Source organism: Coffea arabica, chromosome 5e (assembly GCF_036785885.1).
Source record: "Coffea arabica cultivar ET-39 chromosome 5e, Coffea Arabica ET-39 HiFi, whole genome shotgun sequence".
NCBI lineage: Eukaryota > Viridiplantae > Streptophyta > Magnoliopsida > Gentianales > Rubiaceae > Coffea > Coffea arabica.
The window spans coordinates 21,050,273-21,122,361 of NC_092318.1; the positions used below are offsets into that span (position 1 = coordinate 21,050,273).

The 72,089-nt window shown below is 36.7% G+C and overlaps 1 protein-coding gene, 3 long non-coding RNA genes and 1 pseudogene across 7 annotated transcripts; 1 reads left to right on the forward strand and 4 right to left on the reverse strand.

Annotated features, from left to right (window-relative positions):
• Positions 1-10,731: 10,731 nt before the first annotated feature.
• LOC113743569 (uncharacterized) lies at positions 10,732-14,701 on the reverse strand. The gene is made up of 3 exons (XR_003461131.2): positions 14,270-14,701; positions 11,721-11,776; positions 10,732-11,008 (listed from the first exon to the last, which is right to left on the reverse strand). It is a non-coding gene; the product is annotated as an uncharacterized lncRNA (long non-coding RNA).
• A 2,182-nt stretch (positions 14,702-16,883) lies between these two features.
• On the reverse strand, positions 16,884-24,070 carry LOC113743593 (uncharacterized). The gene is made up of 3 exons (XR_003461137.2): positions 23,544-24,070; positions 20,996-21,051; positions 16,884-17,160 (listed from the first exon to the last, which is right to left on the reverse strand). It is a non-coding gene; the product is annotated as an uncharacterized lncRNA (long non-coding RNA).
• An 880-nt stretch (positions 24,071-24,950) lies between these two features.
• Positions 24,951-25,991, reverse strand: LOC113743909 (protein HAIKU1-like; annotated as a pseudogene).
• A 16,700-nt stretch (positions 25,992-42,691) lies between these two features.
• LOC113687960 (protein ACTIVITY OF BC1 COMPLEX KINASE 7, chloroplastic-like) lies at positions 42,692-59,022 on the reverse strand. Of its 4 annotated transcripts, none has more exons than XM_027205520.2 (18): positions 58,834-59,022; positions 57,261-57,934; positions 56,935-57,078; positions 56,674-56,799; positions 55,954-56,041; positions 55,753-55,846; positions 54,284-54,377; positions 53,546-53,600; positions 53,360-53,451; positions 53,096-53,266; positions 47,775-47,831; positions 47,558-47,641; positions 45,569-45,653; positions 43,888-43,949; positions 43,697-43,771; positions 43,371-43,475; positions 43,025-43,166; positions 42,692-42,940 (listed from the first exon to the last, which is right to left on the reverse strand). In XM_027205520.2, exons 2-18 carry the CDS (start codon positions 57,918-57,920, stop codon positions 42,867-42,869), a joined length of 2,208 nt encoding a protein of 735 aa, XP_027061321.1. In that variant the 5' UTR covers positions 57,921-57,934; positions 58,834-59,022; the 3' UTR covers positions 42,692-42,866. The 4 variants fall into 4 exon arrangements, 3 of the variants coding, with proteins under 3 accessions (XP_027061321.1, XP_071904546.1, XP_071904547.1); XM_072048445.1 differs by lacking the exon at positions 58,834-59,022 and adding an exon at positions 58,727-58,829; XR_011814129.1 differs by lacking the exon at positions 43,888-43,949.
• Positions 59,023-63,879: 4,857 nt separating this feature from the next.
• LOC140006389 (uncharacterized) lies at positions 63,880-66,386 on the forward strand. Its single transcript, XR_011813987.1, has 3 exons — positions 63,880-64,053; positions 65,419-65,478; positions 66,318-66,386. It is a non-coding gene; the product is annotated as an uncharacterized lncRNA (long non-coding RNA).
• The last annotated feature ends 5,703 nt before the right edge of the window (positions 66,387-72,089 follow it).

The following is a 72,089-nucleotide window of genomic DNA, read 5'->3' on the forward strand; positions in this document are numbered from 1 at the left end:
CCACAGTCCGAGAGTCCTCTCCCGGCACGAGCTCGATAAGAGCTCTGATACCACCTGTGACGACCCCACTTCCCCCTAAGGCGAACCAGAGGGTTGGCGGGCCGTCTGCCCAACTCTCGCCAGGACTCACGCACGCACACTAACCCGAAACCTTCCGAAGAATAACCTAATCTATTACAAAACAACTTTTCCCAAGTAGGATCATCCTTAAATCTACATTAACTTCAGAGATAGCAGTGATAAAAATAACCAGTCGAGGCTCTTAAACGTCCCACGTGCTACGTACCCAAGATATAAAGTCGTACCAATCCGGAGATAAAATACATAAATCCCAAAAACAAACTTACAAACCAAGTAACCGAATTAGGGTTTACACATTTTCCAGCTTCAAGTGGCAATCAGAAACAAAAGTACATAATTCAAGTTGAAGCATAATACAACCCACACAATAGCCGTAATCCTCCATTACATCCAAAAGAAAAGAAGCATAAGTAAGTTCAAGGCTTTCAGTTTCCCGAACCTGTCAAGGAAAACAATTAAACGTGGGGTGAGCTAAAACTCAGTGGTGCCCCAAAAACATGCAATCAATTAAAACAATTAACACGTATTGATTCGACTGAAGTAAACAAATAGGGAGGCGATAATACCCAAGTGTACCTTAGACTGGTCGAGGGATTCACCCAACGACGTTACGTCCAGCACTTATATTATTATTATAGACTGGTCGAGGGATTCACCCAACAACTTTACGTCCAGCACTTGATTCATTATTATAGACTGGTCGAGGGATCCACCCAACGACTTTACGTCCAGCACTTGATTTATTATTATAGACTGGTCGAGGGATCCACCCAACGACTTTACGTCCAGCACTTGGATTCACTAAAAAAAAAATGTTTTTCACAAGTCACCACTCGAACGGCTAGTGCGATAAAGTACACACAGCTCACTTCAATGGATCAGAAACCAACTTTTCAACTTATCACATATCAAGTCAAGAAGGTGCTTTAAGCAGGTAAGCATAGAACAGGCAGGGACACTCACCAGGAGTGAAGTTCAAATGTCAAATTGGGAATCGAATTCCGCTTCCTCGCAATATCCTAGAATATCAGATATTGAAACTATAAGCTTCTATTCAGTCTTTAGGCTCAAACACATTGAGGTTTATCTAATATATTGCTAGTTTACTTTCCCGTAGAAATTTCAAAAATCTACTTAGATTGAAACTTGACACAAATAGCAGAAATGTTTCTTATAATTCTCCTTGAGGTACTTTTCTTTATAAAAAGGGTAACTAGTATAAATTTTCTTGAAATAAGTCGACAACCTCTTAATATCAATGTTAGAAAGTTACTTTGAACATTTCTTTAAAGCTATGGTTCCTGCAAAATTATTACTAAAACTATTAAGGCTAGTTTGAGCTAAAGGGAATTTATCGGGTTGGAAAGTTTCATGCAAAGCACTAGATAGGGAGTTTTATAATATAATACTAGCTGGAAAAATATTTTCGATTAATTTGATCACAGCTACTCAAGTTCGCAAGGTCGATACAATTTCCACAGCTACAATTCCGATCCGAAATCATAATATGGATCCCAAGATATGGTAACAATCACATAGCAAATTACTAGGGCTTCGTCAATCATTAGCCCTAGATTTCAACAAGTGCATTTCTGATAAAAATAAAACGATCAACCAAGGCTTCATCAATCATTAGCACTTGGTTTCAGCAAGCCCATCATAAGCAAATAAAAGTAAAGCCTCCAAGACACTCCAGCAGTTAACTTTCATCACCCTGTAGCACTTATAAAATCATCCAAATGGCCAAGGGCTTCATCAATCATTAGCCCTTGACAACAACAATTACTTCCAACCACAATTTAATCAAGAATTTAAACCACAAGTAAGCTAAGGTCTCAAACCAAAACCCAATTCCAGTTTCACCAAGAAACAGGACATTCGTACAAACAGTCTACTTTGAGGATTTATAAGCAGCAGTTCACATGGAGGAAAAATGCGAAATTTCTACAGGACAAAGGCCTATGATTCTAGTTTCACATGCCACTGACGGCGCCTTAAACGGAGTTTCCTACACCAAGATATAAACGTTTTATTGAAACTGGTCAGGGGCATTCGAAAATCTAAAGTTTCATTTTTCACTTGTGAAAAACTCCTTTTTCTCTTTTGCTACCAAAATGTTTATATTCAAACCATCCATACCTTCTTATAGGTCTCCAAAACAACATATTCCGGCATTTCCATCCCTCATGTTTTAAGGAAAAATTTCAAAAACCAAGCAAATTTTTCAACTCAACTTTCGGCTATCACATAAGAAATTCCAGCATTTATATAATAACATTTTTGGTTCCATCTTCCAATATATCAAGTATTTCATTGCTATACAACTTACACCATTTAAAGCTTACAACTCTTTTGTATTTCTAAACCATTATATTCCAAGGGAAAAATAAAATAAATTCCAGAAACCAATTACACTTTCAAAACAACTAAAATTTCTGGTTCAACCTTGCGGCTTCCAAAGTTTTTCCAGCAACCAATCTACTTTAGTTCAAATTTTCCCTCGGCTTGATCATGGTTTTAGGTACTCAATTTCAGCGTTTAAACACTTAGCTAACTATTAAAATTTTCTACTTCAAAACCTGATTCATACAGCAACTAAAATTATCCAGAAAATTCCAGAAATCTGTCCAACTAGCCACGGTTAAACATGCATGGAGGAACTCTCTGTTTTCATTTTATTTTTTGGGTTAAAACATGCTTTTAAACTCTCAATTCCCTCATGCAAATTCTTAGCTAGAAAATAAACGTTTCTAGCTCAGAAATAGAGTTCAAACAACAACCATTGGCATCAAAATTTTCTAAAATATTTTTATTATTTTTTTTTTCCTGCTTGGCTCGGATGACATGCTTGGGCAGATTGCCCCTTTTTTTTCTGGTTTATCTAACTAATTAGTTGCATGCAGAGCCTAATTAACTGGTTATTAACCTTCTAACCATGGTTATAAGTTTAAACAACAATCATTAAACCAATTTAGGCTGCAACAGATCAAGCTAAACTCTCGGCAGCTCCAACACTTGCACATAACAGAAATTCTGTTCTTAAAATTCCCATTCGAGTGCCTAACATCAACATGCATGTCCCTAGATGGCTTAACCTTATTGTTATTGAGTAGTTAAACACTTAATCAAACTCAAATTGTCGTAGGACACCAGAAATAATGCTACATTTCTAAACCAGCTACTCGGCAGAATTGTTTAGCCCCAAGACAGAATTTTTTTTTTGTATGCTATACCCACATCATCCGAATGCACAAATCCACATGCATGGTATTAATCTTCAAGTTTTCATTCGGCTAAGTACACTTAGATGCTCAGATTGTCCCAGAAAATTGAAAATAAAACTGCATTATCGGCTCAACTTCTCGGCAGAAGCATCAACATCCAAAACAGAAATTTTCTAATGGCTTAATCTCATTCATCCGACTGTACCATAGTACATGCATGCCCCTAGATAGCTCAAACTATCTCTGATTAGTCATAAAATGAATCCAGAAATTACCTCACAGCAAGCTAAGCTCACGCAAGAAAATCTGGAAAATTTCTGCTCCCTCTCGGCTCTCACGCACACTGGTTGGTCCTGGTTCGATTTGCAGCTGGGAAATGTTGGTCTGAAGTGAACGAAAATGGTGATGATCAGCAGCTCCTCCGACTTCCACTTGCTCTCCCTGGTTTCACTCCAACTCACGCCAGAACCAAAAACATTCAATCCTGCGGTTTCCTTTCTTCCACTCGGCTGCAGAGTGCAGCTCGGTCTCTCTCGGTTTATCGACACTAGCAAGGCAGAGTGAAATGCAGTTGTGGTTTGAGATGTGAAGTGGAAAGGAAATGAAGAGGGTGCCGTGGTTTTGAGAGGTGTTTGTGGTTAGAATTGGTTAAGTGTGGAGATGGTTTACGTATGGAATTGGAGAGAACGGGATTGGACAATTTGGGCGGTGATGGAAATGTTGTCAGAAGGGGTGTTTGGCCGTGCATGGTGATGGTTGTGGTGTAGTGGGGATTTGTGGATTGTGAAGGGCATTTTGGTCCTTTCACTTTGCTCCCTAACCTCAACTAAAATCTCAATTCTAACTTAATTCCAACAATTATCCCCAAGTGTGATTTTAAGGCCTAATTATACACTAGTATACTTGAACCGTTTTTATCGAATATTTATCGATTACAATTTAATATTAAGGTTCCTAGTAAATCCTAACATTCTTACTTTATTAACTAAACTATAAAAATCAAGTTTGACCTTAATATAACTTTAACATTCTTGATATTCATTAGCTCAAACCTTATTAACACTTAAGGTTAGCAACTAATTGGAGTTAGTCATTGGAATTTAAATAATTTGTTTTAAGATAGTAAGGTTATCGACTCAAGTGTCATTAATTAAGCATAAAGGAATTTATTTTTAAAGCGTAAACTTACTATAACTCAAGAGTTATTACTTTAGTATAGCAATACCGAATAATTCAATATTGGGCACAATCATATTATTTGTTACATAAAAATTATCTTTACACTTTATTTCAAAACAATTAATTACAATACTAGAATTCAAAGAAATTAATTGTTAAATCAATGAAATAATTTACCATCGAAATATAAGTTTAATGTAACAAAACTAAGAAGTTTAATAGTTTCGCACAATTCTTTTATTTTGCACATAACGTTTATTTATACGTACTTATTTAAAAACAATTAGATTTAGTGCTAAAATTTATTAAAGAATTAAAATGCAAATGAAATATGCACTGATATTTATATGTGTATTTTCAGGGTTCTCACAGACCAAGTGTGGTTTGGGGCAAGAAGGAAGTGATCCCTTCCTTGTACACAAAAGATTGGTTGCAAGTTTGTTCGACTTGAAGTAACTTGGTATATAAAAGTGGTGTTCAAACCTCAGTTGTGTTTGAAGCCTGGTTTGTTTCTTTACTTTCATTTACTGCTTTTCTACATAAACTGTTCTTCTCTTCATCTCACGAATACTTGTGCTCTTGTGCTATCTCATTCATTGGGAGGTATTTGAGAAAAGAAAGGTAGTCTGTGAAAAAGTGGACTATAGCTTAGCAGGTTTTTTTGAAAGCCTAATTCACCCCCCCTCTTAGGTTGTCTTCGATCCTTACACGTGTGTATGTACATTGAGATATATTTGTGGCGGCCCCACTTCTCCCTAAGGCGAACCAGAGGGTTGGCGGGTCGCCTGCCTAACTCTCACCAGGACTCACGCAAGCAAACCGACTAATTATCCACGTATAACTTAAACCAAAACACCATACGTCTCCCGAACAAGCCAAGCCTTTACAACCAGAATACTAAGAACACATTAACTTCAGAGATAACATTGCCATTGGACATCCGAACGTTGACTCTTAAACACACCCCCAACCAGCTCAACACATAACTACAAAAATATATTATAAACCACACGGTGAATTCGTAAAGTTCAAATATATATATACAAGCCAAAACTTAGGGTTTGCACTTTTCCAGCTTCAAGTGGCAACCCAAAACAAAAGATACACAGACGATTCGAAACAACATTTACAAAAGCTCAAAGCAGACTTCAAATCTCTCGAATGCCAAAACCTGTTAAGAAAAACAAATATCGTGTGGTGAGCTAAAGCTCAGTGGTGCCCCAAAACATGCAATCATATAACACAAATAGTAAATCATAACTTCAAGCTTAAATTCAGCAAGTAGAAAAGCGTATAACAGCACAGGGTAGGATACAGGGCTCTCAGGAGCCATTTTCCCCACTCTCAATCAAAATTAACCGCAGTTGACCCTCCGTCAACTCTCACTATCTAAAGTCCATGTAGATTCATTATTTTTTTTTCTTAACACGCTCCAACCAACTTACTCCCACCGGGCCCGTTCTTCTCACGAGAGAGTTTGGTATTACTCGAGTATACCTTTTTGTAAACTAGTCTAGGGATTCACCCAACGACGTCACAATTATAAACTAGTCGAGGGATTCAGCCAACGACGTCACAACACGTTTTTACCAAGTCAGGATAGGAGGCCCTCCCACCTTAAGGTGTGGTACATTCCCCTGCCTGGTAGATTAGTTGACGAGTCCACGCTCCAGTCAACAATTGCAAGATATTCGAGAAAACATTTCAAGCAAGTCACCACTCGAAAGGTTAGTGCGATAAAGTACACACTGCCACTTCGATGGTTCAGGAAAACCACTTTCCAATTATCACATAACAAGTCAAGAAAGCACTTTAACACTTTAGTCATAGAACAAGCACAGACACTCACTAAAAGTGAAGCTCAAAAGTCAAGCTGGGAATCGAAGCCCACGTCCTTGCTAAACCCTAGAAAACCAAGTTTTAAAAAAAACTATAAGTTTCACTATACAAACTCTTGGTTTAAATACAGAAAATTATCTGGTATAAAACTAATTTATTTTCTCGGAATAAATCAATAAATCTCTTAGAATTAAAGCTAGTAAAGTAATAAAATATTTCGTATGATTCCTTTAAAACTACTTTTCTTTCTAGAGGTACAACTACAACCAATTTAATTCAAACAATTTTTCTTGCCGAACAAGTTTTTCATGCCTTTTATTTGAAATTATTCAAATCTAGTATTTTTAACAATTTTCCTCTAAAATAACTAGTCAAGGATAATTTTATGAAAAACTTAAAGTTTGGAAGTTAATACAATTATTTCTTAAAAATACTAGAACTGGTTTAAGCAAAGAAAAGAATTAATTAGTTAGCAAGGTTTTTTAAAAATCCCGACATTTAAATTTTAGTTTTATCGTACTATACTCAATTTCTATATCTTGATATTAAGATAAAATATTTCAATAAAGCTTGATCAACTACTCGAATTCAAAAGACCAAAACGGACTTCACGATTCCAACTCATTTGCACTTTGAATTCCAAATCACCAATATAGTAAAATCACAAACCAAACATCAATTTCACTAGGGTTTCATCAATCATTAGCCCTAGGTATCAACAGATTCAATTCCAAACAAAATTCAACAAAGGAAGTCCAAGGTATCAAAACAATCCCAAATCACAAACCATGGACCTTCCAAGTACATTTCAGCCAACTACTTGAATAAACTCACCAAAAATTAAACTCTTGCAAAAATTACTCAAATGGCCAAGAGCTTCATCAATCATTAGCTCTTGACAACATACAATCATTCCTTACCACAATCAACCAGAAATTAACTCAAACATAAAAGAAAGTCACGGTTAGCTTACTCACAAAAAAAAAATTCCAAAAATTCAGATTTTTCCCCTTGTTCTGACAACCAAGAAAAATTCCAGCAATATAGTAGTTTACTTATAGAGCTTTTGTCCCTAGTTTTCTTCAATTTTTACTTCAACTCAACATGCAAAAGGTGATTAGCAAGCTACAAGCAAACCTTAAACATCCCGTACGAAAATCTTAGCTACGAATTCGAAGAAAACTAATCAAATGTTCAACCCCTTCTCTCGGCCGCAAATTTCAGATTTCATCACTTTCTTTTTTTTTTCTTTTTCCTTAACCACGACTCACATCAGCTTCATGCATGATCAAAATAATTAACTATTTATCAGTTTTGATCCAAACCAAGTGCGGACAACATAAAAAAAAATTATCATCCAACCAGAGATTCATTTGGTCCTTCTCGGTTAGCTTGCATGCAAGCAGATTTTGTGTTCCTACAACTTTCTTGCTTAATCAAGGCTAATTATCCTCATGCAAAGCTCAATCACCCAGATTTTGGCTAGCTAAAAACACATTTAACTCAAATTATCCCAAATTGGCCAACTCAAGCCGCAAATTTCCAGCTTACTCATTCGGCAACTCCAATTCCTTCACAATCAGTTTTTCTTGTGACTTAATCTATCATCCAACCACACACAACCACCACATGCATGCTTATAATCAACATCATCTACCCCTAAACAACTAGTCTAGGTCCAGAAATTACCTCAACTTGGGGCTCAACTCACACGGATAGCAGCTGCAAATTTTTTCTTCTCGGACAGTCCAGAAATGCAGCCCGTCAGCTCTCCCTCTTCCCTGCTCAAGCTTGCAACTAGAATGGAGGAAGTTTGGCCTCAGACTCTTCACTAGCTCACGGATGGAAGGAAGAATGAACAGCCAGTCCCATTTTTTTTTTATAGCTTGCGGACAGGAAGAAAGGAAAATGAAGAACTCGGCTCCCTCTCTCTCTTACTCCATTCTCGGCTCACGGCAGGAGGAAGGAATAGAATTGAAATGTTGTTGTAGTGGAATGCAGTTGATATAGTGGAGTGTTTTAAGTGGAGTTGAGTCAGCATTAGAGATGGCAGGTGCTGGAATGAAGAGTGGAAAATGGACCCGGCAGAAATTGGAAGTGTTTGGAATTGAAGCTCGTTCAAGATGGTTCCATGGCTGCATGGTGAATTTGAAATGGAGGAAGGCTAATTTGGTCTTTTAACATCTTGTTCGACCTTCCACTTAGGTCCCTCATTTGTAAACTAACTCCAAGATTTCACCCCAAATGAAATTTGATAGCCTACTAGCATACTAGTCTCGCAAAAATTAAATTATCGAGATTCAACGTCCTAAGTTTAATTATAAAGAGTTTTGACCTAAAACGATTTCGTCTTAATTCTAAGTTCCCGTTAACACCTAACATTATTAATACTTAAAATTAGCTATTGAAATTCAAGGAATTAATATTAAAGTAATAAAACACTCTATGTCAAGAAATATTAACTTAATTTGGCAAAAATTCAAATAACCCAATATTTTGCACAATTAACTTATTTGCAACTTTAAACTTATTTTTACATACTTATCTAAGAACCAACAATAATAAAATTTATTAAAAGTCAAAGATGCAAATGCGACAAGTATATATATATATACCTATATGTATATTTTTTTTTCAAGGTTCTCACAATATTTATGCCTGCATGAGTAATTTAGGAAGATTTGGGTTTGGATTAGTAGGATTAGGGTATTAAATTCTAGTTATGGGATGAATAGGGTTACAAATTGTTGGAAAGCTATTAAAAAAAAAAGAAGAAGAAAAAGAAAGAGGGGAAGAGCAGCGGCGGCTGCTGGAAAAAAAAAAGAAAGGAGGAAAAGAAAAGCCGCCAGCATAGGGCTGGCGACATGAAAATGTTGGCCTATCAGCCAACTGAATGAAAAAAAAAAAAAAAGGGAGAAAGTCGCCAACGCATGGTTGGCCACAGAGGAACCAATTGCCAAGGTTGGACTTTCGGCCAACCAGAGGAAAAAAAAAAGGAAGTAGAAGTCAAGAATGGCGGCGCTGCCAAAGCTTGACAAAAGCTTTGGCAACGCCAGTGGAGTGCAAGGCAATAGGAAAAAAAAAATTTTAATCAATAGTAATGATTATAATAAATAAGTAAACATATATATATATTTATGTATAATGGCAAGTATATTTGGATTAGAAAGATAGCATGGGCTTAGTGAATATACAGTAAATAAATTTTGAAATAACTAGGCCATCTTTTATGGACTAACATAGGAACTAAATTTCAAAACCCAACCTAAAGATAATTTTCGGAGTTAAAGATTAGCCATTTAAGCTTATACTTAATTAATTAAGTCTAGGATACTTAGATAGAAATCCAAAATATCTTAATCTAGCCTTATCAGATTAATTTATACAATGTAAGATAAGTCCTAAGTGGTTAAACAAAGCACTTACAATCATAATAACAATAATAACGATACTAACGATAACACTGATAATAATAATGGATAATAATAAATCATAAATATGTATAGTAAGATAATAGTCAAGATAATAAATATGATTATGAATAATTATTTTCTTCTAAATTAGGAAACTTTACAAAAAGGAGAACTTTCTAAATTAAGAAACTTTCCAATTTAGGAAACTTTCCAAAAATAGGAATCGTCCAATTTGGGGAAAATGCTACTAGGGTTCATATAATGGCCTAAACATGAATCTTCGACTTGCTCAGAGTTTGTATATTTATGTATCTGCAGGAAATATCAACTAATTAGGAAACCTATGTATTTGATAGGTACGACATAAGTTTAAAAGATCTAAAGTAGTTCCACTCGAGCAGCCAGACAAAAGTAGGTAGTACTTACCCTTCTAAAATTTCAAAAGTTTAAAGTGAAATTTTTTGTCATCGATTATATTTTTACGTGTTAATCTGAATTATTTTCGATTGAATGATTTATGTGACTGTTTAAGCAAGTTCTATTTTGACTATACAAAAATGGACCATGTGACTTAGGGAAAAATGCACTTTTCATCCTCAAAGTTTGGGTTGTTGACCAATTTCATCCTCAAAGTTTCACCCAAAACACATTTCATCCTCAAAGTTATGTAATTTTGGCCAATTAAGGACAATTGATGGGAATTGGCAATTTTATCGTTAGAACCAACTGTAAACCCAACAAAAAATGGGTAAAATCGAATGGAGCCACATTTCACAGCAGATGCTCAAATACAAAGGGATCAGTCACCAAGGTCATGGCAAAACCTATGCAGAACCCCAGAAAAGTCAGTAGCTCTCTTTCCTATGTTATTGATGTGACGACCCCACTTTCCCCTAAGGCGAACCAGAGGGTTGGCGGGCCGTCTGCCTAGCTCTCGCCAGGACTCACACAAGCAATCTAGCCCAAATCCTTCCGAAGAATAAACTAAATCCTCATTTAACTTCAAAGATAACAACATTTATAAGATAGCCAATCGACGGCTCTTAAACACTTCGTGCGTTACTTACAAGGATTAAAGCCATACCACACAAATACGTTCATACAAGCCGGATACCAGACTTAGGGTTACACTTTTCCAGCTTCAAGTGGCAACCAAAAATAAAAGGTACAGTGCTTAACGTAGAATTCATTACAAACCGAAATTTAAATTCAAGTTGTTCAAGTACATTCATAGGAAATATAAGCTGCTCAAATGCTTTCAAACTTCCCATCCTGTAAGGAAAACAAATAAACATTGAGTGAGCTAAAGCTCAGTGGTGCCCAGACATGCAATCATATAAACGAATAGCAAATAATAGCTTCAAACTTATATTCACAAGTAGGAAAGCGTATAACAGCACAGGGTAGGATACAGAGGCTCTCAGGAGCCATTTTCCTCGCTTGATCAAAATTACCCGCAGTTGACCCTCCATCAACTTTCACTATCTAAAGTCCATGTAGATTCATTATTATTATTATTATTATTATTATTATTATTATTATTATTTTTATAGACTAGTCGAGGGATTCACCCAACGACGTTGCGTCCAGCATGAGGTTAGTATAGACTAGTCGAGGGATTCACCCAGCGACGTGGCGTCCAGCATGAGGTTATAGACTAGTCGAGGGATTCACCCAGCGACGTGGCGTCCAGCATGAGGTTATTATAGACTAGTCGAGGGATTCACCCAGCGACGTGGCGTCCAGCATGAGGTTATTATAGACTAGTCGAGGGATTCACCCAGCGACGTGGCGTCCAGCATGTAGATAGTGCAAGCAGGATATTCACGAAAATATTTCAAGCAAGCCACCACTCGAAAGAGCTAGTGCGGTAAAGTACACACTGCCCACTTCGATGGATCAGAAAAACATTTTTCCAATTGTCACATATCAAGTCAAGAAAGCACTTTAATCAAGTAGGCATAGAACAAGCAGGGACACTCACCAAGAGTGGAGTTCAGATATCAAGTTGGGAATCGAATTCCGCGTCCTCGAAATATCCTAAAAACCAAAATTTGAAACTATGAGTTTCTACTTAGTTTTTAAGCTTATAGTCATTGAAGTATATCTAATATACTATTAATTTACTTTCCATAGAAAAATCAAGAATCTTTTAGATTGAAACTTAACAAAAGTAGAAGAGATGTTTCTTATAGTTTTCCTTGAGTTACTTTTCTTATAAAAGGGTAACTAGTACTATTTTCTTGAAATAATTCGATAAACCTCTTAATATCAATGTTAGAAAGTTACTTTGAACATTTCTTTAAAGTTACGGCCTTTGCAAAAATTATCCCTAAAAACTATTTTTTTTTTTCTAAAATAGGGTTTCTTGCCGAGCAAGTTTCCCAGGCTTTTCGCTAAATTAATAAAACTCGTAATTCGGAACTTTTCCTATAGTTAACTATCCAATTTACAAATTTTAAAGAAAGAAAAGGAATTAAAATACGACTTAGAGTTTCCAAAAGCTATAGAACTCATTCACTATAGCTACCAAGGCTAGTTTGAGCTAAAGGAAATTATCGAGTTGGAAAGTCTTAGGCAAAACACTAGATATGGAGTTTTATAATATAATACTAGCTGGAAAAATATTTTTGATTGATTTGATCACAGTTACTCGATTTCTCAAGGTCGATACAACTTCCACCGCTCCGATTCCGTTTCGAAGTCATAACATGGTTCAAAATATGGTAAAAATCATAAAGCAAGTTACTAGGGCTTCGTCAATCATTAGCCCCAGATTTCAACAAGTGCATCTCTGAATAAAATAAAATAGTCAACCAAGGCTTCATCAATCATTAGCACTTGGTTTCAGCAAGCCCATCATAAACAATTAAAAATAAAAGTAAAGCCTCCAAGACATTCCAGCAATTAACTTTCGTCACCCTGTAGTACTTATAAAATCATTCAAATGGCCAAGGGCTTCATCAATCATTAGCCCTTGACAAAATCAATTACTTCCAACCACAATTTAATCAAGAATTTAAACCACAAGTAGGCTAAAATCTCAATCCAAAACCCAATTTCTATTTCACAAAGAAACAGGACATTCATGCAAAACAGTCCACTTTAAAAATTCACAGACAGTAGTACACATGGAGGAAAAATACGAAATTTCTACAGGACAAAGGCCTATGATTCTAGTTTCAAATGCCACCGACGGCGCCTTAAACGGATTTTTCTACATCAAGATATAAGCATTCTACTGAAACTGGTCAGGGACATCCGAAAATCTGAAGTTTCATTCTTTATTTGTGAAAAACTCCCTTTTCTCTTTTAACACCCAAATGTTTTTATTCAAACCATCCATACACTTCTTATAGAACCCCAAAACACAAACTCCATACATTTCCATCCATCAAAACTCAGGGAAAAATTTAAAAATCAAGTTAAGATCCCAACTCAATCTTAAATTATCACATAAGAAATTCCAGCAACTAGTATACTTTAGGTCCAGCTTATCCCTTGGTTTAAACAGGGTGTTAGATATTCAAATTCAGCATTTAAACACTTAGCTAGCTATTAGAAATTTCCACTTCGAAACCAATTTCATTCAATGACTAGAATCATCCAGAAAATCCAGAAATAGTTTAAAATCCAAAAGAAAACAAACTGGAAATTTCTGATCATACCCCTCGGCTAATCCAGAATTTTTCCAGCCCTTGAGTGTTTATAAATCCAATTTTTCTTGGCTAAAACATGGTTTAAGATACCCAAAATAGTCATGCAAAAACTTATCTAGCTAATTAATATTTCCAATTCAAAATTTAACACAAACAACAGCTGCAAATTCCCAAAATTTCCAGAATTTCTGCACAGCTAGCTTCGGACAACATACATGCAACAGATTGCATTTTTATTTTATTTTTCTGGTTTAAAATAACTAATTAGCTGCATGCAGAGCCTAATTAACTTGTTATTAATCATCTAATCATGGTTATAAGTTTAAACAACAACATTAAACCAAATCAAGCTGCAAAACTTTTAAGCTAAGCTCTCGGCCAAACCAGAAATTCTTCCAGCATTTGTTTAGTCACAACCAATTTTTTTCTACGGTTAAATCCTGTATTTTACACTTAAATTTCACATGTACAACTGCTGAACTTAACTAGCTATCATATCCAGACCAGAAATCAGTTTGACAGCAACAAAATTGAACCAAGTTAAGCTGTAATAATTAAGCTAGGCTCTCGGCAGAAAATTCTTAACCCAAACCAGAAGTTTCCTCTGCTTTAACACTTCATCCGAATGTCCAATTCAACATGCATGGTCTTAATCTTCAAGTTTTCACTCAGCTAAAGACACTTAGATGTTCAGATTTTCACATAAAAACACAATTGGAGCTGCAATAACACCTCAAATTCTCGGCAGTAACAATTTCTCAAAACAGAAATTTTCCTAATGGTTTGATTTCAGCATCCGATTGTATAATCTAAACATGCAATCTCTGATATAGCTTGCTCAACTAAGAAACAACCTAATAAGACCAAAAATTACCTCAGATAGCAGCTAAACTTTCACACGAAAATTTTCCAGAAATTTCTTCCCTAACTCTCGGCCAAGTGCAGTCGGTGGTTCTTGTTTCCTATGTTGCGGCTGGAATTGAGTGTAGCTGGTAGATTTGTGTTCGGTTGGTTGTAGTTGGTGGAGATGAAGATGAAAAATGGTGAAGCTTCCTGCAGATCTCCTCCCCGACTTCACTCCAACTCACGGCAGGACCAGAGAAATTTCTGGCAGTTCACTTTCCCTCCTCCTAGCTCTCGGATAAAGCTCACCAAGTGGCTCTCCCTCTCGGATGCTCTTGGTCGAATGCAGAGGAAGAGGTATGGTATGGTTGAGGAGAGAAATTGCAGTGGTTTCGGTGGAGTGTGCAGAGAAGGAAATGAAACGATGGGCGGTGTCTTGGTATTTAGAAAGGAAGAAATGATTTGTGGTAAACTGAATTTGTGGTCTTAAGCCGTGAGATAGATTGGATGGTTTTGTGGTGCCGCTGTTTATGAGAATGGTTTGCGTACAGATTTGGTAATAACAGAGGTGATTTGATTTGCGGTCAGACGTCTTGTTTGGTTTGCATGGAAAGGTAAGGGTATTTTAGTCTTTTCACTTTGCTCCCTAGCCTCAACTTAATTTCTCAATTCTAACTTAATTCTAAAAATTATCCCCAAGCGTGATTTAAACTCCTAATATACCTAAACCATTTTTATCGAATAATTATCGATTAAACTTGAATATTAAGGTTCCTAGTAATTCCTACATTATTTAGCAATTAAATTAGTTATTAGAATTTCCAATTATTATTTCTCAAGAAGTAAAGTTAGTCTAACTCAAAATTTATCGATTAGTAATATAAAGTCAAATGAAATAATAATTTAATCCAAGGGTGTCAATTTGCACACACAAAAATTATTTTTACGCACTTACTTGAAAAACAAGGAAAGATAAGGATATATTTATCGAAATTTTCACACCTTAAGTATGTTTAGTATATTAGAATCATATTTATCTAAAGCTCATTGGTTTTTATCTTAACACGGAAATTCTTATTAACATTTAACATTAGCAACTAATTGAAATTAATCGTAGGAATTAAATAATTTATTTTGAGATCGTAATTCTATTTACTCAAGTATCATTACTTTAGGATTAAAGACTTAAGTATTCTTACATTTAATATTAGGGCGAAAAATTAATCTAACCCTAAAGATATTAATTTAGTCTAACAAAACCAAGAAATTTCATAACTTAGGAAAATTATATTATTTTTCACATAAACCTATTTTTACGTACTTAATTGCGAACAAGTAAAAGTAATGCTAGAAATTATTAAGGAATAAAAGAAATGCAAATAAAATATGCACTAGTTTATATATATTTTTCAGGGTTCTCACATCCTCCCCTCCTTACAATGAATTTTGTCCTCAAAATTCACACTTTCTAAAGAAATAAATCGGGGTACTTTTTCTGCATTTTTTTTTTTTTAATCTCATAGTTCTATACACCACTTTGGTTACCAAAATTCACTCAGGTTAGTAGTTATTTAATTCCCGGGACTAATAAATATTACAGCGTTACAAAAATTAAACACGTAATCATCAAATTATATATTCACAATATAAGTCACATTGCATACCAAATTCATACAACTTCAAAAGCTAGATAATTCACGAATACATTCAATATTTTCATACATAACTCAAACTTCAATCTTTATAAGCATGAAAGGAAACAATACAACAATACACAAATTATTATAACCACATAGCTAATAGCCTAACCCTTAGTTTAGATTCAACTTAACCTTCATTAGTTTAGTCCTGGACAATCCCACTAGACCCCCTCGTAGTGACACTAATCAAATTTCCTTAGTAAATTGTAGATCTACTATGTCTAGTGTCAAATCAAATAATATGATCATTACTTAAGTACATCTATGGCTCTTAGGTATTCTAAATGATCTCAAACATTTCATACATTGGCTTTTCTAATAACCTAACAACTAGTTATCTTTATCCTGTTGGACATTAGCCCCAAATAATCCTCCAATAAAACTTAAGAAGCCACAATGTCATCAAGAACTCACCTCACATGGCAAATTCATCTCAAAAACAGAATTGGCACTAATCTTCAAGGTCTCACTATTGGCTCTTCACCTTTAACTTTCAAAAGCTAGACTTGGTCCTTTCATTTCATTTTTCCAAAATTACTCGTGCTTTCTAGTCACGTCATAATGCAGTATACTGGATTCGTTTCAATTGCAAATACTCTATTAAATGTAATGTTTCGTACTCGGGTACAAGAATCCGAAAATAAGATGATTCACAACTCAAGCTGGCCAGTCCCAAGCATGAATCACCTATATTTGAGATTCCTACCCAACGTACATATCTAATTCCCTTAGCAATAGTACTTAGTTCGACACTTAATAGGCCTTTCCCCACGGTCCGAGAACCTTTTCCCGGTTTGAGCTCGATAGGAGCTCTGATACCACCTGTGACGACCCCACTTTCCCCTAAGGCGAACCAGAGGGTTGGCAGGCCGTCTGCCTAGCTCTCGCCAGGATTCACACAAGCAATCTAGCCCAAATCCTTCCGAAGAATAAACTAAATCCTCATTTAACTTCAAAGATAACAACATTTATAAGATAGCCAATCGACGGCTCTTAAACACTTCGTGCGTTACTTACAAGGATTAAAGCCATACCACACAAATACGTTCATACAAGCCGGATACCAGACTTAGAGTTACACTTTTCCAGCTTCAAGTGGCAACCAAAAATAAAAGGTACAGTGCTTAACGAAGAATTCATTACAAACCGAAATTTAAATTCAAGTTGTTCAAGTACATTCATAGGAAATATAAGCTGCTCAAATGCTTTCAAACTTCCCATCCTGTAAGGAAAACAAATAAACATGGAGTGAGCTAAAGCTCAGTAGTGCCCAGACATGCAATCATATAAACGAATAGCAAATAATAGCTTCAAACTTATATTCACAAGTAGGAAAGCGTATAACAGCACAGGGTAGGATACAGGGGCTCTCAGGAGCCATTTTCCTCGCTTGATCAAAATTACCCGCAGTTGACCCTCCATCAACTTTCACTATCTAAAGTCCATGTAGATTCATTATTATTATTATTATTATTGTGAGGACTCGCAAATTCCTTGTATTTTTCCTCAAAAATACCCTTTTATTTGAAAATTAGTTTTTATCAAAGGCCATTACCCAAATATTTCACACTAAGAGTAAATAGACCTAGAAAATAGGGTTTTACGCTTCAGTTTTAAGTTTGGAGCAAAATTAGGATTTTCGCGATTTTCCGCCGGATGAATTTTCGGTACAGAGTAAGAATTAATTTGGGGATTAAAAGTGACTTTTAAGTGAGAAATAATATGTGACTAGTGGCAATGATATAAGGTTAGTGAATGGGAAGTGAAAAACCTAGTACGTGAGTTTTTAAGAAAAACGGCGCGATCCGGCGGGTCCCGCGCATTACCGATTGAACGCACTGCTTGACCACCATTTTTCTTACCCTACAAGCTCATTGACAATTGAGCAAAATATCTTCTTATATTACAGCTAAGGGGACCGAAATTAGTGGCTAGAAAGCAAGGGAAAGAAAGAGAAAAATTAGTGGCCAAGATTGGGCCAAGTGTTGGGCAACTTGTGGACACCATTAGTTCTAATCCTTTTGGCTTTATCATAAGACAAACTTAGCTCCATTTCTCTTCATTTTCTGCCAAGGGAGCCGAGAGAGAGAGAGAAGAAGAACAAGGGAGAAATTTCTTCATTTCTTCTTGATTCAAGCTACAAAGTGAGAAATCCAAAGAACTAAACCGATTAAACTTCTCCTTGGGTGATTAGCTAGTGATTGGTGGTGAAATTTTGGAGAGAGAAAGCTTGGACTACACTTGGAGAACTCAAATCAAGGTAAGGAGGATGATATCTCTCTAAATTTTTCTTTCAATCTTGGTGAAATTAAGTCTAGTAACTTGAGTAGTAGTGGAATCATGGATGCTAGCATGATTGGAAGTTTTTCCCTCTTTATGTGATGAACTAGGGTTTGGGAAATTCTGCCCAAATTGTTGTATGATGCTTGTATGTTACAATTAATGTTGTATAAGATGTTTTGGTAGTGTGAGAAGTGAGAAATTGGGGAAAGTTGCACTAGAAACTACAAATTTCAGATTTCTGGAAATTTTAGCTTACATTCTGTCCGAATTTTTATCTATATGTTAGAGGCTGTTTTGGCCTTAGGTCAAAGAATAAAAGTTGTATAGAATGGCATTTTATAGGTACCTACAAAATTTCAGCTCAATCGGAGCAACGTAGGACGTGAAAAATCCAAAATACCCCTACTGTTTTAAGTATTTCCCAGCAGTCCGTTTCTTCAGTTCAGTCTAGTTTATCACGATTTTTGACCAGGATCCATTCTGATTTAGCTCTGGGCCGAAACATGAAAGTTGTAGTGTTCTGAAGTAGCTTTAAAATGCCTCAAAGAAAACCTGATTCGGACTTGTGTACACTGAGTTATGACCATTACAGTGTTCTACGTTTAAACAGCCGGTGAATTGGTTTCTGGTTTAGTAATCTGAGATTTTGACTAAGTTACATTAGAAACTGGACTAAGTGACCTTCATGAACATTGTAGCCCTGAGTCTTAGCTTCGAAACGGCATAGGCTTCGTCTTAATCCGATAAGCGTAGCCTCGAATAAGTTATTTCCGCTTTTATACGTCAAATCTGTCTTTTGGCTATAAGGAATTTCTGTTCTTGCTATTGATGCGAATCTTATTATTATGATATTGTGAGCCTATGGAACGGCTCTTGACCTGAATTGCTTATATGTATGATGTTGGGTTGTGTTTGAGAAAAACAATGAAGCCTGTATGGCTGGAAAATTAGGTAAACACAAAGGGCATGCTGCCCGAATTTTTACTCGAGGGCTAGAATACTATATTTTCGACTTGGGTGAAGGTTAAGTACTTAACACTTGAACTAGCGAGGACTTTGGCTATTATGTTTCTTGAATGTTAAACGTTAGGACTTGACTAAACTTGTACCCTTGGGAAATGAAATAATGATTGCTCGAAGTACGTTTTCCTTGTACTCTCGACTCACATGACAATTTCAAGTATAAATGTTACAAAGCTTTATCGTTTAAAAACGAGCAAGTGTTTCATGACTACTGTCCGAGTGAATTTCAATTTCTTGATTCTTATTGAACGAAACGTCTAAGTTTCGAACTCTAGTCATGTTTCAAAGTTCTCAAATTGAGTTTTATCGCAGATTTGGACTCCGAACTCGGAGTATAACCTGAAAGTGACCAGTAAAAGCACTATATCTTTTGGTGAGTGCTTTCAAATACTGAATTGAACTTGATACTTGTACTTGATACGTGCCAATATGATTACATGTCACATGCGTGAATTGTTAGGGCAAGAGTGTACTTTATCGCACTTGCCCTTACATGATATACACTTGTTTATCGTTGCAATTGACTTGACATACTTGTTATGATGCGCGCACTTCCTGGAATTCCAGACACTGTGGCGAGTTACTCTAGTCGGGCCAGCAGGGGCTTGGTCGATTGGGTAACGAGCCCTGGGTCTCTTGCTTTGTCGAGTGGAGTGATATCTCCTCGACTAATCGGTATACTCGAGTATTACCACCCGTGTTTATTGAGGATTTTGGGCCAGTAGGGGGTGTGAATGGTGGACGGAGAGTAGTGTAAGTGGTGTTCTACTGGATTGGTTCCTTTACTTGAAAGTTGACGGAGTGTCAACTACTATGTGATCAAGCTCCTGATGATGAATGGAAGTTGGCTCCTGAGAGCCATCCGTATCCTTATGCTTTGGAATGATTATTGTTTATTGGATTATAGTGTCTTCTGAAAACTTTTACACCCGCTCATTTTGAGATTGCTCACTTTTATGAACTCTTCATGCTCGTTACTTTGCTATATCGAAAACTTGTACTTATAAATAGTGGTCAATTTGCTATTTGGAACCTCACTGGGCTTTTAGCTCATACCACGCTATTTGTTTTCCTTACAGGGGGTACGAGTGACGCGTGAGACTTGTAAAAGACTAGCGTAGCCTTTTGTTTTGACTTTTGACTTTTGGTCTTGTACTCGCGCTATTCCTCGAATGGAACATGTTGTACTTGGATTGTATACGTTTTGAACTAGTTTGGTGTATTGAGGCTTTGTACCTCGATTTCTATCAATGTAAATTATAAGCTTGAATTGTGAATGTTATTTATGGTTCATGGATGTGTGCACATGATTTGAGTGAGTGAGTCCTGGCGAGAGCGGGGCAGGCGATCCGCCAAACCCTTTGGTACGCCTCAGGGGGAGGTGGGGTCGTGACAATTATTATTATTATTATTATTTTTATAGACTAGTCGAGGGATTCACCCAACGACGTTGCGTCCAGCATGAGGTTAGTATAGACTAGTCGAGGGATTCACCCAGCGACGTGGCGTCCAGCATGAGGTTATTATAGACTAGTCGAGGGATTCACCCAGCGACGTGGCGTCCAGCATGTAGATAGTGCAAGCAGGATATTCACGAAAATATTTCAAGCAAGCCACCACTCGAAAGAGCTAGTGCGGTAAAGTACACACTGCCCACTTCGATGGATCAGAAAAACATTTTTCCAATTGTCACATATCAAGTCAAGAAAGCACTTTAATCAAGTAGGCATAGAACAAGCAGGGACACTCACCAAGAGTGGAGTTCAGATATCAAGTTGGGAATCGAATTCCGCGTCCTCGAAATATCCTAAAAACCAAAATTTGAAACTATGAGTTTCTACTTAGTTTTTAAGCTTATAGTCATTGAAGTATATCTAATATACTATTAATTTACTTTCCATAGAAAAATCAAGAATCTTTTAGATTGAAACTTAACAAAAGTAGAAGAGATGTTTCTTATAGTTTTCCTTGAGTTACTTTTCTTATAAAAGGGTAACTAGTATTATTTTCTTGAAATAATTCGATAAACCTCTTAATATCAATATTAGAAAGTTACTTTGAACATTTCTTTAAAGTTACGGCCTTTGCAAAAATTATCCCTAAAAACTATTTTTTTTTTCTAAAATAGGGTTTCTTGCCGAGCAAGTTTCCCAGGCTTTTCGTTAAATTAATAAAACTCGTAATTCGAAACTTTTCCTATAGTTAACTATCCAATTTACAAATTTTAAAGAAAGAAAAGGAATTAAAATACGACTTAGAGTTTCCAAAAGCTATAGAACTCATTCACTATAGCTACCAAGGCTAGTTTGAGCTAAAGGAAATTATCGAGTTGGAAAGTCTTAGGCAAAACACTAGATATGGAGTTTTATAATATAATACTAGCTGGAAAAATATTTTTGATTGATTTGATCACAGTTACTCGATTTCTCAAGGTCGATACAACTTCCACCGCTCCGATTCCGTTTCGAAGTCATAACATGGTTCAAAATATGGTAAAAATCATAAAGCAAGTTACTAGAGCTTCGTCAATCATTAGCCCCAGATTTCAACAAGTGCATCTCTGAATAAAATAAAATAGTCAACCAAGGCTTCATCAATCATTAGCACTTGGTTTCAGCAAGCCCATCATAAACAATTAAAAATAAAAGTAAAGCCTCCAAGACATTCCAGCAATTAACTTTCGTCACCCTGTAGTACTTATAAAATCATTCAAATGGCCAAGGGCTTCATCAATCATTAGCCCTTGACAAAATCAATTACTTCCAACCACAATTTAATCAAGAATTTAAACCACAAGTAGGCTAAAATCTCAATCCAAAACCCAATTTCTATTTCACAAAGAAACAGGACATTCATGCAAAACAGTCCACTTTAAAAATTCACAGACAGTAGTACACATGGAGGAAAAATACGAAATTTCTACAGGACAAAGGCCTATGATTCTAGTTTCAAATGCCACCGACGGCGCCTTAAACGGATTTTTCTACATCAAGATATAAGCATTCTACTGAAACTGGTCAGGGACATCCGAAAATCTGAAGTTTCATTCTTTATTTGTGAAAAACTCCCTTTTCTCTTTTAACACCCAAATGTTTTTATTCAAACCATCCATACACTTCTTATAGAACCCCAAAACACAAACTCCATACATTTCCATCCATCAAAACTCAGGGAAAAATTTAAAAATCAAGTTAAGATCCCAACTCAATCTTAAATTATCACATAAGAAATTCCAGCAACTAGTATACTTTAGGTCCAGCTTATCCCTTGGTTTAAACAGGGTGTTAGATATTCAAATTCAGCATTTAAACACTTAGCTAGCTATTAGAAATTTTCACTTCGAAACCAATTTCATTCAATGACTAGAATCATCCAGAAAATCCAGAAATAGTTTAAAATCCAAAAGAAAACAAACTGGAAATTTCTGATCATACCCCTCGGCTAATCCAGAATTTTTCCAGCCCTTGAGTGTTTATAAATCCAATTTTTCTTGGCTAAAACATGGTTTAAGATACCCAAAATAGTCATGCAAAAACTTATCTAGCTAATTAATATTTCCAATTCAAAATTTAACTCAAACAACAGCTGCAAATTCCCAAAATTTCCAGAATTTCTGCACAGCTAGCTTCGGACAACATACATGCAACAGATTGCATTTTTATTTTATTTTTCTGGTTTAAACTAACTAATTAGCTGCATGCAGAGCCTAATTAACTTGTTATTAATCATCTAATCATGGTTATAAGTTTAAACAACAACATTAAACCAAATCAAGCTGCAAAACTTTTAAGCTAAGCTCTCGGCCAAACCAGAAATTCTTCCAGCATTTGTTTAGTCACAACCAATTTTTTTCTACGGTTAAATCCTGTATTTTACACTTAAATTTCACATGTACAACTGCTGAACTTAACTAGCTATCATATCCAGACCAGAAATCAGTTTGACAGCAACAAAATTGAACCAAGTTAAGCTGTAATAATTAAGCTAGGCTCTCGGCAGAAAATTCTTAACCCAAACCAGAAGTTTCCTCTGCTTTAACACTTCATCCGAATGTCCAATTCAACATGCATGGTCTTAATCTTCAAGTTTTCACTCAGCTAAAGACACTTAGATGTTCAGATTGTCACATAAAAACACAATTGGAGCTGCAATAACACCTCAAATTCTCGGCAGTAACAATTTCTCAAAACAGAAATTTTCCTAATGGTTTGATTTCAGCATCCGATTGTATAATCTAAACATGCAATCTCTGATATAGCTTGCTCAACTAAGAAACAACCTAATAAGACCAAAAATTACCTCAGATAGCAGCTAAACTTTCACACGAAAATTTTCCAGAAATTTCTTCCCTAACTCTCGGCCAAGTGCAGTCGGTGGTTCTTGTTTCCTATGTTGCGGCTGGAATTGAGTGTAGCTGGTAGATTTGTGTTCGGTTGGTTGTAGTTGGTGGAGATGAAGATGAAAAATGGTGAAGCTTCCTGCAGATCTCCTCCCCGGCTTCACTCCAACTCACGGCAGGACCAGAGAAATTTCTGGCAGTTCACTTTCCCTCCTCCTAGCTCTCGGATGAAGCTCACCAAGTGGCTCTCCCTCTCGGATGCTCTTGGTCGAATGCAGAGGAAGAGGTATGGTATGGTTGAGGAGAGAAATTGCAGTGGTTTCGGTGGAGTGTGCAGAGAAGGAAATGAAACGGTGGGCGGTGTCTTGGTATTTAGAAAGGAAGAAATGATTTGTGGTTTGGTTTTGTGCAGAGAAGGAAACTGAATTTGTGGTCTTAAGCCGTGAGATAGATTGGATGGTTTTGTGGTGCCGCTGTTTATGAGAATGGTTTGCGTACAGATTTGGTAATAACAGAGGTGATTTGATTTGCGGTCAGACGTCTTGTTTGGTTTGCATGGAAAGGTAAGGGTATTTTAGTCTTTTCACTTTGCTCCCTAGCCTCAACTTAATTTCTCAATTCTAACTTAATTCTAAAAGTTATCCCCAAGCGTGATTTAAACTCCTAATATACCTAAACCATTTTTATCGAATAATTATCGATTAAACTTGAATATTAAGGTTCCTAGTAATTCCTACATTATTTAGCAATTAAATTAGTTATTAGAATTTCCAATTATTATTTCTCAAGAAGTAAAGTTAGTCTAACTCAAAATTTATCGATTAGTAATATAAAGTCAAATGAAATAATAATTTAATCCAAGGGTGTCAATTTGCACACACAAAAATTATTTTTACGCACTTACTTGAAAAACAAGGAAAGATAAGGATATATTTATCGAAATTTTCACACCTTAAGTATGTTTAGTATATTAGAATCATATTTATCTAAAGCTCATTGGTTTTTATCTTAACACGGAAATTCTTATTAACATTTAACATTAGCAACTAATTGAAATTAATCGTAGGAATTAAATAATTTATTTTGAGATCGTAATTCTATTTACTCAAGTATCATTACTTTAGGATTAAAGACTTAAGTATTCTTACATTTAATATTAGGGCGAAAAATTAATCTAACCCTAAAGATATTAATTTAGTCTAACAAAACCAAGAAATTTCATAACTTTGGAAAATTATATTATTTTTCACATAAACCTATTTTTACGTACTTAATTGCGAACAAGTAAAAGTAATGCTAGAAATTATTAAGGAATAAAAGAAATGCGAATAAAATATGCACTAGTTTATATATATTTTTCAGGGTTCTCACAATTGATCCCTCCATCTTGAACTTGGGATCGCGAAAAATCCAGATGGGGACAAAGGAAACCCATAACCAGGAGAAGGAGGCACTTGAGGCCCCGGGCCTAACATCCCTGACTGAGCCATGGGAGAAAACGAGAAATTAGGAGTCATTGGAGGAGGGTGCTGAAAACCAGGAGAAAGCAATGGATACGGTGATCTAGGAGAAAACAAATTTAAGAAACCAATTGGCGATGGCAAAAGAAACTGAGAAGTTGGGGAAGGCAAAAGTGGAGGTGGACCATTTGTTCGGGGTGAAGGAAGAGAGGGTGGAGGGCCATTCATCCTAGGAGATGGAAAAGGAGGAGGACCGTTCATCCGAGGAGATGGAAGTGGTGGAGGCAAGTTCATTCTTGGAGATGGGAGAGGCGGCATATGCGGATTAGGAAGTAAACCAGAAGTAGATGGCTGAGCTTGATTTGGACCAGGACCTTGAGGTATTGATTGGGGAAAAGGTTGCCTTGGACCTGAATCTATGATTGAATTTTGAAGGTATCGAATGTAAGCTGATATAGGAGACTCAGCTGTGTTTGGCCAAGCATCACCAGGAGTGAAGGGCGGCAACATAGTTGGTGATGGTTGGCCATACTGGGAGAGAGGAGGTCTTGTGAAGTTGTTGTATGGAACACTGGCTGGAGGCTATGCGGGAGCTGGCACTGGTACAGGAGGCTGCATCGCCATAGAAGGTCGATTGATTTATTGGTGTCAAGGGCGGTGGCCGAATCTTCTGCAACAGCATACTCGCAGGTTTGGGGGGATTTTGGGGAGGGGTGGTTCTTGATTATGCGAAGGTGAACCAGTTAACTATTGCACTATGTTCCGAAAATCATTTTTATTAATATTATACACCTGAGGCTGAGGTTGCAGCCTGGCAATATTAGTAAAATTGGGTTGGTGCATTGGACTCTTCTTTATGTTCTTCCCTATCTTGTTCACACCCAAATGATCCGTATGCCGATTCATCTGCCTATTGGTATTATCCATATCAACACCTCGAACCGACAAACAAATTCAAAATGCTGCAAGCTCAAATTTCTTTTCTTCTTCAGCTAGTGAATCCAACAATTACCATCTTAAGCATCAAAACACCACCTGTACTGAAACCAAAGTAAAACTCAAAACTTTTGTGTATTTATTTTGATGATGTTTTTGCAGGGATGAAGATTAAGACAGACACACCTCTTGCCAAGAAGGCACGAGAAGGAGTTATGGAATTTTTGCTGATGAATCATTTGTTGGATTGCCCAATTTGTGATCAAGGTGGGGAATGTGGCTCCATTCGATTTTACCCCTTCTTTGTTGGGTTTGCAGTTGGTTCTAACGATAAATTTGCCAATTCCCATCAATTGGCCTTAATTTGCCAAAATTACGTAACTTTGAGGATGAAATGTGTTTTGGATTAAACTTTGAGGATGAAATTGGTCAACAACCCAAACTTTGAGGATGAAAAGTGCATTTTTCCCATGTGACTTATTTGAAACCTCTTGACATGTTATTATATACCAAATGAGCTGTATCTTTTATAAAATCAAGAACTATGCATGTGACGTGTGAAATGAATTTATGTCAAAAAAAACTCAAAACAATCATGGAATAGACAGTAGGGGCTATAGTCCTATCTAATGGTCATGGTAGCCTGATATAGAGTCCGGCCGATTGGCAAGGTCATAGTAGCCTAGTACAAAGTCTGGCCGATTGACCCATGTATGTAATGAGACCAATCGGTAGTCATGAAACCTATTGGTCACCCACCTAGAAGGGGTTTAATCTCTAGGCTGAGTCCTTAGTAGCCCGTCATTACATGTACTTGTTATGAGCTGATCTGAAGAGACTTATGAATTGATATGAAATGATCTATGATTTTATGACTTTCATGTACGGTTACCAATAAGATATTTTGAAATTGCTTTGTCACTCGTTACTACTAATTGTTTTACCCATAACATTATTTTCATGATTATGGATGTGAATGATTTGCAAATAATTTGATTTATATATGTATGTATCTATAAAGTTATGAGTGCATGGTCCAACAGAGGAGTAGATATTACCTACTGAGCGACTTGTCACTCAATCCATTTTTACCATCTTTGCAGATTCTGAAGAATATGAGTTGATTTACGTAGAAGCCCCAGAGGATGACTTTTATTAGTTTTTAAGTGAACGGAAGTTAGCAAGCTAGCTACTTCTAGTTGTTAGTTTTATTTACTCTTGTTTCCGCTGTTTCAACCAGAGAATAAATGTACGAACTTATTGGATATTCGTAGACTATCCTTCATATGAGATTTGTACTGCACTTTATCTAATTATATTATTTAGTACTTTTAAAGTTTAGTCTAATTTAATGTTGCCTTGTATTCTTGAGCGAGACTTGAGAATACTGCAGATGTCACATGACGGGCGCGGGCGGGCTCGGGGCGTGACAGTTGTTATAAGAGATGATTCTTGCTTTGGAGGTCTTTACGCTTGTAAACAAGGTTTGTTTATCTCTTAGTACTTGAGTTCTGATGAGAGTTGGGCACACGACCTACTAAACCCTTTGGTCCGCCTTAGGGGAAGGTGGGGTCGTCACAAGTTTAACTCAAAAAACCTTCCTCATCATGAAAGAAGACAGATTCTTAACTCGGAAGAAAGACGCACAATAAGTATTAAGATCCCGTTCTAGCTGATCTTTAGAACAGAACTTCGCAACTCCTAAAGATATCAAAAGGAAATTGACTTCATGAATAACTTTGGAAGAGGTGAATGGGACATTTTGAAATCTATTGCTGTTCCTACCTCGCCATAAAAACCATAGCACAATAATGGTAATGGTGCAACGAAGATGGTCGAATCTCCCCTTTGGGTGAATATTGAAACCATGCTAGTAATAAGGAAGAGATAAAAGAAAATGAATTCCATTTCAAACCAAAAGCATGAAAGAAATACTGCCATGTCTCCTTCGCTACATTACCATGAAGAAATACGTGCTACGAAGTCTCACTATCGCCTTTACAACAGCCACACCTAGAAACTAAATAGATGCCTCGCCTTTAAAGCCTATCATCCAATGGAAGATAACTTGAAAGTAATCATCAGCCAAACAAAGACATCGTCAATGGAAGCAAGCAACACCATAGCCCGTGACTTACAACAAAAAAGTATCGCTTTTTCCGAATCAAATTCCAGGCTAATGAGATTGAAATATACCATCTGTTGATGGTAACCAAACCATTTTATCTAGAATGGAAGGCTGGATGAGATTATCTAAGATAGCAGTAGCAACGTCTAATGGTAGAAATTGCCGACGTCTTTCTAAATTCCATCCTTCATGTGTGTAAAATTCAGCTACTAAACTATGCTGAGGTCTCGGTGATGAACTGTAATTGATAAGAGGGACATCGAACCACCAACGTTCGTGCCAAAAATCTACAAGTCCTTTGTGACAGCCCCACCTTCCCCTAAGGCGAACCAAAGGGGTTAGCGGACTGCCTACCTAGCTCTCGCCAGGACTAACGGTGTAGTTTAGAGCGATCTATTGCGTTCCGGAACTTATAACGCGCATAAACAAGGCAAAAGGGCAAAATAACCCAAAATAAAAAAAATGAAATTCGGAGTCGGCCATGAACAGTAACCGACCCGTCAGAACGCAACCAAATATCGAACAAACATTCACATCTTGAACTTTAGCAAATACAATCCAAAGTGACATACAAAAGTTGTCAAAAGTGAATATATACACGGTTTGCCAAATTGAAAGTGAAAACGGCCCTAAAGATACATTTAGGGTTTTCCTTCATATACAATACAAAAAAAATATACATCTAGTTCATTCGGCAACCACCTATCAAAATTCATTCCAGAAAGAGTCATATTCCATATTCCTGTAAGGAAAACAAAAGAAACGGTGTGAGCTAATTGCCCAGTGAGATACTATCACTTACGCAACCAAGTGCATATAAGTATCAAGCTTTCATTCAATATAGTAAAATAAGCAAAGGTACACGTCAAATATGGTGATAAAAGGATACGGATGGCTCTCAAGAGCCTTTTCCTCGTTTGCATTTCTTGATCGGACGTCATTGACCCTCCGTCAATGTTCAAAAGTAACCAACCGTAGACTCCACTTTCCCTCCACTCCTTCCACCTAACATCCCCCTACCGGGTCCGAACTCCAAACACTTGCACTTTGGTATTACTCGAGTATACCGGAATCGAGAGTCTCACATACTACAAGATTCCATATAACTTTACCCAAGGTTCATTAATTGGCACGACCAAGCCCTCGCCGGCTCGATTCAATCAACTACCAATGGGGTTGAGATCATTGATAACATTTGTAGTCGTTGGATACTCGTCCAATCGACAAGCACTTTCATTTCAACTTTCATTTCATGTAACATTTCAATAACATGACAACAATGATATAAGGCATATAAGTGAGAGTGATAAAGTACACTTTCACTTCGATCAAGTCACATTCACTTCACTTCAAGCAATTTACATTCAAAGCCATATAGTAACACACAAGTGAGTAGTACACTCACCAAGCTAGCAAATGTGATTTCATGCACTTCCGTCAAAAGAACGTTGTGCACCACGGTCACGTCCTAAAACATACAAACAAATACAATGAGACTCGATATCGAGTCATAAACCAAGGCCAAACATGACACCAATAGGGTTCCATAAGCATATACAAACATTAAAGGAAACCAGAAATTTCGGAAATGTAACTAGCTTTGGCCCTGAAAAAAACAGTTTTTGTCCTCATTTTGCGGTAATGGCACCAATTTCACTACGATTATCGGATGAGGGTGCAAGACCCACCATTTCGAAGCTAAAAGACAGGGCTAAAACATCACAGAAGGTCACTCAACCCAGTTTTGAGTGCAAACAGGTCAAAAATACAAGATACTTCATCAACAACGTAAAACAGATTCACCAAAACACATTCTAGCGGAAACATCATAACTCAGGCTCTACAAGTCCAAATCCATAAATTCCAAAACCAGATGAAAGCTAAGAAACAGGGATAAATTTCATCAGAAGGCCTCAACAACCAATTCGGAAGCAATTCCAGCCAAAACAACCAATTACAGGCGCAGTTCTCAATTTCGGGTAAAACCAGAACAGCAATAGTAATTTCGACTTATCTCATTCTACACTACTCCGATTGACCTGAAATTTTTTAGGTACCTCTAAAATGTCATTTCCTACAACTTTCATGTTTTAAGCTAAGGCCAATTCGGCCTCTATCTAGGACCTAAAAATTCGGACAGAATGCTCCCTTAAGAACCCTAGGTTTTTCAATTTTCTTCCAAAACAGAAATTGATTGCAATTAATCACTTTTTCCACCTCCTAGAGTCAATATATACCATTTCCAATCATCATAGATAGCCACACAATCATGCTTATATTAAAACAGAAAAATCCCCAAAAATAATAAAATTCCATCATTTCAACCACAAATCAAGAAATAACCCATAAATTTGCATCTCATACAACCACTAAGCATGATTTAAGCATCAATTAAAGGAGGAGGGTGGTTCTTCACAACTTACCTTTAAAACAAGAGAGAGAGAGCTATTGGTCACCTTAACTTTCCAAACAACTTCACCAATCACCTCAAAATCACTAAGTGGAGGAGTTTTATGGAGCAATTACAAATTTAACCGGTTGAAGTTGGAGATTGAGCAAGGTTGGAGACCAAAATTGTAACGCCCCTGACCAATATTGTCCCACAGTTAACCACCCCATTGGGCCGTGGGTTTTGTTCTTGGAGGTGGGGTTATACCCACAACAAGTGAAGAGCCCAAGCCCGCAGGTCAAGAAGCCCAGCACCCCTCCAAAAGGCCTCGGTCAGGTGGGAGAGACCACTATAGGCTATTAAAGCAGCCCCAGGACTTCCTTCCTAGCCGATGTGGGATCATTAGTGGGATCATTAGTAATGATCCCACATCGGCTAGGAAGGAAGTCCTGGGGCTGCTTTAATAGCCTATAGTGGTCTCTCCCACCTGACCGAGGCCTTTTGGAGGGGTGCTGGGCTTCTTGACCTGCGGGCTTGGGCTCTTCACTTGTTGTGGGTATAACCCCACCTCCAAGAACAAAACCCACGGCCCAATGGGGTGGTTAACTGTGGGACAATATTGGTCAGAGGCGTTACAGTGGTATCAGAGCCGACTCCCGACCCCGGTGTGCCAGCAAGGACGCTGGGTCTCCTAAGGGGGGTGGATCGTAATGATCCCACATCGGCTAGGAAGGAAGTCCTGGGGCTGCTTTAATAGCCTATAGTGGTCTCTCCCACCTGACCGAGGCCTTTTGGAGGGGTGCTGGGCTTCTTGACCTGCGGGCTTGGGCTCTTCACTTGTTGTGGGTATAACCCCACCTCCAAGAACAAAACCCACGGCCCAATGGGGTGGTTAACTGTGGGACAATATTGGTCAGGGGCGTTACAAAAATTGTGGAGAGTTTTCTTTCCTTTGTGCTTGAAAGGAGTCGGCCAAGAAGAAGAGAAAATGGTGAATTTTTTGGTTAGTTTTTGATTTATTTGGTCAATGGTAAGAATAGGAATAGTGGTCTTACTTCAAGACCAATCCAATGGTGACACTTGTCACCTTTTATTAACTATCTACCTAACTTGTCTCTCTCATATCAATCCAAATTGCAACCTCTACTTATCTCTTAACACCCGGTAAATTAACTCCAGTATTCAAAACTTAATCTAGTTGGCCAAATTTTTCCGAACTTTTCACACCAGTGGATCCCACGTCCGGTATACGCTCTTAATTCCTCAAAATCCATTCGATACTAGAAAAATCATCTAAAAATTATATCTGCTCCTTAAAATTATCCAGAAAATTTTTCTAATCACGAAAATGCAGAAAACAAGCCATAAAAATACGAGAAACCTAGAAAATGAAAATTACGGGTTCTCACATCCTTCCCCCAAGCACCAATGAATATTTGCTTCAATGAGTAACCTTAATGAGGTTATACGTTTCCAAGTAGTTGAACCCTTGCTAACCTGAACAAATAATGGATGCGCACCTCTAAAATATTTGTTATGCATAAATTTGGCCCAAGACGAGTCATGTTGATGCAATTTCCACCATAGTTTCATGGCAAAAGCCCTCTTCATGTCCGACAGTGACCGAAAACCCAATCCACCCTCCTCCTCTAGGAAACATACTTTATCGCATGAAGACTGATGTATGCGTCTGTTCTAGGTTTAATCACTTGCAGCAAGTAAAGAGGAACTAAATTCAGTATGTGACGGATTAGAATGATCTTTCCACCAGTAGAAAGGAAAAGAGTACTCCAATGATTCAATCTTGCCCAGACTGCCGATATGAGTCCATCAAACAACACACTTTTAGAACCTCCCATTACAAGAAGAACTCCTAAATATTTAAAGGGTAAATGTTGCAGCCTCATTTCTGTTTATAATGTCTGATTGAATTTTAGATGAACAGATGAAACTACTTTTCGTGAGATTTATCTTTTGTCCTGAATGTAGCTGATAATCTTGCAAAAAAGTCATAATAGCTTCTAAGCATTTCGAGGAAGCTCTTGAGAAAATTATAACATTGTCTGCAAAAGCCAAATAAGGCACTTGTCTCTGGTAGAAAAATAAAACTCTAGATTGTTCTTAAAAAGCTATTGTAAACCCTTCCCAAGGAACTCGGCTGCAAAGAGAAATAGGTAGAGGATAGGGGATCATCTTGTCTAACTCCTCTTGTTGACTTGAAAAAGCCAGTGAGTTCACCATTGATCAAAATAGAGAACCAAATATTAGAAATAAGATGAAAAATGAGATCAATCACCACTTTTTGAAAACCATATGCCCGCAACATTGTCTTGTATACTCCGACCTGGTACATTCTACCTGTTTGTTATTCTAAAATCAACTTGGGCAGCAACTTATTGATTCAATTTGAGGGAACTTTAGAAATAATCTTCGAGCTAACGTTGCACAAACTTATTGGTCAAAAGTCTTTCCATTCACAAGCTCCTTCTTTCTTGGGTAGAAGATGATTGTAGTGCTAGAGAACCCTTTCGGCAGCAGGGCTCCTCTAAAGAAATCTTGCACTGCATGAAGAAGATCATCCTTTAAATTATCCTAACAGCTTTGATAAAAACTTGCCTCAAAACCATCATGGCTGGCTGTGCTTTGAGCATCCAAGGAAAAAACTATCTTGTGAACCTCTTCTAGAGATGGTAACATTGCTACCATTTCGTTTTCAGCCTGATTAATAGAGGGTAATTGAGCAGGAACGTTAGCAGTCGGTTGGACGCTTCTATTTGCTATAAATAAGAAAGAGAAACTATCTTGTGAACCTCTTCTAGAGATGGTAACATTGCTACCATTTCGTTTTCAGCCTGATTAATAGAGGGTAATTGAGCAGGAACGTTAGCAGTCGGTTGGACGCTTCTATTTGCTATAAATAAGAAAGAGAAGAATCAGATTGCAAACCCTTTTATATCATCCATCTCTTCTAGCCAGTCATCTCCATCACCTTTTATCTTGGCGATAAAATTAGAACTACGACATTGTCTAACAGTAGCATGGAAGAATGCCGTATTCGCGTCACCCGATTTAATCCATTTCACTACCACTTTCTGACGCCAAAAATCTCATTCCATAGCTAACTCCCAAGCATGACTAGCTCTTACTTCATTTAAAATTGCCCGTGACAAATCATCTCTATTTTAATCGTATGCTAACTCTTTAGCCAAAGAGTATCTACTGCATTTTTGACTCGTTGTGAAACATTTCCAAATACCTCTATATTCCAAATTCGAAGAGCCTTCTTAAGCATCAGCAATTTATTATAAAATTTTTACATCCCTACCCCTGGAACTGGTTTACTCCAAGTATCTTGCACCAAGGGTAGGAGGGTTGGATGGCCATGCCAAACATTGAGAAATCAAAAGAAAGATCTTTTAGACACCATATCGCCACCACATATTAATAATGGACAATGGTCAAATCTTCCTCTTGAGAGGTGAGACACTCAAATAACCTCGAAGGCTTCATTCCAAGCCATATTGACAGTAGCTCTATCTAATCACTGCTATAAGCTACCAGTCATCCATGTGAATAATGATCCTTCAAAATTAACCGTGTATAAGCCGCTTCAAGCTAAAGCATCATTGAATTCTTCCATATCTCAAGTATTCGGAGTTGAACTGCCTATCCTTTCGTCAGCCGAAGCGATAACATTGTAATCTCCACCCGCCTATCAAGGACTACTAGTTGAGTCAGCCAACATCTCCAAAACCTGCCATAGACTCATTCGCCCTACTCTTGTACATTTAGCATATATGGCTGAGATAAAGATAGAGGTCCCTGTCGACATATGTAGTTTGACATGGACTAATTGTCCAGCATAATCTTGAAAAAAGTAGCAAAAATCAGAAAACCAAAAAATCCAGACTTTATCGTCCAGGAAGGATCTACCAACATCAAAACCCAAAAACATCCTTACATTATTCAATTGCGACTTGTGGGATAAAAGGTCTAAAAGTATCAACAGCCGGGCATTATTAGTTCTACAAATATGACGCACATGTCGCAATGAATCCTTTTTGGAGGCCCCACAAATGTTCCACACCACAAATTTAATTGGACTTAACATTATGAGAATGAAGGTTGTACTTAGCAGATGATTTGGGTTGGGGCTCGTGCTTCCTGATTTGTTTTGTACAGCCTTTGTGGTCTTTCACCAGCCTATCTATCAACTGAACATCTATAGAATCTAATCCCTCGGTCACTACAACCTCCTCAACACGGATACTGGAGGTTGCAAATCTGTTCAATAACTTTGCATGAATGCCCTTCAGGTCTTGAATCGGTCGTACATTATCATCGCAAATATTGTTTGCTGAAGCTGTTCTAACAAGAGTATTATGCCTCGCTTTCACTCTTGGGGAAGACATAGGAGATGAGAGTCGAATAGGACGCTTCAGAAAATCACCCAAAAGCTCATCGCCAATATCAAAATTTTCACGACCAAATACAACAAAAGAGTTGTGCACCTGAACTTGCAAACCCTTCACATCTGGTTCCAAGGATAAACCCTCATTTCTTGGAGTAGCAAAACTCGCCCCCTGTTGATTATATGCAAAAAAAAGTCCTTTTTCTATATCACGAATGTTATTCGCCTCGAACATCTGCATATTACTGCCCTCCAACAATAATGGATCTATTCTATCACTCGAACCTATTGGAGATGGGTGCATCTTTGTCAATGAAGGATCTGATTGGGATTCGTTTCCCTTCCCATCTCGAAATAGCTTGTTAGGATTTAACCTTCTATTTGTAAACTTGAAGGATTATCTCCCATCTTTGGTTGTGTTTTAGGAACATAAACTTGCTTAACCTTTTCCTTCCCTTTATCTGCAAACCTTTTTATTCGCTCAAGGAATAAATCTGGATGCTTCTTATGACAACTACTCTCAAGGTGACCAATTCGAGAACAAAACTAGCAAAGGGAAGCCAATTCTCATATTCTCTCTTTTGCCAGAAGCCCCAATTCTCATCCCCTATCCAAAGCCTAGTTTTTGGATCATCTTGAACGTCTATCTCTATTAACATACGAGCAACATGAGGTCTTTTGAGGGAGGCAGTTGCTTCATCAATCTTTAGAGAGCGTCCAATCAGTCCCCCTAGCTTAAGAAGGAAATTTCGATCAAATAGAGGTATTGGAAGACCCGACAAATTCACCCATCCAGGCGTAAGAGATGACTCGCAATCCGGTCTGAAATTAATCATCCATCTAGAGATAGACATTGACAAATTGTTAATATACCATGAGCCTCTGTACCAAAGCCTCGTAAATCCTCTGTAAACAATGGATGAAGAAGAATATGTCTAGAATCCAATAAACCCACAGGACAATCTCCCTTTAACCCTAATGGAACAGTGAATTTCCTTATAACCTCCATAGATGGGCATCCAGCAGCAAATCTACCCATTAGAGCGTTACTATACGGGGCAGAAATAACTAGCATCTCTTGTCTTGACAAATGCAAGGATGATTCTCCTTTGAAAATAGCTGGTTTGAAAACCCTCTCACTAGTAGAGGCTTATCTCTCTCTCTCTTGGGATGAGAGCTTTCCCCCCCATTGTGGGAGCCAAAAACTTTTGAACCTATCCCAATCCAAAACTCACTCAAAATTCAACAAAAGTGAAGAAACAGTCAATATTGATGTCCTCCTTAATGGAATCAGTATAAATGCGATGCATTAGCTACCTCAGTAAAGTTCATCAGGTAAAAGAAAATAACAGCAAAAGCGATGGCGAGCCACTGACAACAAAGAATAAACAAACAGGAAAAAGAGCAGATGAGGTGAACCTGAAATAACCACAGAGGGAGACCCAAATGCCCTGATCGGCTAAAGACAGGTGGTTTACTGCTTTAAAGCTTTTATTTTAACTTGCCTTTCTCTACCTTCCTTTTTATAGTCATTAGGGTGTCGGTTTGTGCTCTGGCTTTGCTTAGACTATCTTGCCTTGTGTGGCTTTAGAAAATTCTTAGGAGTTAAGACTGCCTCTTAGTTGAACTTACTCCTGGGAGGATTTGAGAGTTGTTCGATTATAGTGGTCTGGTATTTAGCTATTAGATCATTAATATTAGTATGGCTGAGGAACTTGTGGAAACAATGCAAAAGTTTGCACTATCCAACAAGGAAAGGGGTAAAACGAAACTGGACCTGGGTAATGTGGATGTAGGAATTTTGGAATGTCAGGGAAGTATTGTTGGGAAGGTTCAAGGGGACAAGGTTGTTAACTATACAGGGATAAAAAATTTTGTCACCTTAGCTTGGAGCTTCCCAAAGGACTTGAGAGTTACAGAACTTGGACCTAACATATTCTAGTTCTTAGTGCCAGATAGAGGAGACAGGGAGAGAATTTTGGAAGGAGGACCCTGGATAATGGACAATCAGATGCTGGTGTTGAGAGAATGGTATGAAGGAATAGAAGATGATGATGAAGCATTTAATCTAGTTCCATTAGGGGTTCAAGTGTGGAACCTCCCTCTTCACTGGATCTCAAAGTCTGCAAGCAGAAAGATAGGAGCAGTGTTTGATGAAGTTAAGGATGTTATAATTCCTCAAACAGGAGGCAAAGAAGGAAAACACTTGAAACTACTGGTAACAACTGATATAAGCCAGCCTTTGCTGAGAGAGACCACAGTGCAAGTGCTTGAAAATACTAAATGGGTAAGTTTTAGATATGAAAAATGCCTAGACTTTTGTTACAAGTATGGAGTTATTGGCCATAGCGAGAGAAATTGTAAGGTAAATGTCACTATAAATAGAGGACAAAACTAGAACCAATTTGGACCTTGAATGAGAGCACAAGGAAACAGAAGTGTATCACGGAAGGAAATTAGTCATACCATTTGGAACCCAAACAGGCAACACTGGGGGTTTAAGAAAGGGGAGTTGGTCAAAAAAGATGTAGAACAAGGGAATGGTCAGAAGAATGAAAGAAAAGGGATTGACATAGAAATTGGGAAGGAATTACAGTATACTGCAAAAAGAGGTCAAGATAAAGGACTAAGAGAAGGAATGGTCGAGCAACAGGGAACAATAAAGGACAATGCTGCATCTGAAGAGCTAATAATTCTGAAAAAAGGAGAAAACACGGCGGAGATAAGCAAGGGACAAGAATGGAAGATATAAAATGAGAGAAGTGTAAGAACGGAAGAGAATATGGAGTTGCAGAGGACTGAGTTGTCAGACAAGAAAGTGAGGAGCATAGGTAAGGAGAATGACGAAAAAGAAAAGTCCTCCATACAGATGGAAACAGATGAAATGGAAAAGGAAAAGATCAACAATCACAAAGGAGCGAAGAAATTTAGAAAGCTACCACAGACATTGAAGAGAAACAGGCAGCCTTTGAAGGAAATTCAGGAGAATAAGGTGATAATCCAAGGGAAAAGAAACATACAGATAAGAGATGAGGATATGGAAGAAACAGAAGAGGAGGAACAGCTACAAAAGAGAAGTAGAGGAGGTAGTAAGATGGATCAGGGGATAACTATGCAGGAGGGAGAAAGGGCCATCCCAAATTAGGCCCCCAATCTCCAATGAGAGCTCTGGTGTGAAATTGTCAAGGTGCAGGGAGCCCCTTGACAATTCCCCACTTGAAGGAGGTGAATAATCTCCTCTCCCCTGATATGATTTTTTTAAGTGAGACTAAAAACAAGGTGAAGTATATGGAGAAAGCCATGAGGATACTTCACTTTGATAAGTGTTGTGTGACTGAAGCAATGAAGAAGGCTGGGGGAATGGCCTTGTTTTGGAAGAAAGAGATTAAGATTAATATAATATACCAATCTGCTTTTACTATAGAGGCATTAGTAGATGATCTAGAAACCAAGTGTGAGTGGTGGTTTATAGGTATATATGCAAGTTGCGAGGACCAGATTAGGAGGAAACAGTGGAAAGTGATCAAGGAAAGAAAGAGACTGTGGGGAGACAAATGGATAATTTTGGGGGACTTCAATGACAAATGCTAAAATGAGGAGAAATGGGGAGGAAGAAGAAGAGAAGAATGGACTTTCAAATACTTCAATCAGTTTATTGAAGAGAACCAGATGGTGGACATGGGGTATAAAGGAAACCCTTGGACATGGAGGAATAACTGGGAAGTAGGAGAAGTTAAGCAGGGATTAGATAGAGGGTTGAGCAGTACGGAGTGGGCCATGATGTTTGATAATTCTAAATGCAGACATATAGACACTTTTGCATCAGACCATTCCATACTTTTTTTGGACACAGTGCCTATTGAAAGAAAAAGGAAAAAAAGGTTTTGTTTTGATAAAAGATGGATAAAGAAAAAAGGGGTGAAAGAAGTGATCACAAAAGCCTGGGAGGAGGAAAAAGAAGGATCTAGGATGTATAGTCTTTAAAAAGATCACTTGCTGTAGAATAGCCTTGCTCAAATGGAGAAACACAGTTAACTGCAATACAAAAGTGAAAATCAAGGAGATCAAAGAGCTGATGAAAGATACAGGAACAGTGAAGATAAGGATATGAGAAAGAAAGTCAGAGACCTGAAATTACAGCTTAAAGAAGCTTACAGTGAAGAGGAACTATTTTGGAGTCAGAAAGCTAGAACAACATGGCTGCAAGAGGAAGATAAAAATACACAGTACTTCCATGCTGTGGTGAAAGAAAGAAGGAAGAGAAATAAAATTCAGTAGTTGCAGAGAGATGATGGATCTTGGACTAAAAATAAAGGGGAAATTGGAAAGGAAGTTGCTAAGCACTATGAAAGATTGTTTACTTCCTCTGGCCATACTAATCATAATGATATCTTAGAGGAAATACCAGTAACAATCACTGAGCAAATGAATGACAATCTAATCAAACCAGTTGAGGAATATGAGATTAAAGAGGCAACCTTCAATATGAATCCTCACAAAGCCCCAGGCCCTGATGGCATGACCCCTCTTTTCTTTCAAAAATTCTGGGATGTTGTGAAACAAGATGTGATCAGTGCTATCAATAGTTTCTTTCATTCAGGTCGCATGCTCAAAGCCATGAACCACACAGTCATATCCTTAATCCCAAAATCAGCAACCCCTTGGACCTTAAGCATTATAGACCCATAAGTCTTTGTAATGTGTTTTATAAGACCATTGCAAAAATTCTGGCCAATAGAATTAAAGAAGTGCTGGATGTGTGTATTAGCAAAATCAGTCAACCTTTGTTCCTAATAGACAAATTCTAGACAACATCATCATTTCCCATGAGTGTGTCCATTTTCTCAAAAACAAAAGGCAAGGAAAGGAAGGCTTTATGGCAGTAAAACTGGATATGTCTAAGGCCTACGATAGAGTAGAATGGGGCATTCAACAAGCCATGATAGAAAAAATGGGATTCCGTAAAAAATGGGTTGAGCTGATAATGAGCTGCATCAGAACAATGAGATACTCTTTTAATATCAATGGGGAGACAAAGAAGTATATCACCCTAGGCAGAGGGATAAGGCAAGGAGACCCCCTGTCACCTTACCTGTTTCTAGTATGTTCTGAAGGATTCTCAAGTTTGATAAAGAAAACAACAGCAAGGAAGGAAATCTCTGGATTGAAGATTAGTAGACAAGGGCCAATCATAACTCACTTGCTCTTTGCTGATTATGACACACTAGTGTTTTGTAAAGCTAATGAAAGCAATGCTCAAAAGCTCAAGGAAATTTTGCACCAGTATAAAGAAAGTTCAGGACAATCGATAAACTTGGAGAAGTCATCAGTGATATTCAGCAAAAACATAAAGAATGATCAGAAAAAGAAAATCTGTGACATACTAGGGGGTATTCAAGCAGTTTCACAAGGCAAATACCTTGGTCTACCAATGGTGGTCACAAGAACAAAGGACCAGATATTTGGCTTTATCAAAGACAATGTCAAGGAGAAGCTACACAACTGGAAGAACAAGTTGTTAAGTGTTGCTAGAAAAGAGGTGATGCTGAAGGCAGTGATAATGGCAATGCCCACATATGCAATGTCTTGCTTCAAACTCTCAGCAAGACTTTACAAGGAGATAACTGCGATGATGGCTAGTTATTGATGGGGGAATGCACAAGGAAAAGACAAACTGCACTGGTGCTCTTGGAAAAAAATGACTAAGGAAAAGAATAGGGTGGACTAGGATTCAAGGACCTCCAATGCTTCAACCAAGCTATGCTGGGGAAGCAAATCTGGAGAATTCTTAAGCATCTAAACTTACTTGTCAGCAGAGTACTAAAGGCTAAATACTTCGCAAAAGAATCCATATTCTAGTGTAAAGTGCCAAAAAATGCCTCGTGGTTCTGGCAAAGCATAATGACAGTCAGAGAAGGGATGGAAAAAGGAACATGAAAACTGGTGAACAATGGAAAAAACACACAAATTTGGGAAGACAGATGGATTCAGAACTCAGAGCAAGGAAGGCCAACAACACCAAAACTAGCAGGATGCAGAATTAACAAGGTGGAGGAGTTGATAAGTAACTTTATGTGGAATAGACCCTTAGTATATTAAACATTCAGCAAGGAGGATCCAAAAAAGATCCTAAGGATGCCTATCAGTGTGTGCGGAAGGGAAGACAATATAGCTTGGATTCATAGCAAAGATGGGCAATACTCAATGAAAACAAGCTACAAGAAAATGATGCAGGAGATAGAGAGAGCATCTGAATAAGGTCAACAAGCTACGGGATCAAGTGTTGATGAGTTCAACAGCAATTTTTGGAAGGCCCTCTGAAATCTTAATATGAAGCACAAACTGAAGATTTTCATATGGAGATGCATAAACAACACACTGCCAACAAAGGAGAACATCTTCAGGAAAATACAGAAAGGAGACCCACAATGCAAGGAGTGTGGAGAAGGAATAGAAACAGTAGAACACATATTCTTCAAATGCAGCAAAGCTCAATTGATATGGAAACTTGCCCCAATCCATTGGGATGGAATGAGACAACAGAATACATGTTTTAAAAGGTGGTGGGCAGAGGTTATACGGGCAAGGAAAAGAAAAGAAGGGATGGACCATCTAGCACTTACAGTTAACATTCTCTGGCAAATTTGGAAAGCAAGAAATAATAGACAGATGGATGAGCTGAAGGTGATCCAAAAGGCCAATCAGGAGTGGGTGGAATTTGAAAATGCAGCAAAAAAAATGAGACTAAGTAGCACAACAGAAACAAACATAGTAGAACCAGGAAGGCAAGAGGAACGAGAAGAACCAGACTGCCTAGTAATGAAAATAGCTATAGCCCAAGAAGCAAATGCTGAACAACTTGGAATTGGAGTGGAAATATCCAGAGCCAATCATGCAAGGTTCGAGTGGGCACTAGTAGACAGGAAGCTGAATTCAGTGATCCAAAATGAAGCACGTGCCATTAAGATAGCACTGAGTAAAGCTTTGGAATACCAGTGGAGCAAAGTTAAGGTGAAAGTGAAAAGCAAACAATTGATCAATGAGCTCCAAACAGGCCAAGGCAAAGACATTGCTACGATAGTGCTGGTGGAAGATATTTTGAGTCTAGCTAGCTTGTTTCAATTGTGCTCTTTCTGTTTAGACAATACCAATGATATGGATTTATGCTCAAATCTTAGTAGCTATGCGCTAAATATTGCTAGGGATGAGAAGAGAATTCATTCATCTCCTTAGTGCAATGTTGCACTACTAATGTATCAGAGGACTTAGTCCAGCTTATATATACTTTTATAAATATGAATAGAAACTCCTATCGTTTCGTCAAAAAAAAAAAAAAAGAAAGAAAACAACCGGTTTGCCTGCATCAAAACTTACTGTTTGAGCATTGGAAGGTCCTGAAACGATTTCGGCAAAAGTCTTGAACGGACGTACAGTTTGCTCGGTTAGGGGCGGCACCTCCCCATAAGGAAGGAGGGCTGCCATGGAAGATAGTTGAAACCTAGGTTAAAGGAACGACCAAATCACAGCTGAAAGGATTGGTAGTGCTATCTCAGCCTCTTATTAATGTGATTAACTTCATTAACTTCATTCGTCCTTCCTCTGTTCCCTTCAATTTCCTACAAAATTTCACTCTCATCCATAACATTATACCCTCCAACCGATTCCATGATGCAAGCAGAAAGACAAGTTTGAAAGCAGCAAAAGATGCTACTGCGGTTCCAAACCCTGAAGTTTTGCAAACATAAGATGACCAACAAAGCTGTAATCAACTTGAGACGTATGACTGTTGGCAACAATTGGAACTGAATCCATTTGAATAGACAGCCTTCCTTTACGTGAGAAGGACATCAAGTATGCCAATCCTATTAACATATTTACGTATATCTAAGTATTAGACTTATGATTAACAAAATCTCTAAGAAGTCGTGTAAAGATAAGTACAGAAGTCACTTGAAGAGCTCAAATCATGCTTTCAAACTTATCCAATTTTTTCACCCTTTGCATGGACCTCATAAACAAAGTGAGGAAAACACCTGCATATGGAAGTTAATCTTAATCTCAGTATGATGTCTCAATGCAAAAATTTGACCACAAAATCTGTTCGTAGAAGATATTACCTGCACCAAGAAAAGATCCATTCGCTATAATTTGACTGCCTTGATTAGTAAAGGTGACGCCAAGGTTCAGAAGGGTGCCACCTAAAACAGTATAAATAGTTGCCATCTGCAGTATATTCGCTTTCCTTGCTGCTCTCTCTGACTGAAAGACACAGTTGCAACTTGTTTAGACCAAACGGGGATCAATATAAGCAGGAGACGTGAAAAAAAAAAAAAAAAAAACTTGATATTAGATAATTGATTACTGGCTGATCTTTCCAAATGTAAATTAGATTACGGGATAAATAACTGAAAAGTAATTCAATAAAACTTCATTTAGTTTAGGAACTATTTAACGTTTAATTACCTCCAGGACTCTAACTCGGAGTTTCAAATCTCCTGACTCAAGTTCATTCACAAACTCTTCTATCCGCTGAACTCTATAAGGCATGGACATCGTGTATGTTCTTGCCTGAATATGTCCATGAATTTTGTTAGATGAAAACTAATAGGAAAAATGGGGTAAAGGCTAATAATGAGGAAAAACGAAAACAAGATAGAAGAGGAACGATAATCTTTTCTGCACATTATTACAATACCATGTGCAATTTTGCATCAAGGACATTGAGAAAATGCACATTAGCAACGGAATGAAGCTTTGAAAAGCAAAACTAACAAGAAAGAAACACTTACATCATCAGCTTGTCTTCTTATTTCCTGAACAAGTTGTGTCCCAGTCCTTTGCTTCTGCCTCATATCCAAGAGTTCCTGTAAAACTGAAGAAATAAGGGCCATACTCAAAAGTATAGATTACAAGTATGATGCTCAAATCATTAGTTGTAGCATTTTAATTATAAGGTAGATTTCACGTTAATTAGAATCACCTGTGCATACGGGGCAGCAATCTTAGCAAAAGAAAAATCTGGATCCAGTACGTACCCAATGCCTGATAAAAAGCAGCTTCAGTTCCGATAAGCAAATTGTGATACCAGTTTCAACATTATCCGAAATTGAACAAACCCCCTGAAGAAGCAGTATTTAGGGAGTGCCAATTGTGTCTTTGGCAGGGAGTAGTTTCTTTTTTCCCTTTTTCCTCATTAGCTAAAGAAAGTAGGGGAAGGGCCGCCAAGCTTATATGCCTGTCTTGGCAATTATTAAAGTGGTTCACCCTTGCTTGGACTGTCTGGCTTAAGCCATATATCTAAATATTAAGCCTGCCTGCATCCTAGTCCTACCAAAATGCTAGAGGTACAAGAGCCATCTAAATAGTGCCTGGTTCAGTCACACCTACCTCGAGCAGCGCATCTACTAAGCAATATAAAATTTAATAAAACCTAACCCAGGCTGGTTTGAACTCATAATTCTGCAGACATGGAAGACCAGCCACTTATGACCAGGCTGTAAAGCTGATAGTGGCTGGAAGTGGTTATTTCTCCAGTCTCATTTTCAAAACAGGGTGTCCAGTGGTGGAACCAGCAGTTGTTTATGGGCTGTTAGATCAGACAATCTAACATATGAGACAGAAAAAGACAATTCAGACATCAGTGCTGCTTTTCAATGAAATCCCCTTGGACCATTTTTATTAGTTAGCTGTCAGCTAGACAGCAGAAAAGAAAAGGTACTGAAAAGGAACCATTATCCACCGGAGGGGAGGGGGACAACTTAATATTTATACAACAATTTTTAGGAGAAAGAGAAAGTAATAACATAAATTAAGTGCATAACATAATACAATACTCCTTTTCCACTTTCCCTTCCCAAAAGATGGATCAAAAGAAGAACGCAATAAAGTCATAAATGTGTTTATGTATATGTCAATGAGAATTCTGTTATGTTATGACCTATATTGCAGGAATAGATTAAACAAACTTTGACACATGGAACTCTAGATGTTTTCTCTCACAGAATCCAATACAAGAATTTTCCTACTATTGAGGAGAGATACCATGAGAAATTAACTAATTGTGGTAAAGAGTTATTTGGCAAGGTACATACTTGAACTAATCTAAAAATGCATCCAAAAGTCATCAACTTTAATCACAAAAAAATTGCACCATTTAAGTACCATATTTCCATACAAGTTTTAATGTATTTGTGGCTGAGGACTGCATTTGCAGGTCCAACTGCAAAAAGCAGCCAATAAAATGGCCCTTCAGATAATGAAATAGTCAATTCACAACTGCTCCTAAGAATTAGAATATGCTCACACATGATGGGGGCAATAATTAAAATTTAATGTCATTAAACTTCTTGCTAGAATGGGTTCCTGCTTACTACTGACTTAGATTAACTGTTCCATGTACAGTTCTCAAGCATTAATACATCACTTTTATCATGTCTAGGAGGAAACCGTCAGTCCCAACACTCCATTGATCCTTCCTAACAGACTCCTACCCCCCTAACCGATTGCTAAGTGGTCAAATTTGAAAGTTAGAGCACCTTTATAAGTTCAAACATGCAATTTGTTGAAAGGTCAAAACATTAAAGTCAAGGAATGCAATGGTGATATTGTACAGATTCACTTGATGGCAATGAGAGAGAGAGAGAGAGAGAGAGAGAGAGCACCTTCAAGTGTCGAAAATGCCCTGAGCACAAATGTAAAAGTCGAAGGAAATCGAAATGGCTGATCTGTTGCTATAGCAAATAAATCCTGCAAGGAGATTTGGCACAAGCATTGATCAAGCAATGAGGTAGTCCAGTTTGCAATGTGCAATATAGATAAATTCAGGTGCCTCAGTATGCAAGGGAAGAACTACAACAACAATTAACAAGTAAACATGAGGCTTCAGTGATTTGATCAAATTAACACATGAATTCATATCCTTCCCTTACTTCAGAACCTATGATATGGAAATAAACAAGGAGCTATAAACTTCTCATTTTGTCCTCATTAATATGGATATCTAACTAAGACAATCATTTACAGAATTATTTGTCTCAGCGGTGATTCAAGCCGTTTGGAGATGTTCTGCTGCAGCTTTAAATCCTCATAGATACATAATGTAGGTGAGACAGATGATCTCTATAATTCCAGAATCCCTATATCAACATACTTTGTAGAGTTAAGCACTTTAGGCAAGTTAGAGTACAGTTTCTCAAATAATTATCTATTTTCTGAGAAGCTGTCAATATCCTAAAAATGCAGTCAACATGGATAATGTCTTTTTCATTTTCTGGAGAAGCAACTTTAACTTTTGTCATAGTCCCTTGTGATTGAATAATGACATCTTCTGCCTCAATGTTTTAGTTTATAACATTCTAAACTAATGCAGTTTAAGGATAACTGCTAGCATAATAAATCCTACAGTCTATTGAAACATAGGGGATCAAATATGTAAAAAGCTATTGGATGTGGGATTAAACTGGAAAAGGTATAAAGATAACATATTAAATGCTAAAGCTGAATTTATATGAGACTAAGGTGGGACAAACTACAGATCTCCCTTTCAGGAGTGAAGAATACTAGATCATGAAATTATTTCTCTGTAAATCTTCTTCATTTAATTTTGATGCCAAGGAAATTACCTGGAATTTGTAGTTTTATATATTCACTAAATCTCCACTTTTTCTTCAATTTATTTGTGTGGCATCTGCATTTGAATTATTATTAATTTTTTTGTTTGCTTTCTAACACAGAAAGTTGACTAACAAACCAGAGTTTGACTATGACTCCACTAACAAGAATGCACTCACTTCTGTTGTTAAACACTCCAGTATATAACATTGACACTGAAATTGAACAGTTTCTCATAATTTTATTCTCCATTGATCCCTTTTAAGTGTACTGATAGATCCCTACTAGCTCAGTTGCTAATATTAATAGACCTTTTCCTACAGAAACTGTCCAAGGGTTGTCTAACATAAATTATTACAAGAAAAAGTTTCAGTTGATTAAACCCAAAAGTATAAGAATGAATTTACTCAATTTGCATTTCATGTTTGTTGCTGGACATGCACAAAATTTAATATGGTGGAAGGATATTTTAGCAACACCATGACTCGAAGTAATCAAATAACAGCATCAAGTTACATATAAAGCTTGTGATGAAAATTCAAAGGTCATGGGATTGAAAATTTTTTGATTTTATTTGTTGTTTTGGCTTCACAAGTGGCATGTTTTTTAAGTAGACCTCAGGTTTTTATTTTCTTTCAGTCAGAAGAAATAATAAGCATGTTAGGGGAACATTTTGAGGAATAAACATTTCAAAATTCAAGTGAAATTTTGAAGAAAATTGCAGGAACATTTACTCTTCTTAGGTAATGATATTGTTTCCTTCAACTTAAGATGATCGCTGCAGCTTATCAGGATAACACAGGCAGTTTTCGCCAGTGCCCAAGACTATTAACAGTGCATGTCTCCTCTAAGTGAAGGCTGAAGGGGCGCGAGACTGCAGATGATAATCTAACTTTTGGCATAACTCACCAAATAGTACAACTACAAAATTGAATAAGTACTTGCTAAAAAATCTTCTTTTTTTGAAAAGGTCTACTTTTACGAATGAATAGAAAATCCAAATGTCTGAGCTTGCACTATGTGATGAAATTTGTCCTAACCTCTCCAATTGCAGATAAAGTTTGCTGTTGATCTGGTCTTTGATCCAACAAATTATCCAAGAAAAACTGTACAGACCTCCTCACCTGTGAATGACAAATATTACAGATGGTTAGAAGTAGAGTGGAAACGAATGCATGGTAAAAGTGACCATGCAGTCAGCATTTCCCTCTCAAACTCATTTGTGAGTGTGTATTAAGTTCTGGTTTGATACCATACCGATGACATGTCCCCAGTTGGCTGAAGTGCTCCAAGGTCAATGAGACTCTGCATAACCTGCATAGAAAACCTCTCATTTAAAAGTTGGCAGTCTTAAGCATGACCGATATCAAGAAAATATAACAATAGAAAGCATCCTTATTCTGTCTATGTTGCTTCTTGGTCACTTTCAGAATTCTAAAAGCAAAAGCATGCTAAACAAGCCTTGCTACAATACTTTTCTGAACATTCTAAAAGCAAAATCATGAGTAATCTACCTAGCTATGAGGGTTTGCCTCTTTAAAGTATTGGAAGTGAATATGTTTAATTCCTTCTGTTAAGAGAATATAAGTATTCTTGTAGATAATAAATTAATAAGGGTATTCTTGTAAATAGTTTGTTAGGTTTGTACTCCTATAAATACTAGTTGGTCACTCATAATACAGTGACTAGATGTTTTCCTCCCTAAATACCTGTTAACATGGTATCAGAGCAAAAGTCCTAAGGTTAGCTTTAAACATCTAGCAAAAGTACTGTTCAGCGCACTGTTCATCGCGGCACTGTTCATGCCGTTACTGTTCACGGCGCAGCACTGTACACGCGCGCACTGTTCAAGCGTTGTGACGCTTTCTTTGGTTTAAAGTGCTATTCGCTATGGCTGAAAGGTTTGTTAATGCGGTTACCACTAACAAAGTTGAATCGAGTTCCCAGAAGACTGTTACTATATCCGAGGAAGATTATGTTAAATTCCTACAGTGCCAAGTTACAAATCACGCATCTCTTCCCTTTGCTTCTTTAGCACAAAATGGTAATGACTCATAGATTATTGATTCCGGGGCTACTGATCATATGTCAGGTACCTCTAAAAACTTTTCTAATTTTCAAGAGTCTACTTCCTTTCCTCATGTTACTTTAGAAGATGGATCTACCACTAAAGTTAAAGGACTAGGCACTGTAGAAATTAATCCATCTCTTCCGCTGTCTTCTGCTCTTTACGTACTCGATTTGCCCTTTAATCTAATGTCTGTTAGTAAGTTCACTAAATTTCTACAGTGTTCAGTTATTTTTTCTCCTAATTCTGTTGTCATTCAGGATTTGAAAACAAAGAGGACGATTGGTGGAGGGCATGAGCATAATGGTCTTTATTTTCTCAACTCTAATAGTCCGATTGCATGTCCTGCTACTGTTTCTCCTCTTGAAATTCACTGTCGTTTGGGTCATCCGTCTCTACAAAATTTGAAAAAGTTGGTTCCTATTTGAGTCAGTTGTCTTCGTTAGAATGTGAGTCTTGTCAGTTTGGGAAGCATCATAGTGTTTCTTTTGCTCCTAGAGTCAATAAACGGGTTTCTGAACCCTTTTTGTTAGTTCATTCTGATATTTGGAGTCCTAGTCGAGTCACTTCAAAGTTAGGTTTTAAATATTTTGTAATCTTTGTTGATGATTTTTCAAGAGTTACATGGCTTTATTTAATGAAAGATCGTTCAGAACTATATTCCATTTTTTGTGCATTTGTTACAGAAATAAAGAATCAATTTAGTGTGCCTGTACGTATACTTCGCAGTGATAATGCGAAAGAATATTTTTCCACTCCTTTTAATACTTTTATGACTAAGTCTGGTATTATTCATCAGTCCTCTTGTCCTCACACTCCACAACAGAATGGAGTTGCTGAAAGGAAAATTGGACATTTAATCGAAATTGCTCGAACACTATTGTTGCACATGAATGTGCCCAAACAATTTTGGAGTGATGCAGTTCTAACTGCATGTTATTTAATTAATCGCATGCCATCTAATATTCTTGGAGGTCAATTACCTCACTCCATTCTTTTTCCTCATGAACCTGTGTTTAAATTACCTCCTCGTATTTTTGGATGTGTGTGCTTTGTTCATCAGCTTGCTCCCGGGGTGGATAAATTAGATTCTCGTGCTACTAAGTGTATTTTCTTAGGATACGCACGAGCGCAAAAAGAGTATAGATGTTACAGTCCAGTTTTAAATCGATTTTATACTTGTGCTGATGTTACTTTCTTTGAATCCACTCCATATTTTATCAAACACAGTATGCCTTGTGAGTTAGACCAGTGTCTCTCTTTTTCCTCTCCTGTTTTACCAGTCCCTTCCTCTTTATTACCTGAGTTATTTAGTCCACCAGATTCCATAGCTCGATTATCTCGTCCTCATCTTCAAGTTTACTCTCGTCGTTCCATGGTTGAAAAAGTTCCTGATATGCCACGCACTTCACCAATTAACTCTCAATCTTCAAATCCAGGTATGACGCCCTTCTCTGAGTTAGATCTTTCTATTGCTTTACGCAAAGGTAAGAGACATTATACTTCCTATCCTATTTCTAATTTTGTTTTTTATTCTCGTCTCTCTATGTCATATTCTTCTTTTGTTGCTTCCCTTGATTCTATCTCCATTCTTAAGTCTATTACCTATGCTCTTAATCATCCTGATTGGAGATTAGCTATCCAAGAAGAGATGTCTGCTTTGGAACAAAATGGTACTTGGGATCTTGTCCCTCGTCCTTCAGGTAAGCCTGTTGTTGGTTGTAAATGGGTGTACACTATAAAAGTAAAACCTAATGGTTCTATTGATAGATTGAAGGCTCATTTGGTAGCTAGAGGATTTACTACTCGGGTGTATGGAGTAGACTACTTAGAGACATTTTCTCCCGTTGCAAAGATTACCTCGATTCGTCTTCTTATCTCTTTGGCAGCAACTTACAATTGGCCATTGCATCAGTTGGATGTGAAAAATGCATTTCTGCATGGAGATTTGGAAGAAGAGGTATATATGGAACAACCTCCTGGATTTGTTGTTCAGAGGGAGAATTCACGGTTGGTTTGTCGTTTGAAAAAATCCTTATATGGATTGAAACAGTCTCCAAGGGCCTGGTTTGGCCGGTTTAGTGGTGTTGTCATGGAATTCGGTTTGACAAGATGTGGAGTAGATCATTCTGTATTTTATCGGCATTCTAATGCTGGTAAAATTTTATTAGTTGTTTATGTGGATGATATTGTGATTACAGGTGATGATGTTGTGGGGATCCAGAAACTTAAATCCAATTTGCAGGCAAACTTTCAGACAGGATTTAGGTCATCTACAGTATTTTCTGGGTATTGAGGTAACTCGGTCTAAATATGTGATTTATTTATGTTAAAGAAAATATGTACTCGATATGCTGAGTGAAATTGGGATGTTAGGTTGCCGACCTGTGGATACTCCTATGGTATAAATTATCTTACTGTAACGAGACCTGACATTTCGTTTGCAGTGAGTGTTGTGAGTCAATTTCTTGATACCCCTCGTACGAGTCATTGGGATGCTGTTATACGGACTCTCAGGTATCTTAAGAGTGCTCCTGGAAAAGGGTTGCTGTATCAAAATCATGGACACACTGATATTGAAGGATATAGTGATGCAGATTGGGCTGGTTCTGCCTCAGATCGAAGATCGACCACAGGATATTGTGTATTTGTTGGTGGTAATTTAGTGTCGTGGAAGAATAAGAAGCAAACAGTTGTCTCCAGATCAAGTGCAGAATCTGAATACTGCGCTATGGCTCACACTGTGTGTGAGTTGGTTTGGTTGAAGAGCATGTTACTTGAAATTGGGTTTGAGCATAAACAGCCTATGAATTTATTGTGTGATAATCAGGCAGCTGTTCATATTGCGTCTAATCCAGTGTTTCATGAAAGGACAAAACATATTGAAGTTGATTGTCATTTCATTCGAGAGAAATTGCTTGACGGAGTCATCAAGACATCTCATGTACCGTCTGTAGATCAATTGGCTGATGTGTTTACCAAGAGTTTAGGGGGTTTTAGGGTGAAATACATTTGTAACAAGTTGGGTACTTATGATATATATGCTCCAACTTGAGGGGGAGTGTTAAGAGAATATAAGTATTCTTGTAGATAATAAATTAGCAAGGGTATTTTTGTAAATAGTTTGTTAGGTTTGTACTCCTATAAATACTAGTTGGTCACTCATAATACAGTGACTAGATGTTTTCCTCCCTAAATACCTGTTAACACCTTCTTTAATTTCATTTTTTTTTCCTTTATTGGCTCCTTCGTTCTCCCTCCAATATAGGTGGTCAAAATGCATTAAAAATGCGACCATTGTACTATTTCAGCTCCGCAAAGACTCTATACACAAAAAAGGAACCAGGTGACATGATAACAACCAAGCCACTGGTCATTTGGTCCAGTGGTCATCACCCTCTTTGGTGGTGCTGGAGGTCAGGGGTTCAACCCCTGCCTCCCTCAAATTTGCCACAATATGTGGCTGGTCTTAGTTGACCATCTCCCTTTGCCCCTTTTCCCTAGATTAGGCTAGTTTAGGTTATAGGACATCTATCGTTGCAGACAAAAAAAAAAAAAAAAAAGACATGATAACAACCAAACAAACTTCATAAGTTGTTGAAAGGTTGGTAATCTAGTTTAATGAACTCTCTCACTAAATTTTCGCTGCAATAGTTGTGTACTGGTTATAATTAGTCGATTGCTATCAATAGCAACAAATTGCAAGTAAAGACTGAGCCACAGCTTACATAGAACTAGAAGTTTTTATCCATTCTACATTCACAAAGATTAGAGCCAACAAATCATGTGTGTCTAAGAACAAAATGAAGTTCTCATAACCGCTATAAGGATATGTTTGTAATAGTCTCTTCAGGTAGTATTGAACACAACCAGAAGTCATTGACAACGGTAATAGACTCGAGGAATTTTTTTTTCATTAACTTACATTAAAAGAAGCACTTGAAAACTTTCAGTTATTCATATTTTACATCACTTTGAAGCAAATTCACATCAAACAGAGCTGCATTGAGCATTCATCTAAACTGGCTCAAGGTAAATGTCTCTCTTTATAAATTTTAATTCAACAAAATGATATGGTTGCTTCAGTAATTAAAAGCTATCTACAATGACAAGCTTTTCTCAGGACTTAATGCTGCAGATTAAGACTTTAATATCATGATCTCTATCCAGCTAACAAGAACTTAAAGACGGAAGTTCAATTACAGACATAAAAAAGTTCGAGACTAAGTAAGTCAAAGGAAATTTCAAGCAAATACTGCTGTCTGAAGAATACCATTGTGGTTATCTCACACAATTAATGGTATGATACAATATATAGATACATAAAAAATTGTAACTTGATCTATGACGAGGATACAAAACCTAGAGGAGTGGGCAAAGATTAAAAAGATCTATTTCAAAACTTTTCAGAGTCCATGCAGCTGTTTTTGTAAAAACAATTCAAAAAAAAAAAGGATTTGAGCACCTTGCCAGTTCAAAGAATCAAGTATGAAGACAATAAGATGTTCACCTTTTTCGCATCCTTCTCATAAACAGCATAGAAAAGCTCCAACAGTCTCTCCATTGTAAAACTCTTAATATCCCCCATCATACCAAAATCATAGTAGATTAGAGCTTCGTCAACATCAATAGCAAGATTTCCAGGATGAGGATCAGCATGAAAGAAACCTGTCTTCAGGATCTAAATTTGTAGCAAGGTTTTTAATCTTTCAGTCAAAGAGAAATGGAGTTTATCCCCACATGATTTTAAAAACTTGGTACTTGACTTCTTCACCTGAATCAAATATGCTTCAATAGCACGTGACGAGATCCGAGATCTGCTAAAACCTCGCGCATCAATCTTGTCCAACTGGTTGATCTTAATCCCTGTTAATGTTGGCCATAATAGACATTATCCTTTATTCGGTTACATGAGGGTTTTGTACGCAATATGCATATGTAACGTTTAGAATATCCGAACCTGGGACATACTCCAACGTCAACACCTTTGTTGCGGTATAATCCCAATATACCAGCTACAGCACAGAAAAGGAAGCAATTAAGTAGTTGGAAAATATTCCCCCATTCAACCCAAATAAGCATGAAAAACTGCCAGTCCTTGAGGGACTACTTCAGAACTGTTGCAATCAGTAGCCATCCCATGACGCTATAAGTCTCATCTTTCCATGGATATAGAAGAACTTCTATTTTCAAACCAAACCATGAAGTTTGACAAATCATATTTTACTAGTAAGCCCAAATAGGACTAAAAATGAGACTGCAGGAAACTTATGTTTAGCTTGTAGCTTTGTCAAGATTACAATTCGAAACAAAAGTAATATATCAGTAAGACAAGTAATCCATCTGTCTTACATATTGAAATATAAAACAAGCAGCAGAAACACTAATATTTTTCTTTCACTTCATCATAGTCCCTAAAAAGCCTAAAAAAAATACTGACATCTTTTTCCCATTTAAGTTAAATGTTTGTAACAACAAAAGCAGATTAAATATGATATAGGAATGAGTATATGAAAATTCAAAACTCTTCTGACAAGGAGTCACCAATGGTGATCACACTAAAATACTAAAATGCAAATATATCCTCAGTTACTGGGCAGCGATAGGGATGCCAACTAATATGGGGATGAGACATAAATACACAACAAACAGACATTTTAAGGAGAGGAAATCGGAAGGCATCTAGCTGGAAACATACAGGTACTCGGACCCACTTTATATTTCTAAAATCCCGGCGGAACCTATCTGCATTCTTCCCTTCGTTTATGTAATCAATTTCCTCATACAAAATCCTGAAATTTCGAACAGACCAAAAGTTAGCTAAAAAACAGAAAGTTGCACCAAAATGAAACACACTAACAAAGTAGACATCAGATTTCTCATCCAAGTCCCTCCCTTCCTATTTTCCTAACTCAGCAAGCAGCAGATTGCTAACCACTACTTATTGCAGTAGCCACTCAGTTGAGACAATTTTTAATTCACTGGGAGAACATTCAGAGGTAACGAGTGAAAGTAAAATCATGGTGAAGTGGTTTATAACAAATACTAAAGTTATTATCGTAGTTTGATTGAATGGGTCCAAGAAGCAACAAGTACAATGATTAGTTAAAACCAAGAAGATGTCTTTTACCCCAGGTCCATCTAGCAACCATACTGCTTTCGAGGGGGTAGGATCAAGAGCAAACCATGTAATCTTGTGGGTACCAACCAAGGAAGGGAATTGGTGACAAGTGTTGTTGTGTAAGGGATTATGGGAATACCATATATGGACATTCCTCCTACCACACAAAAAGCTAGTTTACCTTGCTGGGGGCAGATAAGGAATTGGAAAAAACTTATAGTAATTTCATTCTTGTCATCTAAAACTTGGGAGCTGCAAGCTCCCCTAGAGAGTATTTGCAACATAAATATTTCAGACTGAAAACTTCCTTACCAACTAAGCTTGCAAAACGTTTTGGTATATAAAGAAGCAAAATTCATGGCTGGACCAAAGTGCCCTCTTTATCAACCAACAATATCTTGTTGCTATGTAAATGTAGTTCAGTTAAATTCTCTTTTCCTTCAATTTTACCACATCAAACATAATGTTCGAGGTATAGATAAATTACCCCAACAAACAAAGGAAATACTGTGACTTACAGACATGGAGTCAAGAACTGGGAAAAACAAATTAAGAAATCACCAACCCTCATTTAATTTCAGTAGAGAAAGTACTTATGGAAAGGTAGAGGAAACCCCGTGAGAGACCTCAAATGTTCTCCCTTTTTAAACTATGGAACAGATTAGAAGAATTATAGTATCTCCTGCAACAAAGTTCTCAAACCATGTCCACAAAGCAAAGCAAATAGATAGCTACTCTAGTGGTCAATAAAGTCATAGCAAGCATCATTAGGAGCTGGTAATCATATCTTAACAAGACAATAATAAATCATGGGAACAGCTTGAATGTGTGAAGAACTTAAGAGGATTACTAGGAAACAGAAGCATGCCATAAGTTTTAGCTTCTTCTAGCTTTATCTCATGCAGTTAGTCTTTTAGATCGAGACCCACTCCCCTGAGAAATGAATTAATATCATCAAACCGATTTCACACAACAAAGTTCAACTCCAGAGAAAAACAGCAAGAATAAAGCAAGGTGAAGAATTAGGTATTGGTTCCAACTATTACTTAGCACATTCTTCATAAATTCCTATCCAGTCCCTTGTTGGACCACCAAGTGTTTCACTGTTCTGAAAGTACTCAGCAATTAACTTTAAGTTACCTGCATAGAGGACAGCAAATGCTATCGGTAATTTGATGATTAAAATATAATAATAATAAGAATTCGTACAGGTAGAAGCTCCAGAAACTGTTATAAATGGAACTTACGCAAATCAATGTCAAAAAGCTTTTTTAGACCAGGTCTTTGAACTTTCACCACAACTTTTTCCCCATTATGTAAGATAGCACGATGCACCTATCAACATTGCATTAGAATTAATCGAATGAAGAAGCCACTTGTTAGAAAGAAACAAACCATGTAAAGAGGAAATGCATACTTTTTTATACATGACACCACCTATGCATCTATAAACAATTTTTTTTTTTTTTTGGTGAAACATATCATTCCAAGATGACCTTAATTACATATCTCTCATCTATTTAACCATTTATTCATTCTATGTAGCAAAACCCAGATACAAAAGGATCAAACCAATAAAATAAAAAAAATAAATTGGTTAAAAGGAGCTCAACTCCAATGACTAGCTCCATAATGTTTTGAACTACAGAAAAGAGTTTGACTGCATGAAATGTGATTATATGAATTGATTTAGAGTAAGGTATGAGAAAATGATTCATGTATTGTATGGAAAAATGGAAACAGAAAAATCAGTCATGCATTGTACGGAAAAAAGCAAACAAAAGTCAAGTCTGGACCATTATGTTTGAACTGCTGTATTGAACAGGAAAACAATATATGTTTTTCAATCTATCTTTGTCACCAAGTTAAACACAATTCACAACGCCAGCGATCTTAAAGCGTACCAGACTTCATAAACATTTTAGTATTGCTGGATTGGGAAGAACAAAAATAAACTTGAAGCAAACCTGACCAAGACTAGCAGCAGCAATTGGTCTTTCTTCAAACTCCTTAAATAACATATGGACTGGAGCTCCCAGTTCCTTTTCGATGAATTCTTTTGCCTTTTTTGATGGAAAGGCAGGAACTCTATCCTGCATCATACATCAAAAATTGCAAAAGTAAAAAGAAAGAAAATTTTCAAATTCAGTGCTGTATGGTATTGATAATGAATTGTTTGATATGTGGTTTGATGTCAGAAAGAGATTGTTCATATGACATGTCCAGACCTGCAACTTGGCAAGCTCATCCACAAACTCTCTTGGAAATAGGTCAGACCTTGTTGAGGATAACTGCCCGAGTTTGATAAATGTAGGACCAAGTTGCAGCACACACTCTCGTAGCCATGAAGCAGTTCGGCGTCTTCTGGTTTTCTGATAAATGAGAAGACCTGTAACTAATTAAGAGCACCTAGGGATAGAACTCCAGAATACAGAACCAAGATAACTGACAAGAGACATACTTCACCAGCTAAACATAACATAATCCTAAATATCACCATATCCAGATTAGCAATATTCCGAGCAAATAAAAATAACAGTCATGTAAATAATACCTGCTTGTCTTCCGTGAAGCCTCCCAGATAAGCCCACTTCGCATTGTCCAATAGAACACGCATGCGCAAGGAAATAACAAATGACCAAACATCAATGCTTCTTTGCCAGGAATTGTAATTATCATTTGCCCAACTGAAGCCTTCATCTGAAGGCAAAACCTTCAGATCTTCAATGGGGGGGAGCTCATCAGTTTTAAAATTCTTAATAATGGCTGAAGCAGAGTCTCTCTTCACTAAGCTTGCTCCATTAACTTTATAAGCTCCATTTACAGCCCTCTTTGAGCCATCCAGTGCATTGTTGACCGGTGGTTCTTTTCTTTCTGTAATTGCTCCATTACTAATCCTACTTGAACCATTTACTATCTCTGAATTGTTTACTGATGGAGCTTTTCTTTTCATAACGTCACTTGCAGGTACCATTTTAATTGGCCTACGATTGGTGCCAAATTTGACATGGGGTTCTGTTTGCTGCATGACCACTTGAAACGAATAATTTTGTCTAGCTTTCACCAATCTACATTGACGCGACTCAAACTCCCTAGAACCCCACACCGATATTGTATCTGAAAAGCCAAGGTTTTGATTTGGTTTTCCAATGTTAAAGCTGAATACTTCCTCAATGCGGCAATAGCAGCTGTGAGACGCCAATATTGCCGCCATCTAAGTTGATAAACCTGACAATGAGCCAAGTATTAAAATCATGAGAGAAATACAGGAGTATCATGTTGGGCTCTGCATAGATAACTGAACTCCACTTCATTTTAATTTAACAGAAATAATTTCCCTGAACAACAACAGGAAGAAATAAAAAGGTTAATCAACAGCATCTATGCTTCACAATGAGTAAACAAATCTCAGAGTTGCAAAAACTCAGCCATAATGTACCAGTGTCTAATCTAAGAAGCAAAAATAAAAGTGCAATAAACATTCAGAGGAGAGCATATTAAACCCATTCTAAGGCAAGGACGAGCCACAGGCTTCACTGAAGACTTACAGTAATTTTAACAGATCGCCCACCAGCGAGGGACTGATGACAGCAAGACTTGCACATAGGTCTATTTTAGGCTTTCCAAGCCTAACGAACTAAGCCAACCCTAAAGAAGCTAAAATCAACCCCTAATAATCCCTACACGTTCTCAGATTGGGGGTGTTGGGGGGTGTAGGCAGAGGAAAGGGAGGGTATTCGGTAGTCGTAACAATTTCTAAATCAAATTTAAGTCCATTTTTACAATTCAAAAACTCCAAGACCCCCATAACTGATCCAGAATTTTTCTTTCTTCACGTGTACGCAGAGACCCAACCATCCATATCAATGCAAGAAAATGATGTAATCAACATGAGAATAAAAAACAGAGCATATTGAAATCTTGACGATCACAACCAACAACATAAATTTTATTTGACATGCTAGACATAAATTATACCAAAAGGAGCAAAAAGGGTTCTGATTAACATTTTTAGCTTACAAATGAATCTTTCAAGAAGTTGCAGAAAAAGGGACACCAATTAAAATTGGTATAAAAAATTTTCTGTGGGTTCACTTCTTAAAAAAAAATGCAGTCTAGGCACTTACCGAGGAAGAAAGAAATGCACTCTGCTGAATTATGGTTGTAAGAAGAGTGATGGTGAAGAAGAAGAAGAAAGAGCAGCTGTCAAATGCATCAGAATTAGATTGGAAGAAACAACAAACTTCTTATACATGTAGCGTGCACTCTTGGTACAAGTAAAGCTCAAGATGCCTAATTCGCTTTCTTTGTGGAGTAGAGGTTTGAGAATGAAAAATGCTGAAAACATGGACATGTGTTTTGCTCCCGCTCAACGACAAAAGCTAAAAATGGATTTCCAACAGCCACCACTACTTGATTGGTTGGAATCCAAAAAAATCAAATCGGACATTTTCTTCCCCAGTAAATTTTGGCAATTTAATTCCTTGTCTTTCTTTCTTTGCTTTTGATTTTTCTTTCCGTTTTCGTCAGGTTTTGACTCCATTCATTTTCTAGTCTGGGAGTTCATGTGAGAAAATAAGAGACAAAGCAGACTTTGGGCATAAGGCATCCGCTGAAAGGCCAAAGATTTTTTTTTTTTTTTTTGATAATGGATTGAACATGGTAGGTCCGATAGCTCAAACATATGGGATCCGTTAAAAGACCAAGGATCTTACATTTTCTATAGGGCAATTTTTGGTAAGCAAATATAGATTTTCAATTACCAAAATTGGTACCCGTGTTGGGCCGGTTTCAGGGCGATGATATGGCTAATCGACTTTGGCAGTGAGTGAAGTGGTTGATGTTGCCGCGCGTCTGTTGCTGCGTACTTGCTTAATGAGATTGATTTTGGTTAGAAAGGCTTTCCAATCATGATTTGCTTCTTTGTTTTGGTGGGATTAGGCACGTGATTAGTCTGTGCTGATATTTTGGCAAGATCAGGATATGATAATTTAATTGTCTAAAATTGTATCACACCACCTCATGAGATAGTTTGAGACAATCTGAATTATTGAATTTTTATAGATCAAATCTACCCAAATGTGAGTCACAACCTGATATCTTTTTCATTCGTAAAATTAGTATGAGATTGTGAATGCATTTAGGTTCAAGTCAAAATTATACATCTAAGATACTAAATTGGATCATTTTAAGATGAAGGACTAAAAAAACACAAAACTTAAGCAAATTATATATGTGCAATATAATTTTGTCCGATATATTCTCGAATATGTTAATAAATAAATGGGCTAAAGATTTCTAGTAAATTAGTTAACAACCTTTCTTTCTCTCACTTACACAAAAAAGGTTAAAAAAAAAAAACCTTTCTTCATCATTAAAAAGCAAGCATTCTATTTTCCGTGATCCCGTTCGAGAAAAATTGAGAGTCAATAAAAGAAGCTATCAGTGAGGATGAAAACCCTTTAATTTGACTGGGATAAATGCAACAGTTCGTAATTTGACTAATTTGTTTCCAAATATTTTCTGTTTATTACGTCTGTGCTGACGGTGGTTTCTAGCTGTGGGGTGTGGCCTGCCATGCCTCTCCAGCTGACTGTGGTTCCTATAATTCCCATGTGTTCAATTTTAAACCAAGAGAATTGCCGAAATATTTTGTGCATATTATAAATTTATACTCTCCCGAATATGCGGGCAAATATCTATCTTGGCAACCCTTTCTAGTTGCCAGTTGCAACTTACAAAATCCCAAGAAAGAAAATGGCCGAAGTTTTCTGCTTCGCGCGCGATTGAATTGTAGGATATCTATATATTCGAGTAGGAGATTATTTAAAATAATATTTTAGAAATACTATAGCACTTTTTATAATATGTGAGATAAAAAGATGATTAAATAAAGTTAAAAATAATTAAAATATATTTATGATATAATCAAATAATTATTACAAATAAAGTCACATCCAAACAATCCCATTACAAATAATTTGTTTCTTTATCCATTTTGCTGCTTGTATTTATTTTAACGAGCCAAATTCTGTCAATTATAGTAGTAGGGGCTGATTTCTTCGGTTAGGAAGAATGTTTCCATATGGTGCAAAGCAAAATGAGTGAGAGAGGTTGTGACAACGCAACATGAGGATAGTCAAATTTAGCGCTAGCAATCAAGTATTCGGATTGACAGGTCGAGTTGAGATCCAGGTATAACAGATAACTTGCCGATCCGAACACAATCCGTCAATCTGAAACGGGTCAGGATACCTGGCTCGAATCCGAAAATTTGGAGTCAAGTCAACCCAAATGACCTTAAACATAATTTCAATTTATTAATTTACCACTGTAATTTCTAACAAAATCAATTTCGTATAAAGAAAATTACATAATCAAGTAATAAAAATTTCAATAAAATAATTCTAAACCAGATCTGAAATAAATTTAAAAAATGTAAAAGTATTTTATCCCAAATCAGATTTAAAATAAATTAAAACACTATAAAAATAGAAAATAATGTAATATATCATTTGTCCCAACATAAAAATTTCAATTTCACACAAGTTAAACAAATTCATTTATGATTAAGTAGTCAATGCCTTTGGGGAAAAAAATAACTTAGTTTAGTTAGATAAAATATTTTTATATTTATTAAATTATTTTTAATTCATAAACAGTTTATAGGATCAATCTGTGGGTGATCCGAATTCGACTTTTTTTTTTTGGTTCATCTAGTTCGACCCCCGTGAAATCTCAACCCAAACCCATTAATTTCGTGTTAGATTCGCATCGTGTTTTTAGATCATGTCGAAAATTATCACCCCTATAATCAATATGTATCAGGCTGTTGGGGCCCATACACCATGCAGGTCACGCGCTACTAAAGGACTGCTCCTTTTCTTTAAAATTTCGGACGAACAGGGCTCATGTAGCATGAATTTGCAGCATGATAGAATGAACAAAATGAACGTCTGCAAAAACAAATACCTTTAAATATGTACTAATATGAAATGGATATTCATAGAAACAAACACCTTTAAGTATACACTGACACGGAAATGAAATAGGACGAAATGGTTATGACAGACACTTAGGTGAGTTTAATAAAATTGAAATCTGAAAATTGAAGTTTGAAATTTAAAATCTAAAGTTTGAATCCATTAAATTATTGAATTGTTAAGTATTAAATCTAATACATTTGAGTGCATATCACATTTAGTAATAAATAAATAGTTTATCACTTAATTTTGGGAGTAAGTTTTGTCTAGAAAATTCAGTGTTAATTAATTAATTCAGATTTTTAATTTTTTAATATAAAACGGTCTGAATATATTAAGATTTAAATCCATTAAGTTTAAGTACTAAACTGGATTATCAAACAGGGTCTTAGGCTTCCTTTGGATAGAGAGAAAAGGGCAGAAAAGAAAATATTCTGAAAGAAAGTTTTGTCATTTCGCTCCTTTGGGAATTATAACAATGATGGAAAAGAAATGAAATGAATGGATAAAAACCTGCTAATAGGTGAAAAAGTTTCCACCCAAAATTGGGAAAAAAAAGGAAGGAAACTTAGTGAGTGCCAAAAGATATTTTTAATATGACATTTACATTGTTGAAAAGTTGATACAAAAATTTATTATTCTCAATTAGACATATCAATGGGTAAGGTTTGAATTGAATCCCTTTGATTCAAATCCAGATCCATCAAATTTAGTTAAACCCAAATCCAAACCCAAACTCTTATGGGTCTGAAAAAATAAGTCCAAACCCAAACCCTCTTGAATTTGGGTATCCGTTGCATTTTTGTAAACACACTAAAATAAAAATATATTAAAAATATATAGTTTTCAAAAAAAATATAAACACCATCCAATTTTTATTTTCAAATAATAAAATTAATATTCAAGAAGTTGAATGCAATATTATGAACTCAAAAAATAACTACTATCGACTACTTTTATTTATTTTTAAAACTTCAATTGTATCTACGTCAAATCTTTCATTTATTTACCTTTACTTTTTCTCGTTTTTCTGAAAAATTTGTACTAATTACAATGACAACTAGAATTAGGTTGAGAAAAGAAAATAATCATGAAGTCTGCATTCGATCCAATAACCATAGAATATTAGAATATTTTATAAATTTACTAATACATATATATATGTGTGTGTGTGTGTGGGTGGGTGGGTGTGTGTGTGTAATTTAATTATATATACATGGGTCTGGTATGAGCTTAGATTTAGATTTAGATATGGATTATATAAAATCGAACCCTACCCAGACCCATAATTCTTTCAAAGGGTCTAAGTCTTGGTAGGGTCTGGATTTGAAAAATTAAATCTAAACCCTATCCAAGTACATTAGATCTGGATTGAATTTGGGTAAGACCCGATCTGTGATACCCCGACTTTTAGGATATTACGGTTTCTATATTTTATTTTTTGTTTTAAGACATTGTTTTGTTTTAAAGATTAGAAACCCTACTTGTACTCAAAACCCTAGTTTTACTTGTGACTAACAGGTTTTCTTAAATCTCTCATATTTTAGTCGAAACCCTAATTTTAATCTATGGAATTGTAAAATCCATCATATTTTTCTTAAAATTCCCTTTTATTTGAAATCCATTATCTTATAATAGATATACTACTCATTTACATCCCCAAGGGTTGGAATAAAGAATAGAATTAAGAGTTTTCCCTTTTCATTCATCGTTAGGGTAAACTAAAGTTTTCAGGTCTTTTCGTAGTGTGGGTAATCGGTACGGAGTGTGTACTAAATTTGGTGATTAAGAGTGAGTTTTAGATGATATTAAGTGTGTGATTAGAAGTGATAATAATAAGTTAGTGAATTATAAGTTAAAACCCTAGTACGTGCGAGTTGAGGAAAAACGGTGCGAACCGACGGGTACCGTTTGTTACCGAGTGAGTACACCACTTGACCACCACTTTATTAACTTAATCTCCTTGTAATTAGTGCATAAAATATCAGCTCTAAATCAGATCAAGCTGGCCGAAATGATTGACTAAAAAAAAACAAGGGAAAAGAAAAAAATTTGAGATGTAATCTTGTGATGACACTTGGCAAGCATCCAACCATTTTTGACCAACTCAAGTCTAAGCTTCTTATCCCTTTCTTGGAGCTCAATTTCTGTCTTCTAAGCTTTATTTTGGCCAAGACTTAGAGAGGAAAAAGAAAGAAAGAAACCACTTCATTCAAGCTTGCTTTCTTGCTCAATCTTGTAAACTAACCGATAGATTCACCAAATAATCCATAGAAGTTGCTTAGGAGGGTGGATTATCATCTTGGAGTGGAGAATTTTGGTGTTTCAAGCTTCCTAGGGGCTGTTGTGCTTCTCCAATTCTAGGTAAGGATGGTATTAGTTCATGGTTGTGCTACTTATTGGTTTACAAGTGAAAGTTATGGCTTGTTAGGTAGATTTCATGGTTTTAGTAGTAGTTTTGATGATTATGTTGGATTTGTGAGTTAGGGTTTTGAATTGTTTAGCTGTATTTCTTCTTGTTTAGATAGAATACGATATGAATCAGCTTAGATAAGGAGTTGGAATAGTGGTTCTATACATGAATAATAGGTTAGACCTTGAATGCTTTGAATTCCAGCTTTAAATCCTTAAGATGCCCTGTTCTGACCAGTTTCATTCGCCCATAATGGAGGCCGAATTGGGCTTAGTTTAAAATATGAAAGTTGTAGTAAATGATGATTTATAGCTTCCTGTAAAATTTCAGCTCAATCCAAGCACTGTACCATGTGAAATGACAAAAATACCCTTGACTGCCATATGTAGAGTTTTGCGGGCAGTTGACATTTCATCATTCTGGCTTCATTTTTTTCACCTTGATCCATATCAAATTAGCATTTACCCAAAACACAAAAGTTGTAGTTCTATGTTTCATCTTTCCAACGCATCCAAAAACGCCTCAATCGGACTTTTGTAACCTAAGTTATTGTCATTTGAACCCAGTGCTGTTAACCAGCCTGACAATGAAATTCTGGTTCGGTAATCTGTAAATTCGACCTAGATAAACTGTGAACCGGGCTGAGTTGTCTTCATGAACGTTGTAGCCCTTCGTCTTAGCTTCGAAATAGTATAAATTTTACCCCAATCTGATAGGTGTAGTTTCGGTTGTGACCAATACGCTAAAAGACATCAAACCTGTCATTTTGTTCTTTGTCTTAAACCTTATTTCCGGTCACTTTTCTAGCTTGGTTTTGTAATTGAATGACTTTTAGCCTATTGAACGGCTATTGTAATGAGATTATTTGTGTGTGATTTTGGGGCTGATTGAGGAAAATAATGAAGTCATAAATGGTTGGAAAATAGGTAAATGCAAAGGGCGTGCTGCCCAAATTTGCACTCGAGGGCTAGGTAGATGTACTCGCGACTTGAGTATGGGTTGAGGATGAAACTAACTTGAATCATCTAAGGTATTCAAGTCATCTTTAATAGAGGCTTATAAGTTAGAATCCGGCCAAAACTTGTACCCTTGGAAAAATAAAATTTACGACTAATAGAAATACGTTTTCTTCGTTTCTTCGACTCAAATGGTATTTCCAAGTATAATTGCTACCAAGTTTCACAGTTTGAATAGCGAGCAAGAGTTTTACGAATATTCTCCAAATGAATTTCAATTACTTGATTCTTGTTAAACGAAACGTCTGAGTTTCAAACCTTAGTCGATTTTCAAAACTCTTAAACAATATTTTATCGCAGATTTGGACTCCAAGCCAGGAGTACTACCTGGACGTGATCACTAAAAGCACTACATTTTTGGTGAGTGCTTCCAAATACCTGATTGAACTGGACACTTGTTTCCAATACTTGACCAATGTGATTTAATGATATGTAATTTGTTTGATCGGGCAAGAGTGTACTTTATCGCACTTACCCTAATATGATACATACTTATTTATTGTTGCAATTGACTTGATATACTTGTACTTGACTTGTAAGTGCTGAGCGGCAGCATGTACCACACTCAATATGAGTGGGAGGTGCCTCTCATTCCCGTCTCCGTACTTTTATTTTGATTCAGTCGATTGGAGATGATATCTCATCGACTTCTTGGGGACCCAAACCCCACTGGCTAGTTAATCGAGTCGGGCCGGCAAGGGTTTGGTCGATTAGATAACGAACCATGGGTATCTAGTGTTGCCGAGTGGAGTGTTATCTCCTCGACTAATCGGTATACTCGAGTATTATCGCCAGTGTTTATCTTGGAGTTCGGGCCCGGTAAGGGGTTTGGATGGTGGACGAAGAGTAGTTTAAATGGTGCTCTACTGGATTGGTTACTTACTTGAAAGTTGACGGAGTGTCAACTATTACTTGATCAAACTCTGGTGATGCAATGGGAATTTGGCTCCTGAGAGCCATCCGTATCCTTATACTTTGGAATGATTAGTACTTATCGTGTTATTGTTTCGTTTTAAAAGAAAATTTTACACTCGCTCATTTTGAGATTTGCTACTTGAAGTGTTATTGCTCACTTTTTATGAACTTTTCATGCTCATTGCTTTGCTACGTGATACTTGCACTTTTAAATAATGGTCAACTTGCTATTTGGAACCTCACTGGGCTTTTAGCTCATTCCACGTCATTTTTTTTCCTTACAGGGGATACGAGCGAGGCGTGAGACGTGTACCGACTAGCATAGTCTAGTTGTTTTGAATTTTAAATTGTACTCACGCTAGTACCCGACTAGGGTTGATTGTACTTGAATTGTAAACACTTTGAAGTATTTTGCTGTGTAGAAGTTTTGTATTTGGATTTGAGCATCAATGTATATATTAAGTTGAAGTGGATGTGTTATTTATTTTATATGGATGCACGTTATTTTTTCTTGAGCTATGAGTGAGTGAGTCCTGGCGAGAGTTGGGCAGGCGACTAGCCGAACCCTGGGGTACGCCCTAGGGGGAGGTGGGGCCGTCACACGATCCATTAACATGTCTATTTCCAATGTGTCCTAAATCTAATTTATAAAGGCATCGATGCAGAGTTCTTCTCAATCTTGTGCTTTCAACTAGTAACAAAATATAGAATAGTTCACTTGGCTTTGCTTTTTCACCCACAATTCAATACCAAAAGGTATCTCTTTGGCTCAATCTCTTCCAAAGAAATATAGAAAAAGTATTTCTTTTGTGTAGATTGTTGTTTTTCATATTCTAAATTTTTAGTTTATTTTCTATCATAAAATTCTTATCAATGAACTCTTGATTTTCATGTTATTGATCTGTGATTACATCTTGCATGGTTATGGTACGTATGACAGCCCCACTTTCTCCAAAGGCGAATCAGATGGGTCAGCAAACTGCCTACCCAACTCTCGCCGGGGCTCACTACAATCCATAATTCAAAAACTGAAAATACTTCAAATATTTTCAATATACATTTAAAGTACTCCAAAACATTAATACTTAAAATTAGCTAACCTTCAAACTGAAATATAACCCAAAAGAATATGTGTTACAGTCATTGCTATAATACAACTTGAAATCTCCAAAAGAAAATAATTTAGTACTATTCGTGAGCACTCTCGGTCTTGAACCCTGTTAAGGGAAACAAAGGAGTGGAATGAGCTAAACAACCCAGTGAAGTTCCAAAACACACAAGCAGTTCTAATAAATCAAGTAAATTAAGCATAACGCACATAGGGTTTAAGGTTTCACATTGGCACATTAAAATGAAACATTTATCATTTTACAGAAATAAACACACATTAAAAGGATACGGTGTTCACGTGGAACCATTGTGGTCAGCTTCACCTTATAATTTCAATAATTCCCCCGGTTTGTCTGGTCATCGCCTTATTCCTCTAGTGGTAATACTCGAGTATACCGAAACGGTGGCTCAGGGTTCCAACCTACCCGACCGAGCCCAGTTCTGGCTCGAGCAGGTTAGCAACCAAGGGTAGGGCTCAATTCAGCTAAGAGCTTACAACATGCGCAAGTAATTAAATATACCGGTAAACAGTAGAAATTCACGGTTAAACGGTAGAAATTTGTTATTTTAGTAGATCGAGTGTGATAAAGTACGCACTCGCCTTAAAACGGTGAAAAATTACATAGGAGCAATTATAGCGAACAATTAACACTTAAACACACAAGAAATATGTAGTAAACATGTAGCAAAACTATTCAAGTCACAAACACATGTAAGGAACACTCACCAAATTAAAAGTAAGTGACTAAATAAATCCTTTAGTGTTCCGCTCTGAGGTTTCCTTTAATATCCTCTTGAGCGCCTGAAGAAATAGTGATCGATTATCACTCACATATACTCATAATCACTTAACATACAAGGAAGGAAATTTATTTGCTTAAACTTAGAACAATGCCTCAAAAGAGCTTCAATCTATTGAAATTCAAGATTCAAGAGTGAGGATTTAAAGTCACAAGGGAAAACTCGTATCCTCCATGAAATCGGGTTTAAAACGGATGATCGATATCGAAAGACAATGAAAAATTCTCAAAAACTCATTTCCCAAGAAATCATAAATTTTCAGCATTGCGCGATAAACTTGGCAAAATCAGATCTGGAGTTCAGTACGTCCAAAAATGGAAAAATTTATACTGTTGGAAACTAAATTTAAACTACTAAAAGTTCCCAGAAGACACATTTTCAAGATTCCAACCAGAAGGCATTCATTTTTCAGCTCAAAGTTGCTGATTCAAGAAGGCAAGACAAAACCAGTCTTGGTTTTCGGCAATGTTTGAAAATTCGGAAAAATTCACAGAAAATGAATCAGTCTCTGAAATTTATAACACAATAAGGGTCCCAATTAAAGTTTCAAACACAACAAGCGGAACTAAATTTGGAGTTTTGAGCAACAAGATATAACAGTTTAAAGTCGGTTGATTTTCACGACCTGAGCAGTGAATTTCCAGATTTGAAGAGCAAGGTTTGAGGCATCATTTGGGTATCAAAATGGTATTGAAATTATCCCAAATTTGGTACAATTAAATCTCCATATATGGACTACCTCTCTATCAAAATTTAGATAAAAATTCGCACGGGAAGGCAGTTAACAAAACGACCAAATTTCGTGAAATCTTTCAAAGTGAATCTGCCATCCTATTCCTTTTTCTTTTCCAAGAGTTTTGTCCAACGAAATCAACCCCAATTCACTCCATTTTTGAAACCAAGATTCCAGAAACATTTAAGAAACAATTTATGGTTAAATGACACTAAAATTTTCGAAATATAACATCCCAAAACAGATTTGACCATTCGGTCAGCAAGAAAGGGCAAAGTTTCCAGTTTCCAGCTTTGTCGTGTTTTCGAAATCAAGCCATATCTAACTCTATACAACTCCAAATTGATAATGGTTGATGGCGTTGGAAACTAAGTTCAAAACTCTACAATTTATCAGAAGACATCATTTTGAAAATCTTTTCACAAGTGGGACAAAATCAAGCCACAATATGCAGCTTCCCAGTTTCATTCGAATAGACAGTCAAAACAGAACAGCCGACTTTGCCTATTCGCTACGGATCACTCAAAACGAACTAGTAGGGGATTTGTATACCGTTGGAAAGCTATAAATGTCTAGTTTTGAATGCCACAAACGGCACTCAATTTTGACTTTTTTACAGAGAGTTACGATCAGACAAAGGACCACTGCCCGAGTACCCTGCTAGGCGTTTTCCAGATTGAATCTTTACCAAAACTCAAGTTTTGTGCAACCATTCGACACGATTTTTGAAAGACACTTTCTATACACATAATAAAACATATATACATCAATTTAACAGCCAACCAAGCATCAAAATTTAGAAATGAAAACAGAACAACATGGACAGAATTTCGGCTAGCTTGCCTTTCCCAATTTTTCCAACTTTCTCTGCACTTTCTAACCATAATCAAGCTATAAATCACATAAACAACCACAATCAAACATTAAAGCCTCAAGTTAGCTACCTAAAGGCCTCATCAAGACAGCTAGCCTAGGATTTAAAGCGAGAAAAATGGTTCCTCAAGTCCGCTAGCCTATGAGTGCGATTAGGGTTTCAAACCCATGAAGATTAATCGTTAAACTTTGGAGAAATGAAAGGATTAAAGGGATGAAGTTGTTACCCTTGAAACCCTAGATGAATATTAGTTTTTTCACCAAAAATTCTCCAAGAAAATCCACAAAATTGCTCCTTGCTTCAAGATAGAGTGGTACTCCAAGTTGTATGCGATTTGGTGGAAGATTTGTGAGTGAAATGAAGCCAAAACAATGGAGTTTCTTCCTTCCTTTTTCTTGTCTTGCTTTGGCCGAAAATGGAGAGAGAGAAATGAGAGTTGTGTGTTGTGGCTTGTCTTGGAAGCTTGGAGGGAAAAGTAGTGGTTAAGTTTGGCAAAAGTCAACTTTGAATAGTTGTCGCGCGAGGTTTTCGTACCACCATTTTCTCTCGGGTTTGATACACTCATGCACTAATCCTCCAAGGTACTTCCTATAACACTGCAATTATTTACACTTACGAGTCTAATATTAATTTCTCAAGTCTCTAATTAGTCACACGGTGTGACTTTCGAGAAATTTTCGACGCGCACGCGGTAAAAGCTTAATTTGAACTCACTCACCTCTAATCCCTCAATTAACTTTTCTTAGTCTACTATTGATCATTTTTAATTCTTCAAGATTATTGCACTCTCGAATCGAACATTGCCTGAAAAAAAAACGTGTATTCACTATTTCTTACTAAATGCGTCACAGAAAATTAATTTTTACTAACAGGACGTTTTAAAAATATAAGTAAGACATTGTTCTATGAAAATGGATTTAAAATGGTTGAAATAAATTATTCGGAGAAAACGTGTGAATAAATAATTAAATAAACCAGTAAAATAGAATTAAAAGTAAGTAAAATTTGGGTCCTCACAGTACGTGTAAGCTTCAATGGTGATAAATGAATATGAATTTGGATGCATACATTTTTTTTGTTTATTTGCCTATAGTTGTTTTATTGCAAAAGCTAATAGAAGGATTGTAACTTCTCCTATGCTACATACAGATTCCATTTTTATCATTCCTAATAATATTGAATCTACAATGCTAATCACATCTCCTTTACAAACTAACGACCTATGCAAAAGAACAATGTAAATTGTAAAATGATCAATCTAGAGTTCATAAGTAATATGTTAGCCTCTTTTATTATAACAATGTATCTTTCTTTGAAGTGATTAAAAAGATGGTGATACTAAAAGTGCTGCTTTAAATGTAGGTTGATCATGAAAAACAAGATTGGGCCTAACAAGATAGTGGTCCTATGATAATGGAATAAATCACATTTTGTCACGTTAATTGATATCACTAGATCTCCTAGTTTGTAGCAGTTCTACTTATGTTCATAGAAGTGTCCTAGTTGAGAACAAAATGAACACATTTATATCTAATGCCTAATCAATTTAATTTAAAGATTTGAGTGGACAAAATAATATTTTTATCTTAGTACCTTAGTTTAAAATATCTTTGTTGTATTTAGATGTTGCATTATCCTTATTGTTTATTGCAGATTATGTTAACACTTTACAAACATTGCTATTAGAGAATACTCATCTTTATATTGATGTTTAAAGTTTTAGCATTATATCTGATAATGACTCCATAACTTTTGTAAATAAATAAAATCTATTTTTAATTATCCATTCACTCGTAAAGCTAGCGTCCTAATACAAACTTTTTTAGATAGATAAGGAACAAATGAAGTCAATGAAGAATATGACATTCAACAAAGGAAGCAACAATTGGTTGGTACTAAAATTGTTTGTCATGTAATAAAAATGATAATTGCTCGAAAACTAAGCCATGCAAATTATGTGGATTGACCTGTTGGATATCGGTATGCACAATGTCATTTAGTACGATAGGAATTGTTGATGCAACTTAGTACAAATGGATATATGAGTAAGGTTATGCATATGGAGCCAAAAACTTTTAGGTGCTTATGTGAGTTATTGCGAATACACAATGGTTTACAACATATCAAAGAGCTATGGTGCAAGAGCAAGTTATTAAGTTTCTCCATATATTAATAATTCGCTCAAAAAAAATCACAATGTCATACTTTTATTGCTGCTTTGGAGAAACTATTAGTAGTCATTTTCATAGAGTTTTATGAGCAGTTATAGCATTGGAGGATCAGTTTCTGCAACAGCCTACAAGAGAATCCAAAAATACTTAATAGTGAAAGACTTTATCTATAGTTCAAGGTGATATTAATTCTTCAACACCTTATTTTAAAATTTGTAAATTCAGATAGAAATTATGTTTTAACATAGTGTATAACTATTGGAATTGTGGGGGTACAATTGATAGAACCCATGTTCGCGTTAAGGTGCCTAGTGTTGATACAACAAAATGTCATGGTAGAAAAGAGCATCCAACACAAGGTAACTTG

What these genes read in the sequence shown, in the direction of transcription:
- LOC113687960 (XM_027205520.2), bottom strand. Translation starts at nt 57,920, where the DNA reads ATGGCGGCAATATTGGCGTCTCACAGCTGCTATTGCCGCATTGAGGAA. An exon ending in GACGTTGGAGTATGTCCCAG is followed by an intron (nt 53,452 to 53,545) that starts GTTCGGATATTC and finishes CAACATTAACAG; the next exon opens with GGATTAAGATCAACCAGTTG. An exon ending in TCCGAGTTAGAGTCCTGGAG is followed by an intron (nt 43,167 to 43,370) that starts GTAATTAAACGT and finishes TGTGTCTTTCAG; the next exon opens with TCAGAGAGAGCAGCAAGGAA.